General features: G+C 38.4%; 1 protein-coding gene across 3 annotated transcripts; it reads right to left on the bottom strand.

The window, feature by feature from the left end:
• Window positions 1-38,109: 38,109 nt before the first annotated feature.
• Window positions 38,110-45,532, bottom strand: LOC104226974 (polygalacturonate 4-alpha-galacturonosyltransferase-like). Of its 3 annotated transcripts, none has more exons than XM_009779094.2 (11): window positions 45,287-45,532; window positions 45,091-45,187; window positions 41,627-41,661; window positions 41,462-41,521; window positions 41,217-41,354; window positions 41,027-41,102; window positions 40,901-40,947; window positions 40,387-40,721; window positions 39,929-40,286; window positions 39,056-39,643; window positions 38,110-38,776 (listed from the first exon to the last, which is right to left on the bottom strand). In XM_009779094.2, the coding sequence occupies exons 2-11, from the start codon at window positions 45,182-45,184 to the stop codon at window positions 38,501-38,503; spliced, it is 2,007 nt and encodes a 668-aa protein (XP_009777396.1). In that variant the 5' UTR covers window positions 45,185-45,187; window positions 45,287-45,532; the 3' UTR covers window positions 38,110-38,500. The 3 variants fall into 3 exon arrangements, with proteins under 3 accessions (XP_009777396.1, XP_009777397.1, XP_070009129.1); XM_009779095.2 differs by having other exon boundaries at window positions 45,330-45,532; XM_070153028.1 differs by lacking the exon at window positions 45,287-45,532 and having other exon boundaries at window positions 45,091-45,280.
• Between the last annotated feature and the right edge of the window lie 26,557 nt (window positions 45,533-72,089).

Below are 72,089 nucleotides of genomic sequence, written 5' to 3'. Positions count from 1 at the left end.
AAGCTTCAGTTTCAATTGTAATACTTTGAAATCATTTACTTAGCAGTTTTCAACAGAGGCTTATTTTAACAAAAGAGTGAAATCAACAAAAAATATCATAAATGGGCCCCTCGGGCAAGGTATCACTCATAAATATAGCCTCTCGGGCAAGCCTCTCAGTCACTCGTGACTCAACTCTCGTCACTCAGTATTGACACTCAGCACTCAGGCTCAAATACACCTCATAATAGTAATAATCATAATAATCATTACGGTGTGCATCTCGATCCATAGTTTATAGTCGACTTCGCTCACTGGGGGTGTACAGACTCCGGAGGGGCTCCTACAGCCCAAGCATCATATCGTTGGGCCCGCAGCTCAATCCAATATATATATCGATGCGGCGTGCATGCCGATCCATATAAGTATTACTACGGCCTACAGCCCGATCCAAAATATATACATATAATATTGTTGCGGTGTGCAGTCCGATCCATAATATATATAATCCTCATCATTAGGTCCTCAACCTCTCTCAATCATTAATCTCACAGCCACTCGGGCATTATAGTAGAAATTAGGGAACTCAGTCCGAACAGTTCTCACATTTTAAGAAGTAGACTGATAAAACTAGTTTTAAACAATAAACAGGTAAAACATGACTGAGGATATGCTTTCAAACAAATAGAGTGAGGAAAAACAGTAAAAATGTCCCTAAAGGTCTCAACAGGTCAGCATAAGGCCCCAAACATGGCATACAACCCATAATACAACATAAATTTCTAAATTACGGGATATCATAAGGTTTCAAATCAATTACGCGCCTTAATAGTCGCTACGGGATGGATCAAGTCACAATTCCTACCGGTGCATGCCCACACGCTCGTCACCTAGCATGTGCGTCACCTCATTTATCAAAACAATACGAAATACCTGGGTTTTTGTACCCTCAGTTCCAGATTTACAATGGTTACTTACCTCAAACCGGATGAATTACTACTCCACGATGCCTTTGCCTCTCGCCTCGGCCTCAACCCACACCGAATCTACCCAAAATCAGAATCATAACATTAGAATATGCTGAAGGGATGAAACCCATGCGAAATTTATTAAATTATACCAAAAATCCCGAACTTGGTCCAACCCGACCCCTGGACCCACATATCGAAATTTGATAAAACTCACATCAACGGAATCCTTATCCTCTCACGATTCTATACATACCAAGAACACTGAAATCAGAGTCTAAATGACCCCTCAAATTCCCATTTTAGGTCTCTTAATCTCAAGCCCTAATTACCCATTATTGCACTGATTTCTCCAAATTCTCACTACTAATTAGACCTTTAATCACATATAAATGAGTTATGAAGTCAAGAATATTACCTCCAACTGATTCCCCTTTTGTTTCCTCAAAAACCTCTCTCAAAAGCTTCAATCCCGTTCAAGAATGGTGGAAAAATGAAGAAGGGTCGCGGATTGGGCTTTTAAAACACTGCCCAACTTTTTAATAAATCCTTCAATGCGTTCGCGATCCATCACATGCATTTGCATAGCACTGGCTCTCCTCCCTCTACGCGATCGCGTACACCCAACCGCATTCGCATAGAGTAAGCACTCAACTCCCCTGCCACACGCGCCCACACTATGCGTCCGTGTACAACCTCATGCGACCGCACTGCTTTGACTCCTCTTACTTCGCGATCGCAGACCAATCCTGGCAATCGCATAGAAAAAATTCTGTCGCCTCACCAACAAGTCTATGCGATCACATCCCCACTATCTCGATCGCATATAAGGAAACCAGAACCAAGAAATACAGCAGCAACAGAGGTTCTTTTAAGGCCAAAAACACTCCGTCAACCACCCGAAACACACCCGAGGCCCTCGGGACCTCAACCAAACATGCCAACATATCCCATAACATCATTCAAACTTTTTCCAACCTTCGGAACGTTCAAAACAACATCAAAACACCAAATTTACATCAAATTCAAGCCTAAGAATTTTAAAAACTTTCAAATTTCGCTTTCGATCAAAAAGTCTATCAAACCACGTCCGAATGACTTAAAATTTTGCACACACATTAAAAATGAAGCAACAGAGCTACTCCAACTTCTGAAATTCCATTCCGACCCTATTTCAAAATCTCACCTATCAACCGGAAAACGCCAAAATTCCAATTTCGCCAATTCAAGCCTAAATCTACTCCGGACCTCCAAAACACATTCTGATCATGCTCCTAAGTCCCAAATCACCTCCTGAAGCTATCTAAACTATCGCAAGTCAAATCTGAGCCCTTTAACACATAAGTCAACATCCGGTTGACTTTTCCAACTTAAGCTTCCTCAAATGAGACTAAGTGTCTCAAACCTTACCAAAACTTCTCCGAACCCGAGTCAACCAACCTGATAACACAAAATACAGCTGAACAAGGCAATAAGAAGCAAAAATGGGGGAAATAGAGCAGAAACTCATGAAACGACCGGTCGGGTCGTTACAATATCTGTGCCAGGGTTAATCATGCTCGGGGGTGGAGTATGTTATATTTGTATTTGTAGAATTCTGTGACATACTGCTTAATGCCTTAATTGACTCTTAGATACTAAAGAAATAATATTAAATGATAGAAATCAAGATTTAGTTTGTTATAACTTGATCAAACTTGATGGAAATTGTGAGAATACATTGATGTGTCTAATTCAGTCACCTCTATGCGAAATCATTACTATATTACTACAACTGGTATTCTTGTGATGCTAGACTCTATACTTGTGTTGTGGGTCATTTATGAGATACGTAGAAGTATTTGAATAATAAGGTACTTGAGAGTTGTTGAACCATTATTGACTTGGAAAGTTGTGATTTGAAATTTGTTTGGAATATTCGTTTGAACGCTCTCCTCTATGTTATTTAAATTTCCTGCCTTGCCATTTTATTGATATTCATATGCTTGGTAAGGAAGAGTGTAAAGCACGAAGGGTGATGTCGTGCCATTTTATATTCATTATCATGTGAGAAGAGTATAAAGCACGAAGGGTGATGCCGTGCCATGTTATTGAGAGTAAAAACAAAAAGGGTGATGTCGTGCCATATCATTTGAGAGTAAAAGCATGAAGGGAGATGTCGTACCATATCATTTGAGAGTAAAAGCACGAAGGATAATGTCGTGCCATTTCATTTATATTGTTATAATTGTGTGTTATCGTGAGGTCATGGAATGATGGGTGTTTGCAGGCGAGGATGAGGGACATGCATTATGTTTGATATCAGTTTTTCGTGTATACGTTCATGTCTTTACCTTGAACTATTATCGTCGTACTTATAGACCTGATGTGACTTGTTGCTATTGTTCTGTCATTGATCTCTATTTCAATTGTTGTCGTGTTGCTCATACCTTCTGCTTGCTTAACTTGCAAATACCATGCATATTTCCTGTTTTTATAATTATACTCATGTTATTGTGAGCACGTGATTTTTGCCTCACGAAAACAACTCCAAAATAAATCAAAAAATAAAACAAATTTCTCTTAGTGTGCAATTTTTAGAATTTGTGTGACATTTGTTAATTATTTGTATTATGGCCGTAAATGTTTACTTTATTGTAGTTAAAATGAAAAATAAAATAAAATACATGTTTCATGCATATCTAGGATTTAATTATGCATTTAATATTTGATTAAAAAATAAAATCACAAAAATATGCATTTATTCTATTTTAAATGTTTCACTGTGTGATTAATGTTTTGTCTATGTGTTAATAGTTGTTAAAGGGTGATTAATGTCTTGTAAAGTTAATTTTTGTTTTTATAATTAAAATAGGAATTTAAGGAATAAAATTGGAAATTGAAAAGAGTTAATTAAATGGGCAAAACGGATCTGGGCCAAAATCTTAAACAAAATCAGGCCCAAACAAAATAACTTCCCCACAGCCCAATCCAAATACCCCTGTCCGATCCAATTCGACCAAACCAAACGACAACGTTTGGTCACATTTTATCAAGGACCGTTGGATCAAATCCATCCAACGGCTGAGATCCCACATCCCTTACCCGTAACCTTTACCCGACCCATTGCCCTGACTCAGCCCGACCCTGACATTAAACCAAACGACATCGTTTGGTTTAATGAACTGATTTTAACCGTGTATCATGCTTGATCTAATGGTCAAGATTAATCCACCCTTCCCCTATATAAAGTCCAAATCCCTACCCCGGCCCCTAACTAAACACCCCCCCTCTACTGTTCATCGTCCTCTCCGAAATCACACCCCTAACCCTAGCCGCCTTAACTCTCCATCGCCTAAAACCCGGCAGCAACAACGCCGCCGGTCACCACCTTAACACCCCTGAACCCCTTGACCATCCTCTATCCGAATCTGTTAGCCACTTGGCTCGAATCCTCCTGAAGGTTCTCGAATCTTCAAATAAAGATTCGAGCCAAACTCAGATCCAAACTAACCACCCCCAAATTAACACCGTAACTTCCCCTAACTACCCAGCTATGGATCTGGTGTTTGTTTGGCTCGAATCACCTCAGAGCTCTTCGAATCTTCTTTTGAAGGTTCGAGCCAAACATGAACTCACCCAGTTTCGTTCCAAACTGACACCAAATGACCCCTAGGCCTCCCTCACCCTTGTGTCATCTTTGATTCCCCTCGAATCTGACCAGAAACGGTTGAGACCCAAATCGAACCTTTAAGAACCCTAGAAACACCAAATTTTTGGATTCTACCCAAATTAAATAGAAGATTGGGGTCTAATCGACCTTAGTCGAAGAAAACTTCGACTAAGGTCTGTTTGATTTCAAAAGTTCGAATCCAAATTGAGCCAGTGGTAATGTTTAAAGATTCAGAGGTATTTTTTCCTATTTTTTGTTTTGTTTCCTACATGTATTGTTGTTTGTTTCAATAACCTGTGTAATTTTTCATATTTTTGTTTATTTAATTCTATGATTCTGTCTCATACCAGTCTATTTGATCAAATAAGTGAATTGTTTCTATTGGTTATGTTTGTTTACAATGTGTGTAATCGACTCGATTAAGTTCGTCGATTAGTTATATTATAAAATCCTGTTTCTGAAAATGCTGTTTGAAATGATCTGTTTATCTGTTTATAAATTGATTGTTGGCAAATGTTGTAGATTAATCAGTTTGATTAATACTCGTCAATTAAATCATCCTTGTTTATAGTTCAATAAGTTCATCAAAAGGATGCTGTGTATGTGTTGATTTCTGAGCATTAAGTTTCAGGGCATTGTCAGTATATTGACAATGCTCTTGTATTTGTTTGGATCTTAGTTCAATGTTGAAATTCAGTTTAAATTGTTATGCTGAATTCAGTGTAATGTTATTGTGAGGTTGGGTTTGAATTCAAGTTTACAAGGGTTGGTTAGATACAACTGTGTTAGGAGGTTGATAGGATTGGTTATAGCTGTTTAATTCAGAAAGATAATCGAGTTTGAACAGATTTTTAAATCTGTTTTGTATCAGATTTTGATTTCTCTGAGGGCAGTAATAACAGTAGGCTTTCAGGGGTACTATTGGGAATGAAACAGTGAGGGTAGTGGTGTGCTGATAGTGGAGTGTTAATGGCTCTTATTTAATGTAGTAATGGGAAACAAAGGGTAATGGGAGTACTGAAAATCAGGAAAAAGATTTGTAATGGGATTTAAAGTAGTTAAAAGCAGATTTTGGATATGATTTTCTGGTTTTTAAAAGAAGAAGGGGGTCCAGGCAGCACTAAAAGGAAAGGGGCAGACCTGTATAAATACAGGGACAGACATTAGGAGAGGGGATCTGATTTTAAGAGAGAGAGAGATATAGATGAACACACATAGAAATACATATACACAGAGAGAGACAGAGAGAAAATCTGGACATAAATTAAGAGAGGAAAAACACATAGAAGCAGAAACAGAAATATGAAAAGAAAGAAGAAAAATAGAAAAAGAAACAGAAAATAGAGCACTCATATACACATAGAGTCTGAAACAGATAATAGAAAAGGAAAAAGAAAATCTGAAACATTGTTTTTCTGGAATCTGTCCGGGTCTGTTTGTTGATACTGCTTAGTTTTAAAATCTGAAATTCTTTAAGAAGCTTTGCTCCTGTGCATCTGGGTTCCTCGGGTCCTGTTTTGTTGCTCAAATCTGTGGAAACACTGGTATTTTGCTGTTTTGTTGCTGCTGTCACTGCTGAAACTTACTTCTTCTACCCTCATTTCCAGGTACATATTTTTAAGACTCATGTTGTGAAAAGAACATTGGAAGAAAAAATGAAGTTTGAGATTATGATTATGTCTTTTACTCGTTTAAATCTATTAGTTTAAATTTCAGTTTTGTTTTAGTTATTTAACAGGGTAGTATGCTTGACATAACGACTATAGTTAATCATTCCCATTTGAAGTTCGCATAAGTGTTGTAATAGTGTTATATATTTCAGAATTTCATTATGTATAGTTGTGATTGAATTATCAAGAAATAGGAAATATGGCATAAAGTTGGCCATTAATTAAGTCTTGTGGCATTGTTAGTTAAGTAAAGAATAGTATGGAAATGGCAAAAACTATATCGCTAGCCTATTTTGTCAACCATCCGATTTAGTTGTAGATCAAATGATGTTAGCTTTATTTTGTTCATACATGGCCTAATAATGGTTATGTTTATAATCAATAGTTGAAAGATGCATTAGTACAATCCGCCGTTATGTTCATAATGTTGAAATAGGGTGAATAATGTTATATGTAATATCATCTTATTAAGTCAACAGGTAGATTTGTTCTCTTTCTTAATAACAAATGGCCTAGGAATTTATACAATGTGAAAGTTAGTGTTTAGCAATAGTTCACATAGATTGAGAATCAAATTGGCTTGATTATATATATATATATATCCCAAACTCAATCATAAGCAGAATTAATCAAAATAATTTCGCCTATTAGATTAAGAACAAACGATGTAAGAGTAGATTAGATTTATAATGTGTAACAATTTTAAGAGTGCAAAAACAACATTCGTTACAAATAGAATAATGAAAATTCTTCAAAAATAGCATTCCCTGTCACGAGTCAGATTTTTTTTTAGTTTCATATACATTCGCATTTGAGTATACAAATACTGTATTTACGAGAAAAATGGTAGTATTAATCACACGTTGTTTATTTTATTCTTTAAATTAGAATGACTCCAAGGAATATAATTTATACGCGAAAAAAAATATAATTTGCGATCAACGAGGAATTTAGAGACTAAAGAAAAATATTGATTTCTCATGACTTTCACATAAAAATGCATGGACATAATAAACAATTTATGGAAAATCTATACTACTATTAAAAATATTTTGCGTGATTAGGGATGCGTTCGCGTAACCTGATTATATTTCTAAAAGCAAATTCGGATTATGCGTTCGCGCAACTTCGAGCGAACATTTAATAAAAAGGGGGTTCTTTGGAGAATATCAATATCAATTTCACATAACCCGAGATATGCAGTCCACTATTTAATCATACAAGAGCGACGAACGTTCTTAATTTTAAGCACAATTTCGAACATAAGTTTATTTTTTTATAATAAAAATAAACAAGAAATAATATTATTAACCTTTCTGTGTACACGTATGCGTGGCACGATTTTTTACAAAGGGAATCTAATACGAATATACGTACGCGTGATTCGTTTACATAATTATAAACAATCTAAACAAAAGCGGTAATAAAATTGGGCAACAAATAAAAAATGTATTTAACAAATCAAGATAATTAAGCCAAATATAAAAAATGGTTAAGCGACCGTGCTAAAACCACGGAATTCGGGAATGCCTAACACCTTCTCCCGAATTAACAGAATTCCTTACTCAGGATTTCTGGTTCGCAGAATAACAAACAGAGTCATATTCTCCTCGATTCAGGGATTAAAACCGGTGACTTGGGATGCCTTAAAATTCCCAGGTGGCGACTCTGAAACAAATAAACAAATCCCGTTTCGACTGTCCTTTAATTGGAGAAAACTCCCTACGGCCCCCGCGGGGGCGGAAAAAGGAGGTGTGACAGCTCTGGCGACTCTGTTGGGGATAGAAGTGTGATTTAGAACCCAGAACCACTGGTTCAGGGTTTAAGAATTCGAGCTTAAAATAATTGTTATAGTTGGCTTTATTTATTATCTGATTTTTTTACATGATATATGCCCAATGTGCTAAATGACACTTTTACCGCTTTAATATTATTTGAATTATGAATATATACAACTGCTACGAAACCCCCTTCTTTCTGAGTCTTCTAAATTTATGGTGCACACGTGCGCGTGGCCCACCTTTCTGTTAAAGTCATACCAAATAAGACGAAGTTGGGACAAGTAACTAGGCCGGGTAGACTTTCGTGCTCCCGGTACGTTGCCCCCACTTCGGCTCAAACTGTCCGTTTGGGTGAGCCAGGTTTAGAACAATATGCCTCAGGTTTTTCACCTAGAATAACTCAGCCATGTACCGGATCCCTAGTAGGAACGTCTATTTGCATCATGTACATTTGGCCTTGGAGACTCAACACAGGGGTTGGGTCTGTCTAGGACAGGTGAACCCAAGATGAAAAGACTATCCTGATGCATCCTACTTGCTACCTGTGCATTCATTTGCCTCGGATTTGCTTGTTGACCAGCTTAATTGAAATCATTGTGAGAGCCTGAGGAATAAAATGGGTTGTTTTAGAAAATTCCCAAAAAATAGTTTTAAATCTTGAAAAAAAAAGTGTTAAATAAATAAAAATGATCTTTTTATTTATGAGTGTCATTTTTCAAAATGAGTCTTGATTATGTCTTTTGTTTGATTTGGGTTTGTGTCGAGTTTTAAACCATTTTTATAATGTTTTTTAAATGTAATGACTGTTCCATCTTTGTAAAATAAATAAAAGTATTGACAATTGCCTTACGTCCGAACTACGCAAGGTCTGATTCATGCAGGGGCATGATACGTAGGCAATCTTTATAAGATTCGACCACAATAAAAAATATATATAAGAAAATAAAATGAAATAAGAGTGAACAACAATAAGAAAAGCTGGGATGACACAAGCAGCCAAGCAAATGCATAATAGAAATGGGTTATTTGTCTAGGAGCATTGCATCTCAACGTGTAATTATATATGTGTTAAACTCTCAAAACTAACAAGTTTGCTCATTTCCAGAATTCAAGCAGTTAGTTTCTCTAAAGAGTATACTGGCATATTATCATTATCACACGATATCAAAAGGACCAATACCCGAAAGTATGTCTATCCCAGATGTTGACACAGGTATTGAGCTAGAGGAGATGGATGTCGGGAAAATGAAAGAAGAGATGTTTAAACTCAAGCAACAAATGGCTGAGATGTACCAGGCCTGGTCTACAGGACAGTCACCCTCATCTTACCCAACTAACCCTGCTCCATCAATGTCCCAAACTCAAGATAATCTTACCACTGAATTATCCCCAAATTTCCCCATCTACCAACACTACCGAGGCACCACCTCTCAGACACCGCAGTCTCCCCTCCTAAACCAGTTCCATACTTTCCTCTACCTGTAACTCCTGTTTTTGTGACACCTCCCACAGCTACACTCCACAAATCTCCTAGTGAGCCTACATTCTAGGCCCAGGACAACCAATATTACCCCCGGAGCCCACCCTCAAAGCCTCCGAAATCCATTCAACTACTCCTCGTTTTGACCTCCCAACCGAAATTGACAGGCCAGCCAAAAATGCTGAACAAGAAGAGATGTTCAGGAAGGTCAAAAGCCTAGAACAATCGTTCCGAGACATGCGAGGGTTAGGTGGGCAAGTCAGTGTAGCATACAAGGATTTGTGCTTGTTCCCAAATGTACAATTACCAGTTGGCTTCAAGATGCCTAAATTTGACCTATACAATGGGCACGGCGACCCAGTAGCCCACTTAAGGGGTTTCTGCAGCAAGATGCGAGGAGCTGGGGGAAAGGACGAATTATTGATGGCTTACTTCAGTCAAAGTTTAAGCGGATCAGCTTTGGAGTGGTATACACGCCAGGACCATGGGAGATGGTACACCTGGGATGACCTGGCACAGGCATTCGCATACCATTTCCAATACAATCTGGAAATCATCCCAGATCGACTATCTTTGACAAAATTTGAGAAGAAACACAATGAAAGTTTCAGAGAGTATGGCTTCCGGTGGAGAGAACAGGCAGCAAGAGTGGATCCTCCTATGAAGGAGAGTGAAATGGTAGACTACTTCCTTCAAGCCTTGGAACCAACTTACTATGCCCATTTGGTTTCAGCGGTAGGAAAATCATTCAACGAAGTAGTGAAGATGGGAGGTATGGTGGAAGAAGGCCTCAAGACAAATAAAATCATGAGCTATTCGGTTATTAAGGCAACTACTCAAGCTATTCAAGGCGGGGTAGGAGGAATCGGAAGAAAGAAGAGGGAGGAAGCAGCGGTAGTTGATTCAGGAACTTGGTCGGGATCCAGAGGTTCACCTCCTTACTATAATCAACATCGACCTCACCAATCAACTCACCACCACAATTCACCTCAACACTACTATCACCCTTCGGAACCTCATTTTTCCATCAACCATGCACAAGCATACAATCATCCACCTGCTCACGCTAATTGGCGTGCTCCTGTCATACCAAGTACCTACCCTTATCCGCGAGCCCACTCCGGACCAGGTTTCACATCTAGTCCAGTATTCAGGGGTGAAAGGGGGCAGAAAAAGAAAACCTACACTCCATTGGGAGAGTCCTACACTAGTCTGTTCCACAGGCTGAGACAGCTGGACATGCTAAGACCAATACAATCTAAGCTACCGAATCCTCCTCCAAAGAATCTGGACTACACCATTAGCTGTGAGTATTGTTCCGGTACACCAGGCCATGATACGAAAAAATGCTGGCATTTAAAAAATGCAATACAAGAACTGATTGATACTAATAAAATCGAGGTTCAAACCCCCGAAGCTCCCAATATCAACAGAAATCCAATGCCAGCCCATCAGGAGGCTAATATGATAGAAATAGTACAGGTTGATGGGGAGACAAAGAAGCCGTCACAAACTGTCATGATGATCAGGTCTCATGAAGCCAAGCCAGATAAACAGTTAACAGAGGAGAAGCCGGTACCTAAGCAGAACAGAAATGGTGATGAACCATCTGTGGTAGTCGAGAAGGGATCTTCGAGCAAAGTTGCCACAAAGCAAGAAAGGCCGAAAGTGATAGTACCAGGGGTCGCCAGCAAACCCATTGTAGTCGTGGAATGAGCTCGTATAGATCGGGTCATTATCAAGCCGGTAACCCAGTTACCAGTGATCAGCAACAAAGCCATTCCATGGAACTACGAACGGGTAACAGTAATGTATAAAGGAAAAGAAGTCAAAGAAGAAGTCTGTGAGGTGCAAGGCTTGACTCGTTCGGGAAGATGTTTTACTCCCAAAGAGTTAAGAAAAACTAAAAATAATCCAACACCAATAAAGAGAGTTGTGACGGAAGAAGAAGCGGAAGAGTTTTTAAGAAAAATGAAGCTCCATGACTATTCTGTTGTGGATCAACTGAAGAAGACGCTCGCTCAAATTTCATTGTTGTCATTACTGATCCATTCAGAGGAGCAACTTCTGGCTTTGATGAAAATCCTGAATGAGGCTCACATTCCCGATAAAATCTCTGTAAATCATTTGGGAAGAATAGCCAACAGAATCTTTGAGGCGAACAAAATTACATTTTCTGATGATGAATTGCCTGTGGAAGGGACTGAGAATTGAAAATCAAAGAGGAAAGGATCCAGAAGAATAGCATTTGCGTACGGGGGTTTGACGGTGGAAGCAGAGATTCATTTGGCGACATAGTGTTGGAACTGACAATAGGGCCAGTTGAATTCACGATGGAGTTTCAAGTACTGGACATAACTGTTTCTTATAATCTGTTGTTGGGTCGACCATGGATCCATGCTGCTAAAGCAGTCCCGTCAACACTACACCAGGCGGTCAAGTTTGAATGGGATCATCAAGAAATAGTTGTGCATGGGGAAGAAAGTTTAAATGCTCACAGCAGTGCCATTGTACCGGTCGAGGGAATAGAAAATGACCAGGGACCATGGGTATACCAAGTGTCCGATACAGTGTCGGTAGAGAAAATTCCAGAGGGGAAGTACCTTCCGAATCCAAAGATAACCTCTGCATCAGTCATGGTAGCCTATGAAATGTTAAAGAATGGTTTTATACCCGGCAAACGTCCGGGCTCATCTTTGCAAGGAATTATACAACCAGTATCTCTCCCCGAGAACTGGGGAACATTTGGTTTGGGATTTATACCCACTGTCACCGACGTGAGAAAGGCCAGAAAGCTGAAACAAAAAGCATGGGTTCTTCCAAAACCAGTCCCACATCTATCAAAGTCTTTTGTCAAGACCGGTGCTAAAAATCGCCCGATAACAACAATTCCTAAATCCCTGGTCAATCCTGAGGAGGAATTAATTGAAAGATTCGAGAAATTGTTTGACGATGTGAATATGGTGGAAAGCGGGGAAGGTTGTAGCAACGCAGAAGTTCAATTCGTTGGGCCAGAAACAAAGCTTAATAATTGGAAAGCCACTCCTCTCCCCATTCGAAAGGAGTCTTGGTAGTTTATTTTTGATTTTCCTTCAGTTTGTTTGGGTTACCTCAGGGTTGTAATCCCAATGCTTATCTTACAGTTTGTTTGAAGTGTGCAAACCTTGTTATCTTTCATCATCCAATAAAATACAGTTTCCTTTTTCATTATCATTCCTGATAGTTTTCTTTTCCTTTTCTTCTTTTTCTGTACAGTTCTTTTTACGCTGGCTCTAGTGATATGGCATGCATGAGGAATCCTCAGCCCAGTCTTAAAAATCAATCTGGTTCCGAAATAATAATTCAAGAAATATATTGTGATTATGAATCAGAATATGATGAAGATGAGGCTTTTGAAGAGATTAGTAAAGAGTTAATTCACTTTGAGGAAAAAACCAAACCTAACCTGAGTGATACCGAAGACATCAATATAGGGGACACGAATAATATCCGGGAAACTAAAATAAGCGTCCATCTCGAACCAAGGATCCGAGAAGAGTTAATTAAAGCACTCATAGAATTCAAAGATGTTTTTGCATGGTCATATGACGACATGCCGGGCTTGAGCACTGATTTAGTGGTTCACAAATTGCCCACCGATCCAATGGTGCCTCCTGTCAAGCAGAGGCTGAGAAAATTCAAGCCTGATATGAGTGTGAGAATTAAGGAAGAAATCACCAAACAGTTGGAAGCAAAGGTCATTCGAGTCACTCGATATCCTGTTTGGTTAGCTAATATCGTTCCTGTACCAAAGAAAGACGGCAAAATTAGAGTATGCGTCGACTACCGCAATCTCAACAAAGCAAGTCCAAAGGATAATTTCCCATTACCCAATATCCATATTTTGATCGATAATTGCCCCAAGCATGAGATAGGATCTTTCGTGGATTGTTATGCCGGGTATCATCAAATTCTAATGGATGAAGAAGATGCAGAAAAGACGACATTCATCACACCATGGGGAACTTATTGCTACCGGGTAATGCCATTCGGTTTAAAGAATGCCGGGGCAACTTACATGAGAGCAATGACCACGGTGTTTCATGATATGATACACAAGGAGATTGAGGTATACGTGGACGATGTGATCATAAAATCAAAGCATCAGGCCGACCACGTTGGGGATTTGAGGAAATTCTTCTTAAGACTTCGCAGGTACAACCTCAAGCTTAACCCTGCCAAATGCGCATTTGGAGTTCCATCTGGAAAGTTGCTGGGATTCATAGTCAGTCGGCGAGGCATCGAGCTAGACCCATCAAAAATCAAAGCCATCCAAGAATTGCCACCTCCAAGGACCAAAACTGAAGTAATGAGTTTGTTGGAAGGTTGAATTACATCAGCAGGTTTATTGCTCAGCTTACGACAACCTGTGAGCCTATTTTCAAATTGTTGAAAAAGGATGCTGCGGTCAAATGGACCGATGAGTGTCAAGAGGCGTTTGATAAGATAAAAGGATACCTGTCGAACCCACCCGTGCTGGTCCCGCCGGAGCCAGGAAGACCTCTGATTCTTTACTTAACGGTCTTGGAAAATTCATTTGGTTGTGTATTGGGGCAACATGACCTCACCGGTAGAAAAGAACAGGCCATCTACTACCTTAGCAAGAAATTCACAGCTTATGAGGTTAAGTATACTCATCTGGAGAAGACATGTTGCGCCCTAACGTGGGTAGCTCAGAAGTTGAAACACTATTTGTCGTCCTGCACTACTTACCTCATTTCGCGTTTGGATCCGTTGAAATATATTTTTCAAAAGCCTATGCCAACGGGAAGACTTGCAAAGTGGCAGATATTACTCACAGAATTTGACATCATCTATGTGACTCGGACTGCAATGAAAGCCCAAGCACTGGCCGATCATTTAGCCGAAAACCCGGTCGATGAGGAGTACGAGCCATTGAAAACCTATTTTCCCGATGAAGAAATAATGCATATCGATGAGATAGAGCAAATTGAAAAATCTGGCTGGAAACTTTTCTTTGATGGGGCCGCTAACATGAAAGGAGTCGGGATAGGAGCTGTAATCATTTCTGAAACAGGGCATCACTATCCTGTTACGGCTCAACTACGATTTTATTGCACCAATAATATGGCTGAATATGAAGCTTGTATTTTGGGGTTAAGGCTAGCCGCAGACATGGGTATCCAGGAAATCTTAGTCATGGGAGATTCGGATCTTCTGGTACATCAAATTCAAGGAGAATGGGAAACCCGAGACTTGAAGCTCATACCATACCGACAATGTCTACATGATCTTTGTCAGCGGTTTCAATCAGTGGAGTTCTAACATATTCCAAGGATCCACAATGAGGTTGCCGATGCATTGGCTACCCTGGCATCAATGTTACACCATCCAGACAAAGCTTATGTGGATCCAGTGCATATTCAAGTCCACGATCAGCATGCCTACTGCAATATGGTTGAGGAGGAATTTGACGGTGAACCATGGTTCCACGACATCAAGGAATATATCAGAATGGGGATATATCCAGCACAAGCCACAGGGGATCAAAAGAGAACCATTAGGCGATTGGCAAATGGATTCTTCTTGAGCGGAGGAGTTTTGTATAAAAGAACACCAGACCTTGGATTGTTAAGATGCATAGATGCCAGACAAGTTACGACCGTCATGTCTGAAGTGCATGCGGGAGTTTGCGGACCCCACATGAGTGGATATGTATTGGCAAAGAAAATTCTCCGAGCCGGTTACTATTGGCTTACCATGGAACGAGATTGTATCAGTTTTGTGCTCAAGTGTCATCAATGCCAGATACACGGGGATTTAATTCATTCTCCACCATCCGAGTTGCACACAATGTCGGCACCATGGCCCTTCGTCGCTTGGGGCATGGATGTGATTGGACCAATTGAGCCGGCAGCATCCAATGGGCACAGGTTCATTCTGGTAGCCATTGATTATTTTACCAAATGGGTTGAGGCCAAAACATTCAAATCAGTGACCAAGAAAGCTGTGGTCGATTTTGTTCACTCAAATATCATATGTCGATTCGGAATCCCAAAGGTGATCATCACAGATAACGGTGCTAATCTTAACAGTAACTTAATGAAGGAAGTATGTCAACAGTTTAAGATTACACATCGCAACTCTACCCCATATCGGCCCAAGGCGAATGGAGCAGTCGAGGCAGCCAACAAAAACATAAAGAAGATACTTCGGAAAATGGTAGAAGGTTCAAGACAATGGCACGAAAAATTACCATTTGCGTTATTGGGATATCGTACTACTGTTCGCACTTCAGTAGGAGCAACTCCTTATCTATTGGTATATGGCACTGAGGCAGTAATTCCTGCAGAAGTTGAAATTCCTTCCCTTCGGATCATCGCCGAAGCTAAGATTGATGATGATGAATGTGTCAAAACCCGTCTGGAACAGTTAAACTTGATTGATGAAAAACTATTGGCCGCAGTATGTCATGGCCAATTGTATCAACGAAGAATAGCAAGAGCATACAACAAAAAGGTGCGTCCCCGGAAGTTTGAAGTGGGTCAACATGTGCTGAAACGTATTCTTCCACATCAGGTTGAGGCAAAAGGCAAATTTGCCCCGAATTGGCAAGGACCATTCATCGTGACCAGAGTATTATCCAATGGTGCATTATGTTTAACAGATATTGAAGGCAAATGCATAGACATGGCTATCAATTCTGATGCAGTAAAGAGATATTATGCATGATTTTTGGTATAATTATTAAATGTTTGTATTCGGCATTATTTCGAAGATTGGGATGACAAAGGCAATTTATTCTGCTATCCAAACACCGTACCCTTTGTTTTCCCCTTTGAACCACATTCGTTTCTTTCTTGCCCTCTCTTGGAATCGATGAAAGAACAATAAAAATATATATATATATATATATATATATATATATAAAATAAATAGAAAATCACTATTATAGTAGTGAACTACGTTTGACCTGATTACTCAAAGAGGATACGTAGGCGCCTCACGGCTCGGTCATAGGGTGCACGATATGCATAATGTGCACAAAAAGAAACATCAAGAGACCCCAATTAAGAAACTGGGGGCAGGAATTGTATTGGAAATAAGAAAAAGATTCCAAGAGTTGTAATTTTAAACCCATATCAAAACTGTTTAACTTTTGATACCTTTCCATTCCAACCACATACCAAAAAGACCTTTCGATCAATCTTAGAAAAATGCTGAGTCAAGCAAATGAAGATGGTTCATAACACTCTGGTCCAAACAAGAAAAGAAAGTAAAAATGAGAGAGTCTTATAGGTGAAAACCCACACGGGCACCATAAGACGACGGAAGTTGAGGGATAGTAAAATGAGAGAGTCTTATTGGTGAAAACCTTCGCAGGCACCATAAGGCGAAAAGGAATGAAGAAATAAACAAATAAGGAAGGTTTGCCGGTGAAAACTCTTTTAGATACAGCAACCCAAATAAGGTTTGTAAATTGGCAAAAGAAAATTGGGTTATGGAAATTTTGGGAAAACAAAATGAAACAATTAAAAGGAGATTGATTAAAAGACTGGGTCGATTAATCCAAAATGCATACCATGATCATTGGTGCCAGTGACTCCAATCAGATAAGTCCTTTATTCTTTCTCCAACAGTCATCCAAATTTGGATTTTTCTTTTCATTTTAGATTGTCGAAATCGTCATGTTTTCGTCACTAATAATCTTACTCTTCTAAAGCTTTTGATATGAGCTTTGTTCCAAACAAATAAGGAGGAATGTCAAGGTATACTACCAAGATTCAAGATTGCATAGGACAAAATACGGCCATGATGGGCAGGAGGTAATAGGATAAAAAATAAGATATGGGTGTAAGAAAAGTGGAATCAAATGTGGTTCAGCAATGTCAGGAGAAACATATGATTACAGTTGAAATGGTTTGAAGTGAAAACAACAGTTGGTGATCCTATAGTTAAGGATCAATTACAAGGACAAAACAGTTTTCTCAACCATTCCAAGGCAATAAAACAAGACGAAGAGAAGCCCCACCGTCGGCAAGAATGCCCCAGTTAACCACCCTGCTTTAAACTAACGAAGTTTTCTTTGATTTGAAACAGGGGCAAAAACAACATTTGTGTCAGGAAACACCCGGTGAAGAATTAAAGAAGAAATCAGGTGTCCACCTGGAGAATGAGGATGAAGAATTAAAGAAGAAATCAGGCGTCCACCTGGAGAATGAGGATGAAGAATTGAAGAATAAATCAGGCGTCCACCTGGAGAATGAGGATGAAGAATTGAAGAAGAAATCAGGCGTCCACCTGGAGAATGAGGATGAAGAATTTAAGAAGAAGTCAGGCGTCCACCTGGAGAATGAGGATGAAGAATTAAAGAAGAAATCAGGCGTCCACCTGGAGAATGAGGATGAAGAATTTAAGAAGAAATCAGGCGTCCACCTGGAGAATGAGGAAGAAGAATTTAAGAAGAAGTCAGGCGTCCACCTGGAGAATGAGGATGAAGAATTAAAGAAGAAATCAGGCGTCCACCTGGAGAATGAGGATGAAGAATTAAAGAAGAAATCAAGCGTCCACCTGGAGAATGAGGATAAAGAATTTAAGAAGAAGTCAGGCGTCCACCTGGAGAATGAGGATGAAGAATTGAAGAAGAAATAAGGCGTCCACCTGGAGAATGAGGATGAAGAATTAAAGAAGAAATCAGGTGTCCACCTGGAGAATGAGGATGAAAAATTTAAGAAGAAGTCAGGCGTCCACCTGGAGAATAAGGATGAAGAAATGAAGAAGAAATCAGGCGTCCACCTGGAGAATAAGGATGAAGAATTGAAGAAGAAATCAGGCGTCCACCTGATGAATGAGGATGAAGAATTGAAGAAGAAATCAGGCGTCCACCTGGAGAATGAGGATGAAGAATTAAAGAAGAAATCAGGCGTCCACCTGAAGAATGAGGATGAAGAATTGAATAATAAATCAGGCGTCCACCTGGAGAATGAGGATGAAGAATTAAAGAAGAAATCAGGCGTCCACCTGGAGAATGAGGATGAAGAATTTAAGAAGAAATCAGGCGTCCACCTGGAGAATGAGGATGAAGAATTTAAGAAGAAGTCAGGCGTCCACCTGGAGAATGAGGATGAAGAATTAAAGAAGAAATCGGGCATCCACCTGGAGAATGAGGATGAAGAATTAAAGAAGAAATCAGGCGTCCACCTGGAGAATGAGGATAAAGAATTTAAGAAGAAGTCAGGCATCCACCTGGAGAATGAGGATGAAGAATTAAAGAAGAAATCAGGCGTCCACCTGGAGAATGAGGATGAAGAATTAAATAAGAAATCAGGCATCCACCTGGAGAATGAGGATGAAAAATTTAAGAAGAAGTCGGGCGTCCACCTGGAGAATAAGGATGAAGAATTGAAGAAGAAATCAGGCGTCCACCTGGAGAATAAGGATGAAGAATTGAAGAAGAAATCAGGCGTCCACCTGAAGAATGAGGATGAAGAATTGAAGAAGAAATCAGGCGTCCACCTGGAGAATGAGGATGAAGAATTAAAGAAGAAATCAGGCGTCCACCTGGAGAATGAGGATGAAGAATTTAAGAATAAATCAGGCGTCCACCTGGAGAATGAGGATGAAGAATTGAAGAAGAAATCAGGCGTCCACCTGGAGAATAAGGATGAAGAATTGAAGAAGAAATCAGGCGTCCACCTGGAGAATAAGGATGAAGAATTGAAGAAGAAATCAGGCGTCCACCTGAAGAATGAGGATGAAGAATTGAAGAAGAAATCAGGCGTCCACCTGGAGAATGAGGATGAAGAATTAAAGAAAAAATCAGGCGTCCACCTGGAGAATAAGGATGAAGAATTGAAGAAGAAATCAGGCGTCCACCTGGAGAATGAGGATGAAGAATTTAAGAAGAAATCAGGCGTCCACCTGGAGAATGAGGATGAAGAATTGAAGAAGAAATCAGGCGTCCACCTGGAGAATAAGGATGAAGAATTGAAGAAGAAATCAGGCGTCCACCTGGAGAATGAGGATGAAGAATTGAAGAAGATATTAGGCGTCCACCTGGAGAATGAGGATGAAGAATTGAAGAAGAAATTAGGCGTCCACCTGGAGAATGAGGATGAAGAATTGAAGAAGAAATCAGGCGTCCACCTGGAGAATGAGGATGAAGAATTGAAGAAGAAATCAGGCGTCCACCTGGAGAATAAGGGAATACAATTAAAGCATCAACAGTCAGGCGCCCACCTGGAGAATAAGGGAATACAATTGAAGGATCAGCAGTCAGGCGCCCACCTGAAGAACAGAATGGCAATGTAGTTTGACATTACGGGTTGAAGTCAAAAGCCCGCCCATGTGAGAAAGGAGCACACGTAAAGTCAATAAAGCAGAGGAGTCCAACCAAATCCCCAGGCAAGAAACAACAAGAGTCCCAAACAAATAAAGGAAATACGAGGCACAATGAAAGGAAATGCGGAACAAGTCAGAAGCAAAAGATGCCCGAGAGTCACCGAGACATCAAGACAACAAGAAACGCAAGGGCATGATCTAGATAAGATCTTGTAATTCATATACCATAGTCTAGTTTAGCTTTTGTTTTACCTTTAAAGCAGGGGGTAATAAGGAGGTCAGCAAGCAGTAAAAGCAGCACGAAACAGCAGTAACATCACAGTCCCATGGTAGTCCCAGCTACCCAAAACTTCCCGAACTACATTGACCTGATTCCTTTATAGCCAAGGATATGTAGGAAACCTTTGAAGCAGAGGTTCGGTCAAATCTTTCAAAAAATGCTTCCCACGGAGTATTTGAACGGGCAAAAATCGCTCGTATCCGCTCACTTTATCTTTGCACGAAAACTCTTCGAGTTTCCGCACAAAGAGGGGCAGCTGTGAGCACGTGATTTTTGCCTCACGAAAATAACTCCAAAATAAATCAAAAAATAAAACAAATTTCTCTTAGTGTGCAATTTTCAGAATTTGTGTGACATTTGTTAATTATTTGTATTATGACCGTAAATGTTTACTTTATTGTAGTTAAAATGAAAAATAAAATAAAATACATGTTTCATGCATATCTAGGATTTAATTATGCATTTAATATTTGATTAAAAAATAAAATCACAAAAATATGCATTTATTCTATTTTAAATGTTTCACTGTGTGATTAATGTTTTGTCTATGTGTTAATAGTTGTTAAAGGGTGATTAATGTCTTATAAAGTTAATTTTTGTTTTTATAATTAAAATAGGAATTTAAGGAATAAAATTGGAGATTGAAAAGAGTTAATTAAATGGGCAAAACGGATCTGGGCCAAAATCTTAAACAAAATCAGGCCCAAACAAAATCACTTCCCCACAGCCCAATCCAAATACCCCTGTCCGATCCAATTCGACCAAACCAAACGACAACGTTTGGTCACATTTTATCAAGGACCGTTGGATCAAATCCATCCAACGGCTGAGATCCCACATCCCTTACCCGTAACCTTTACCCGACCCATTGCCCCGACTCAGCCCGACCCTGACATTAAACCAAACGACATCGTTTGGTTTAATGAACTGATCTTAACCGTGTATCATGCTTGATCTAACGGTCAAGATTAATCCACCCTTCCCCTATATAAAGTCCAAATCCCTACCCCGGCCCCCTAACTAAACACCCCCCTCTCTACTGTTCATCGTCCTCTCCGAAATCACACCCCTAACCCTAGCTGCCTTAACTCTCTATCGCCTGAAACCCAGCAGCAACAACGCCGCCGGTCACCACCTTAACACCCCTGAACCCCCTGACCATCCTCTATCCGAATCTGTTAGCCACTTGGCTCGAATCCTCCTGAAGATTCGAGCCAAACTCAGATCCAAACCAACCACCCCCAAATTAACACTATAGCTTCCCCTAACTACCCCAGCTATGGATCTGGTGTTTGTTTGGATCGAATCACCTCAGAGCTCTTCGAATCTTCTTTAGAAGGTTCGAGCCAAACATGAACTCACCCAGTTTCGTTCCAAACTGACACCAAATGACCCCTACGCCTCCCTCACCGTTGTGTCATCTTTGGTTCCCCTCGAATCTGACCAGAAATGGTTGAGACCCAAATCGAACCTTTAAGAACCCTAGAAACACCAAATTTTTTGGATTCTACCCAAATTAAATAGAAGATTGGGGTCTAATCGACCTTAGTCGAAGTATTTTCAGTTGAAAATACTTCGACTAAGGTCTGTTTGATTTCAAAAGTTTGAATCCAAATTGAGCCAGTGGTAATGTTTAAAGATTCAGAGGTATTTTTTCCTATTTTTTGTTTTGTTTCCTACATGTATTGTTGTTTGTTTCAGTAATCTGTGTAATTTTTCATATTTTTGTTTATTTAATTCTATGATTCTGTCTCATACCAGTCTATTTGATCAAATAAGTGAATTGTTTCTATTGGTTATGTTTGTTTACAATGTGTGTAATCGACTCGATTAAGTTCGTCGATTAGTTATATTATAAAATCCTGTTTCTGAAAATGCTGTTTGAAATGATCTGTTTATCTGTTTATAAATTGATTGTTGGCAAATGTTGTAGATTAATCAGTTTGATTAATACTCGTCAATTAAATCATCCTTGTTTATAGTTCAATAAGTTCATCAAAAGGATGCTGTGTATGTGTTGATTTCTGAGCATTAAGTTTCAGGGCATTGCCAGTATATTGACAATGCTCCTGTATTTGTTTGGATCTTAGTTCAATGTTGAAATTCAGTTTAAATTGTTATGCTGAATTCAGTGTAATGTTATTGTGAGGTTGGGTTTGAATTCAAGTTTACAAGGGTTGGTTAGATACAACTGTGTTAGGAGGTTGATAGGATTGGTTATAGCTGTTTAATTCAGAAAGATAATCGAGTTTGAACAGATTTTAAAATTTGTTTTGTATCAGATCCTGATTTCTCTGAGGGCAGTAATAACAGTAGGCTTTCAGGGGTACTATTGGGAATAAAACAGTGAGGGTAGTGGTGTGGTGATAGTGGAGTGTTAATGGCTCTTATTTAATGTAGTAATGGGAAACAAAGGGTAATGGGAGTACTGAAAATCAGGAAAAAGATTTGTAATGGGATTTAAAGTAGTTAAAAGCAGATTTTGGATATGATTTTCTGGTTTTTAAAAGAAGAAGGGGGTCCAGGCAGCACTAAAAAGAAAGGGGCAGACCTGTATAAATATAGGGACATACATTAGGAGAGGGGATCTGATTTTAAGAGAGAGAGAGATATAGATGAACACACACAGAAATACATATACACAGAGAGAGACAGAGAGAAAATCTGGACAGAAATTAAGAGAGGAAAAACACACAGAAGCAGAAACAGAAATCTGAAAAGAAAGAAGAAAAATAGAAAAAGAAACAGAAAATAGAGCACTCATATACACATAGAGTCTGAAATAGATAATAGAAAAGGAAAAAGAAAATCTGAAACATTGTTTTTCTGGAATCTGTCCGGGTCTGTTTGTTGATACTGCTTAGTTTTAAAATCTGAAATTCTTTAAGAAGCTTTGCTCCTGTGCATCTGGGTTCCTCGGGTCCTATTTTGTTGCTCAAATCTGTGGAAACACTGGTATTTTGCTGGTTTGTTGCTGCTGTCACTGCTGAAACTTACTTCTTCTACCCTCATTTCCAGGTACATATTTTTAAGACTCATGTTGTGAAAAGAACATTGGAAGAAAAAATGAAGTTTGGGATTATGATTATGTCTTTTACTCGTTTAAATCTATTAGTTTAAATTTCAGTTTTGTTTTAGTTATTTAACAGGGTAGTATGCTTGACATAACGACTATAGTTAATCATTCCCATTTGAAGTTCGCATAAGTGTTGTAATAGTGTTATATATTTCAGAATTTCATTATGTATAGTTGTGATTGAATTATCAAGAAATAGGAAATATGGCATAAAGTTGGCCATTAATTAAGTCTTGTGGCATTGTTAGTTAAGTAAAGAATAGTATGGAAATGGCAAAAACTATATCGCTAGCCTATTTTGTCAACCATCCGATTTAGTTGTAGATCAAATGATGTTAGCTTTATTTTGTTCATACATGGCCTAATAATGGTTATGTTTATAATCAATAGTTGAAAGATGCATTAGTACAATCCGCCGTTATGTTCATAATGTTGAAATAGGGTGAATAATGTTATATGTAATATCATCTTATTAAGTCAACAGGTAGATTTGTTCTCTTTCTTAATAACAAATGGCCTAGGAATTTATACAATGCGAAAGTTAGTGTTTAGCAATAGTTCACATAGATTGAGAATCAAATTGGCTTGATTATATATATATATATATATATATATATCCCAAACTCAATCATAAGCAGAATTAATCAAAATAATTTCGCCTATTAGATTAAGAACAAACGATGTAAGAGTAGATTAGATTTATAATGTGTAACAATTTTAAGAGTGCAAAAACAGCATTCGTTACAAATAGAATAATGAAAATTCTTCAAAAATAGCATTCCCTGTCATGAGTCAGATTTTTTTTAGTTTCATATACATTCGCATTTGAGTATACAAATACTGTATTTACGAGAAAAATGGTAGTATTAATCACACGTTGTTTATTTTATTCTTTAAATTAGAATGGCTCGGAGGAATATAATTTATACGCGAAAAAAAATATAATTTGCGATCAACGAGGAATTTAGAGACTAAAGAAAAATATTGATTTCTCATGACTTTCACATAAAAATGCATGGACATAATAAACAATTTATGGAAAATCTATACTACTATTAAAAATATTTTGTGTGATTAGGGATACGTTCGCGTAACCTGATTATATTTCTAAAAGCAAATTCGGATTATGCGTTCGCGCAACTTCGAGCGAACATTTAATAAAAAGGGGGTTCTTCGGAGAATATCAATATTAATTTCACATAACCCGAGATATGTTGTCCACTATTTAATCATACAAGAGCGACGAACGTTCTTAATTTTAAGCACAATTTCAAACATAAGTTTATTTTTTTATAATAAAAATAAACAAGAAATAATATTATTAACCTTTCTGTGTACACGTATGCGTGGCACGATTTTTTACAAAGGGAATCTAATACGAATATACGTACGCATGATTCGTTTACATAATTATAAACAATCTAAACAAAAGCGGTAATAAAATTGGGCAACAAATAAAAAATGTATTTAACAAATCAAGATAATTAAGCCAAATATAAAAAATGGTTAAGCGACCGTGCTAAAACCACGGAATTCGGGAATGCCTAACACCTTCTCCCGAATTAACAGAATTCCTTACTCAGGATTTCTGGTTCGCAGAATAACAAACAGAGTCATATTCTCCTCGATTCAGGGATTAAAACCGGTGACTTGGGACGCCTTAAAATTCCCAGGTGGCGACTCTGAAACAAATAAACAAATCCCGTTTCGACTGTCCTTTAATTGGAGAAAACTCCCTACGCCCCCCGCGGGGGCGGAAAAAGGAGGTGTGACAGCTCTGTCGACTCTGCTGGGGATAGAAGTGTGATTTAGAACCCAGAACCACTGGTTCAGGGTTTAAGTATTCGAGCTTAAAATAACTGCTATAGTTGGCTTTATTTATTATCTGATGCTTACATGATATATGCCTAATGTGCTAAATAATGTTTTTACCCCTTTAATATTATCTGAATTGTGTATATACAACTGCTACGAAACCCCCTTCTTTCTGAGTCTTCTGAATTTATGGTGCACACGTGCGCGTGGCCCACCTTTCTGTTAAAGTCATACCAAATAAGACGAAGTTGGGACAAGTAACTAGGCCGGGTAGACTTTCGTGCTCCCGGTACGTTGCCCCCACTTCGGCTCAAACTGTCCGTTTGGGTGAGCCAGGTTTAGAACAATATGCCTCAGGTTTTTCACCTAGAATAACTCAGCCATGTACCGGATCCCTAGTAGGAACGTCTATTTGTATCATGTACATTTGGCCTTGGAGACTCAACACAGGGGTTGGGTCTGTCTAGGACAGGTGAACCCAAGATGAAAAGACTATCCTGATGCATCCTACTTGCTACCTGTGCATTCATTTGCCTCGGATTTGCTTGTTGACCAACTTAATTGAAATCATTGTGAGAGCCTGAGGAATAAAATGGGTTGTTTTAGAAAATTCCCAAAAAATAGTTTTAAATCTTGAAAAAAAAGTGTTAAATAAATAAAAATGATCTTTTTATTTATGAATGTCATTTTTCAAAATGAGTCTTGATTATGTCTTTTGTTTGATTTGGGTTTGTGTCGAGTTTTAAACCATTTTTATAATATTTTTTAAATATAATGACTGTTCCATCTTTGTAAAATAAATAAAAGTATTGACAATTGCCTTACGTCCGAACTACGCAAGGTCTGATTCATGCAGGGGCATGATACGTAGGCAATCTCTATAAGATTCGACCACAATAAAAAATATATATAAGAAAATAAAATGAAATAAGAGTGAACAACAATAAGAAAAGCTGGGATGACACAAGCAGCCAAGCAAATGCATAATAGAAATGGGTTATTTGTCTAGGAGCATTGCATCTCAACGTGTAATTATATATGTGTTAAACTCTCAAAACTAACAAGTTTGCTCATTTCCAGAATTCAAGCAGTTAGTTTCTCTAAAGAGTATACTGGCATATTATCATTATCACACGAGATCAAAAGGACCAATACCCGAAAGTATGTCTATCCCAGATGTTGACACAGGTATTGAGCTAGAGGAGATGGATGTCGGGAAAATGAAAGAAGAGATGTTTAAACTCAAGCAGCAAATGGCTGAGATGTACCAGGCCTGGTCTACAGGACAGTCACCCCCATCTTACCCAACTAACCCTGCTCCATCAATGGCCCAAACTCAGGATAATCTTACCACTGAATTATCCCCAAATTTCCCCATCTACCAACACTACCGAGGCACCACCTCTCAGACACCACAATCTCCCCCTCCTAAACCAGTTCCATACTTTCCTCCACCTGTAACTCCTGTTTTTGTGACACCTCCCACAGCTACACTCCACAAATCTCCTAGTGAGCCTACATTCTAGGCCCAGGACAACCAATATTACCCCCGGAGCCCACCCTCAAAGCCTCCGAAATCCATTCAACTACTCCTCATTTTGACCTCCCAACCGAAATTGACAGGCCAGCCAAAAATGCTGAACAAGAAGAGATGTTCAGGAAGGTCAAAAGCCTAGAACAATCGTTCCGAGACATGCGAGGGTTAGGTGGGCAAGTCAGTGTAGCATACAAGGATTTGTGTTTGTTCCCAAATGTACAATTACCAGTTGGCTTCAAGATGCCTAAATTTGACCTATACAATGGGCACGGCGACCCAGTAGCCCACATAAGGGGTTTCTGCAGCAAGATGCGAGGAGCTGGGGGAAAGGACGAATTATTGATGGCTTACTTCAGTCAAAGTTTAAGCGGATCAGCTTTGGAGTGGTATACACGCCAGGACCATGGGAGATGGTACACCTGGGATGACCTGGCACAGGCATTCGCATACCATTTCCAATACAATCTGGAAATCATCCCAGATCGACTATCTTTGACAAAATTTGAGAAAAAACACAGTGAAAGTTTAAGAAAGTATGGCTTCCGGTGGAGAGAACAGGCAACAAGAGTAGATCCTCCTATGAAGGAGAGTGAAATGGTAGACTACTTCCTTCAAGCCTTGGAACCAACTTACTATGCCCATTTGGTTTCAGCGATAGGAAAATCATTCAACGAAGTAGTGAAGATGGGACGTATGGTGGAAGAAGGCCTCAAGACAAATAAAATCATGAGCTATTCGGCTATTAAGGCAACTACTCAAGCTATTCAAGGCGGGGTAGGAGGAATCGGAAGAAAGAAGAGGGAGGAAGCAGCGGTAGTTGATTCAGGAACTTGGTCGGGATCCAAAGGTTCACCTCCTTACTATAATCAACATCGACCTCACCAATCAACTCACCACCACAATTCACCTCAACACTACTATCACCCTTCGGAACCTCATTTTTCCATCAACCATGCACAAGCATACAATCATCCACCTGCTCACGCTAATTGGCGTGCTCCTGTCATACCAAGTACCTACCCTTATCCGCGAGCCCACTCCGGACCAGGTTTCACACCTAGTCCAGTATTCAGGGGTGAAAGGGGGCAGAAAAAGAAAACCTACACTCCATTGGGAGAGTCCTACACTAGTCTGTTCCACAGGCTGAGACAGCTGGACATGCTAAGACCAATACAATCTAAGCTACCCAATCCTCCTCCAAAGAATCTGGACTACACCATTAGCTGTGAGTATTGTTCCGGTACACCAGGCCATGATACAGAAAAATGCTGGCATTTAAAAAATGCAATACAAGAACTGATTGATACTAATAAAATCGAGGTTCAAACCCCCGAAGCTCCCAATATCAACAGATTCTACACTTTTGTACGGTATGTACTGATACTACACTTCTGTACGGTGTGTACAGATTCTTTGAAGTGGAGCTGTTGGTAACGTTGGGTGCTGCTTCGAAAGATGTTCGTGCATTTCGGATATAGCTGCCACTTGTACTTGGTAGCTTAGGTTTTACTATTCTGTTTATGTATCTTTCGAACAGAACGTGTGTTTATTCGTACTAAGTTTTTAAATTCCAAGTCTTAGAAGCTCATGAGTCGGACTACCAGGTCTTGGATAAATTTGTAAATATTCAGTTATCTATTCTCTATTCTCTTATAATCTCAGTTGAGTTCTATTTACTGTTAGTTGGCTTACCTAGCAGGTTGAGTTAAGTGCCATCACGACTTGTGATTTTTGGGTCGTGATAAGGTGGTATCAGAGCACTAGATTCGTAAGTTCTACGAGTCATGAGCAAGTGTCTAGTAGAGTCCTGCAGATTAGTATGATGACGTTTATACCTATCTTCGGGAGGTTATAGGGCATTTAGGAAAAATTTCCCTTTCTTCTTTCCTTATCGTGCGACCTTATTTTAGCTTGAAACCTACGACTTTGACTCTTCTCGATCTCTCATATGTGATGTTTTGCGCTCAGTATTCGGTACGTGTCGATGATCGGTGATGTTGTAGATAGATTATGACGGGTTATGGATGCTTGATTATCATTGCGATGTGTTGTCTAGCCTCAAAAGCAGATGCAATGTTAAATCTTCTAGCCGTTCATTTGGGGTATAAGGCAGGTTCATATGTTTGGTTGGTAAGCACGGATTTGGGATTATTGGCTGGTGGCCAGGCTATTGTGACTAAGGTGGGTTCATGGCAAGGTGTCGATTTGAGTATAATCGGTGGACCATCTCCTGTATGATGAGTTTGGATTGTGTCTCGTATGAGGTTTCCATTCGGCGGAGTGCATATGTCATCAGTTTAGAGCATTTGGGGAAGTTGTTTTACTATTGCAATGATGGGTAAGCGCTTGGCATAGTCTTCTAGGTGTTCTATGATCAGCATTGCAGGAGTTTTGAAGTATTCAGCTAAATAGTCGTGCAGTATCGGGGCATGCTGTAACGATATGGTACTTTGGGTTGCTGATGAGGTGTTCTATGGCTTCGAGCTAAGTGGTGGAGTCTGCTAATGACGATCGGATTGTAGGATCTTAGGTTGTATCAGTTTCCGGACCAAGAGATTGCTTGGTTATTTCTTTGAATGGGCATATGCTGGTGAAGCACGGGTTGCTCGACGCATATTAGCTATGTAATGAAGATTAGAGTAAGATAAGTGGTTATCGGGAAGGTTCTTGAGAGTTCCAAGTCTTATGTAGCCTTTAAGGATTTTTGAATTTTTCTACGGGTGGGCTTGAAAACGGTAACGAATGGTAATTGGATCTTCGGTATTTCCTTGTCAAGAAAGGTCTATAGGTCAATGCTAGGGTAATGCAAGAAATGGCTTCGGGTTCCCAGGAAGTTCCCTCGGGCTGTTTATATCGGATTGAGTTACTCTCTGGTTGGCGGTCTGCGTGACTCGGTTGAGTTAGAGGGATTGGTTCTGATTACTTGATTATGTGTTACTGTGTTCCAAAGAATTTATCATGGTTATGACCACGGGCGGAGCTAATTTTTTCCACAGGTATAGAGGCTATATTGCCTGTGGTGATGTTCTCCTGGATGAAGTTAAATGAAAGATTCTTGGTTGATAAGGTGTTCAATTTGCTTATGGTTTAGAGTTGGCTATGAGATTCTCATAGTGCTGCGAGTTAGCACATTAGAGGCGATGCACCGTGTGGGGTTGAAAAGTTGCATGTACAAGGTTGCAGATAGTTTCGGAGGGAAGGATATGAGTTCTTGATATCTCGGACAATTTCGGGTGTTTAAGGTTTTGTTGGCACTATATGTTCCCATCGGAGTAGAGTTCGTCTGTTAGAAGGTACATTGTGTTTTGACTTATGAGCAATTTTTCCATGGGAAGATGGAGTATGAGTTACATATCAGCCATTTGAGTAGCGAATTTGGAAATTGGGTATAAAGATTCTGGTATCGTGAGGTTTAGAGACCGGATGTTCTTGTTGGCAGACTATTCCTTAATTGTGAGTTGTGAAGAAATGTGGAGGATTGGATGATTGATGGTAGGTGTTATGGAAAGGTTGTTATAGACTTTTGGAAGGTTTATTACATATTGAGGATGATCGGAAATTGGTTTGGGAGTTGCTTTTGAGCTTAGTGAGAATTTGTATTCTCTATCGGATTGAATTTGTTTGTTCTTGCACAGTTGTTATCACATGTATATCATCAGGCGGAATGGATGTTATTCACGCCTGGGTTTATGTTATATGTTTCTCTTTTATACTATGACGGATTGTGAGGGTTACATGATTCTTCGCACACATATTGTGATTCAGTTTAGACCTCATGGCACTATGGGCGAAGTGGCATTTGTGATGTTGATTTGCTTACTGCATCATAGTTGTGCTTGTCTTTCTCAGTATTATTTGTTCCTAATGATTTTCCCCATAGTTATATTTTTGTGCACTTTATTGTGCTTAATGTTGACGCACATGTGATCAGTGAGCCCGAGTATTATGGCTCGAAGGGTACCCTATGTGGATTGATATGATGGGATCGGGTTGCACGCCGCAACGGTACAGTGGTGAGATGAGGATCCTTATTTATATTTCGTGTATTTTGCTTTCACCTTGTTGAAAATAGTTCATAGTAAAATGCTTAAATTTCCCTACCTACTTAACTTGCTTAGTAGTTTTCTTACTGTTATCTATCATGTCTGAATTACTACTTGTTAGTGTACAGAACCGGGTTGTGTGGGGATCTATATGATCATTGTTGGTACTTGTCGGTGTGGCTGCTTGTATTGGCTGAGATGAGGCTTCTAGACCTGAGATTTGCGCTATTGTATTGGGATAAGGAATGTTTGGAAGAATAACACGATATTTTTTTGAGGATTTGGATAGTGGCCCTGGTCGGGCGAGTGAGTTTCTTGGATTATTGATCCGATGAGTGGTTAAGCAGTTATGCTTGTTTCTTTCATCATCGGCAGGGTATGAAGGTTTTGTACGAGGTTTTAATCGATATGAGGTTTGCTACCGGCACCAGATTTGTTTTGGACAGTAATGGTGGTCAGCAATTCCTACTGTGAGTGTTGAAGTGATGGGGGTATATCATGTGATTACATCTTGGGTTATGGTTATGACATGATATAGCTTGTTCAGACTTATATAGTGTGTAGATGTGGGATTCGGGCCTTGTAATGAATTCTGGATGATAGAGATTGGGTTCTAAGGTTTAAGGACCAATGTCGAAATAAGGATCTCTAGTTATCTTGAGTTGGCGGACTTATGTGGATCAAGGTGACGTGGGATCACCCCCCACATTGATGCATAGTAAGGTTACACCATGATTTGATAGCTTTGGAACGACTCCTGGCACGTTCGAGGACAAACGTGTGTTTAAGTGATGGAGGATGTAACGACTCGACTAGTCGTTTTGAGTATTTGCGCTTCGCTCAGTAGTTTATGGGCGTGAGTAGCTCTGTATGATGTATTTTGACTTATGTAAATCGTCAGTTTTAGTTTTCATGTTATTCGGGACTGATTTAGAAAAATGATTCTCAACTAGGGAGCTTTAAATTTGAAAGAGTTGACCGAGCTTGACTTTTTAGTATTTGACCTTAGATTGGAATTTTGATGGTTCTATTAGCACCGTTGGGTAATTTTGGACTTAGGAGCTTGTCCGGGTTGTGATTTAGAGGTCCATAGTAGAATTTGGCTCGAAAAGGCGAAAGTTGAATTTTTTGAAAAGTTTGACCGAGAGTGAATTTTTTGATATCAAGGTCGGATTTCAATTTCGGAAGTTGGAGCAGGCCCGTAATGTCAAATGTGATTTGTGTGAAAAACTGAGGTCAATCGAACGTGATTTGATGTGTTTCGGCATCGGTTGTGGAAGTTTGAAGTTCATTGATTTTTGGATTGAGGTGTGATTCGTCGTTTCGATATTGTTATGTGTGTTTTAAGGGCTTGATTAATTTCGTGTTATGTTATAAAACTTATTGGTATGTTTGGACGTGGTCCCGAGGGGCTCGAGTGAGTTTCGGATAGGTTTGGGTTGTGTTGCGCTCGCTTTTTTTAATGTTTCGACGTTGTTTCTTCAAGCATAAATGGTACTACATTAAGCAAATGAGCTCCAATTTCTGTTTTTATTGAAGCATTAGATCCGCATCGTAATTTCGGAGCCATAGCAAAAAGAATCATCGAATTTGGACATCATATGAGGAGTTTATGGTCATTTTATTAAGAATTGGGTTGCTAGATTTTTTTCAGATTAATTACGAAATTGCTACTGACTTCGTATTTAAAAATTTGCACTATTTTCAAATATTCAAACCAATATATCTCCTTCAATATAAGGTCAAATGGAGTGATTCAAGAGCCTAACTTGACTAAAATTTCACAAGGAATCCATTGGAGGCATCAAAAACGAGTTTTGAGATCATTTGGTAGAAGAAACGAGGCAGAATAGTGCTAAAATAGAGGTTTTATTCATTTAGCATATTTTGAGTTGGGGAGCTCGAAATTGGGCAATTTTTTAGGCGATTTTCACTATATGAATTGGGGTAAGTATTTTTTACTCGCTTTTGGTTATATTTCATGAATCTATCTTCGATTTTAGCTTTTGGTTGATGAATTTTAAAGAGAAAATTAGGGGTTTTGGCATAATGTTTCATAATATGAATTTTTGAGTTTTGAATATCGATTTGGAGTCGGAATTGAGTGAAACTAGTATGGTTGGACTCGTAATTGAATTTGTTGTCGGATTTTATGAGTTTTTGGGGTTCCGAGGCATGGCCCCGGGTGTGATTTTTGGCCAGATTTGGGATTTGATTTAGGATTCGATCTTTATCATTTGGAATTGTTTCCTTGGGCTTTATTTGATGTATTTGAGTTGCTTTTAGATAGTTTTGAGTCGTTCAGAGGTCACTATGCGCGTGATGGCATTTTTGGAGCATCGCATGGCTTGCTCGGTATTGTAATTTGCTTGTTCGAGGCAAGTGTTTTGCCTAGCTTTGTTGAGGGAATTTTTCCTCCTATTTATCATTGTTTGCTACATGCGGGGGTGATACATATATGAGGTGACGAGTGTGTATGTATGTGCCAGGATTAATCATGCTCGGAGGGTGGATTATGTTATATTTGTGTTTGTAAAATTCCGTGACATACTGCTTAATGCCTTACTTGACTCTTAGATACTAAGGACATAATATTAAATGATAGAAATCAAGACTTAGTTTATTATAACTTGATCAAACTTGATGGAAATTGTGAGAATACATTGATGTGTCTAATTTGGTCACCTCTATGCGAAATTATTACTACATTACTACAACTGATATTTTTGTGATGCTAGACTCTATACTTGTGTTGTGGGTCATTTATGAGATACGTGAAAGTATTTGAATAATACGGTACTTGAGGGTTGTTGAACCATTGTTAACTTGAAAATTTGTGATTTGGAATTTGTTTGGAATATTCGTTTGAACACTCTCCTCAATGTTATTTATACTTTCTGCCTTGCCATTTTATTGATATTCATATGCTTGGTAAGGAAGATTGTGAAGCACGAAGGGTGATGCCATGTCATTTTATATTCATTATCATATGAGGAAGAGTGTAAATCACGAAGGGTGATGTCGTACCATTTTATATTTATTATCATGTGAAGAAGAGTGTAAAGCACGAAGGGTGATGCCATATCATGTTATTGAGAGTAAAAACATGAAGGGTGATGTCGTGCCATATTATTTGGGAGTAAAAGCATGAAGGGTGATACCATGCCATATCATTTGAGAGTAAAAGCACGAAGGGTGATGCCGTGCCATTTAATTTATATTGTCATGATTGTGTGCTATCGAGAGGTCATGGTATGATGGGTGTTTCCGTGCAGGCGAGGATGAGGGACATGCATTATATTTGATATCAGTTTTTCGTGTATACGTTCATGTCTTTACCTTGAACTGTTATTGTCGTAATTATAAACCTGATGTGACTTGTTGATGTTGTTCTGTCATTGATCTCTATTTCAATTGTTGTCGTGTTGCTCATACCTTCTACTTGCTTAACTTGCAAATACCATGCATATTTCCTGTTTTTATAATTATACTCATATTATATCTATTCTGTAGCACTTAGTATAAGCCTTCTACCATGTTAGCCATTCATTCCCTTACTTGTCAACTTGTAAAGATCACGTGTTTCCGTCTTATTTGTTATATTTGTACTTAGGCCTTCAATATGCTAGTTAATTGAAGTGATATTTCTTGTTTTCTAAATTGTTGTTAGTAGTCACGTGCTTTCCGCTTAGTGTTTTACTGTTGCCCACATGTGTATCTTTGTCCATTGTTGTTAATTGAGTATTCCCTGCTTTGTAATTTATGTTATCGATATTTCTGTCATCTGGTTGGTTCTGTTACTCGTACATTTGGGAGGATGAGTTGAACACACAAAGGATGTTGCCGTGCTAATTGATTTGTCACAAAATTATTCATATATATGGTGAGGCAAAGATAGAAGCACGAAGGGTGTTACCATGCCGTTTGATTCGATATCTTGGATATACTTCTCGTACCAGGAAAGATTGTAAATCTTCTTCTGTGATTCCTTTTAGTAATTGTTGAATGTCTCGCCAAGTTGTATATGGCACTTTTAACTGTTATGCTTTGAACTGCTTTACTGTTAATCTAATGTACAGGTTATAACAATAAGCATTTTTTAACTAAAAGCATCGTCACTACTTCGACGAGGTTAGACAAAATACTTACCAGTACATGGGGTCGGTTGTACTGATCTACACTTCTGTACGATGTGTACAGATTCTTTGGAGCGGAGCTGTTGGCGATGTCGGGTGCTGCTTCGGAAGATGTTCGTGCGTTTCGGATATAACTGCCACTTGTCCTTAGTAGCTTAGGTTTTACTATTCTGTTTATATATCTTTCGAACAGAACGTGTATTTATTCGTACTAGGTATGTAAATTCCAAGTCTTAGAAGCTCATGTGTCGTACTACCAGATCTTGGGTAAATTTGTAAATGTTCAGTATCTATTCTCTATTCTCTTATAATCTCAGTTGAGTTGTATTTTTGTTAGTTGGCTTACCTAGCAAGTTAAGTTAGGTGCCATCACGACTTGTGGTTTTTGGGTCGTGACAGTTTCATTTATGAGACTATGAAGACTTCAAGAAATATTCTCCTTGCGTGTCCACTAAACTTGTTCAGAGTTGAATGATTTTGAGGTTTGTATCAATCGATCATTGTTGTCTCGACAAAATTGTCCTCGGCCTGTACTATCAATGTCATATTCATACTTCTTTATTTTGAAAGAACAAGACCTCAGCTACACTTTGATCTTTTTACAACAAGTGATTCAAGACGATAGAGTCTCGTGCTAATAACGTATCATGAATAATAAAAGAAGAAGAATAATATTGCAGAGAAAAGTAAGGAGAGAGAATTCTTGTCGATTTGGGATGAATTATAATAGAATATGACCCTTCTATTTATGGGGAATAAGTGACTTAGCCACCAAGTAAAATACCTACAATCTCTCTAAAATATAGACATTCACCTTAAATAAAACTCTATTTATAACATATATAATCTTGTTGGAATAAATGATAATTTTGGAGTTTATTATTGATTTCTACTAAATATTTCGAATAATTGCAATTATTAATTTAAGCTTTTGAAAGCTAGAGATATAATATAGAACATTATTATAGGATAAGCCAATTCGATGTCATGATTCCATTTCATCTGACCGATCCCCACAACCACCAATTGGATGTTAAATATCAACTGTAAAATTGGAGATAAACATCAAGACTTTTGGCAAGCTGTTACTTTTTCCCCAATGGCTAGCTTTTAAATTTTGATCAAGTGTTGTAAGGAAGTGAACAAAATACACTTAGTATTTCAACCATTTTATTTAAAGGTATTTAATTGGACACGAAGTTAAAAAAATACCTTAAAAAAATATTATGATCTTAATATGTTATGATATTTTTATATTTACAAAGTTATGTCACTAATGATAAAATGGGAATTCTAAGACTAAACTGATTCCAACAAAAGAAACGTTTCATGAACAGAATAAAAATGAAAGTATATCGTATAAAGTGAGATGGAGTAATACATTTGTACGCGAAGTACCAACTCCATCCACCTAACACATTATTTCATTATTTTATTATATATATATATATATATATATATATATATATATATATATATATATATATATATGCCCTTTCACCTTCTTTTAAACTTGGAAAAACCATCTCATCCTCCCAAAAGCCACTCTGCCTTTTGACACGTAAATACATGGATGGGCTAGAAATTCTTGGCAAAAGAACAGTAGAAGAAGCTTACAACTTCACCAACATTCTTCCAAAATCAGAAAATGATTCAAAGTCAAGTACTCTACTTTCTCTCTACAAAGATATTCCTCTTAACCTCACCAACAACACCTTTATACGCCTTTTCATGCCATCAGATCTAACCCAAAACATTAAGCCACCACTAATTATATTCTTTCATGAAGATGGTTTCATAATTTTAAGTGTAACTTCTGTTATTTATTACATGGCAACAAGATTATACCATTACACATGAATGATTGATGTGGTCGTTAGCATTACCAAAGGGTGTTGATATAGATCATGAGTATTCTAATCCGCTGATCGAAGGGTCCGAAATGCACGAAAAGATCGAACGGTTTACCAAAATGTTTGATCAGAGGGTAGGCAATTAACCCACTAGTTGATAGGCAAAAGTAATTACTCCTCTGTTTCAATTTAGATGAAACACTTCCTTATTAATTCGTTCAAAAAAGAATGACACATTTTTACAATTGGAAATAATTCAACTTTAAACTCTTCATATTTATCCATTTAACCCTTAATAAGAAGCTTTTATAATCACACAAATGTCATGGTCCCACAAAGGTTTTACTCCTTAATACTTTTAAGACCATAAATTTCAAAAGTCTTTTTTTTTTTCTTAAACTCCGTACCGAGTAAAATTACCTATCTAACTTAAAATATAGGGGGTAATAAAGTTGTTAGAGACACGTGGAGTGCACGTGGTGGAGGAGTTTTATTGAAATAGAGTACGATGGTGCTGAGATATTTGATCCTCAAATTGCCCAAGCCTTTTATGACTTGGTCAAGGATTTTGTTAATGCTGCTAGTACTCGAGCATTTGACAGCAATAACGCAGGCAAATAAGTCAAGCATTAAGAATGAGATCAACGATTCTAAGTTCTTTTTTCATTATATGGAAAGACTTTTACGTCTCAAATCTATCTACTTTATAGAATTCATTAGGTACTGAAGCCACCTTTTCATGGCAAGATCACAAGTGAAAAGTACACAATAAGTAAAGGCATAATACAACCGAGACATTGGACAAAAAACGAGATTCAACTAAATTAGATACTTCTGAAAGTATGTTGGATCCATCACTACTTAAAGTAAATATTGCATAATCCTCTCCTCTGAGAATTAAGAATATGTAGGTGCTAATACTCCCTTTTAACAGTATCATATTTCCCACACAACAGTTCTCTTAGTCTACTCAGCCGCTGGAACAATTCATTAGTCCTCTTCTGCTAAATGAAGTAAACACAAGCGATAGTGAGCTTATTCAAGCAGCCATTCTATGCAGTAGCGGATGTAGCTTTTGACAATAAAAAGAAGTGTACCCACTCATGCATAGAAAGGACCCATAAGTTATAACCTTGTGTAACAAGTTGAAATAAATAGATCATCAGAATAACTATCACAATATTTAGCACAGAAAAAAATATCATGATCTATTTAGCAGAGGAAACAAAATCAAAGATATGATATAGTTTGAGAAGACAAACCTCAAACCTAATCTAGAGGATATCTCCTAATGGAGCATGAAACATAAAAGGGCATTCTGGTGCACTAGGCTCCCGTTACACATGAGGTCCCGAGAAGGGCCGGACCACATTGGGGTCTTAGGTACGCAGCCTTAACCTTGCATTTCTTCACGAGGTTGTTTCCGCGACGAACCCATAACCTCCTGGTCACATAGTGGCACCTTTGATCCTTGCGCCAAGGCTCCTCTTCAGGATCATGAAACATAAGAAGAAACTATATTCCTTCAACTCCAGAAATGCAAAATACAGCATCATCTAAGTGGCTAAACTTGCACGAGCCACTTCGATTTAATTCAACAATACACACCAGTTATTGTTCAAAGAATATACTGAATCAGAATATTACAAACTCTCCTTCACCCTAATCATACATCTCCATGCAAAAGGATTGGTTGCTGGTGAAAAAGGCAGCAGACATCAGAACCGAAAAACGAATACAAGTGAATCAGGCGAAGAATAAAGAATCAAGGGGGTTGTTTCAAAACGGAGACAAGAACATAGCTGTATATGGAGCTCTTCTGTCAAGACGGTCATAGAAATGTGACTATGCAGAGCAGACCAAACTGCACTTTTAAATTCATCACTCCTTCATTCACCTAGTTTGCAGCTGCGAATGTATGGATGATCAAATTTAATATATTTTGCCCAGTATGACCTGTACTTTGTCATTGCCAACTCTAGCCATGGTTTCATGTTCCCATTGTAATGTATCACAGCTGCATTCTCAATTTCTGACCTATCGATGCTTGGGCTGTAACCCAAACCTAGAACATGCCATGACTTATTCAGCGGATGTGTAAGCCCGTAAAATGTCATTAGCCCTGGAGGTAGTGTCCCTAGCTTCCAGAGGACCCTGTCTTCATTCTAATGCAAATGAAGAAAAGAAACAATCAACTTAGTAAGATCCCCTGAAAATTAAGATTCTTCTATAAGTGTGGTATTGGGAGAGAGGCATACTACCAAATTTCACTTCAAGTAATCAATCTCTGTATTGGCGTAAAGGAACATAAGATATATGGTATAATCAACATTCTGAGCCGAAGTAAAAATAAGTTTCACATAATGGAACTCAGTGTAAAGGTACCAAAACATAATGTAAAAAATAAATATCATAGGCTGAAAGGAAGGTATAAGATCTCTCACCATGTTTTGCCACTTGTGATAAATACCAGTAATATCTCTCTTCTTCCACTCCTTCAGATCAAAGATGTTCATCCCATATGCCCACCCGCAAGCATTTGGATCAAAGTTTTTGGCAATATGGGGATTTGAAAAATTTAGATACTTGTCAAAACGGTGGAAACTCTGACCACATGTTTCAACAGCACCATTTACTTTTTCATGAAGATTTACAGACCATAGTCCCGTCAAGTCTTTCTGAACAACAATATCATCATCAAGAAAAAGGATTTTATCTAATTTGGGATAAATCTGAGGAAGATAAAATCTGAGGTGATTGAGCATTGAAAGATATTTGGGATTCCGGTACTTCAGATTAGAAGAACTAGTTGATAGCGTGGTGGAATGTGCACCCTTGAAATAGTACTCCTTCATAGCAGCAGACTCTAGCTGCCGTAGGACAGGACAGTATGAAGAATTAAGCCACTTGAACTCGTCTACATTTTCAACATGGATTGTAGCTTTTCCAGGAGGGTTCAGCAAGAACCACATATTCATAGCTCCAAAATTCAACTTATCAGTGACAAGATGAAATACATGTTTTGCTTGTTCCTGCAAAACAACAAGTGGTATTTTCAATAACCCGATATTAGCTTCTAAAATGTAGCCAACATGTTTTCTGGTGATGTCACTATCAGAAACATGCAAGATATTTAAATATATAAAAGCATAAGACTTATCATGCATTTATGAAATGCTTGTAATTGGTACCGAGGATTGAACATCATCAATTGATATCAGAAGAAAAGTAAAAAAGTCTCTCACGCATATCCATAGTAAAGACAAAAGACTGCAATGTAGATAATGGTCAGGATAATCCCAAAGAAAATTCTTTACCTTAGCATTCATGATAGTTGAGTTGACAACAACTGAAGCAGCCAAAACATTGTCAGAGAATAGGGCATAATGGAAAAGACGGGGATTTTCCAGATTCTCACGTCTAGGGAACTTTCTTTTTTCAGGAGGGAGGAGGTAATAATCAATAGTCAGACGCATGGATAAGCAGTGGATACCATTTGGAATAGTCTTTGCAGCTAATTGGCTCAAAAATATGCTCTGCCTCTTCAGACTTCTAACTTGCTCATCGGCAGACTGCAGCGTTGCTCTCAGCTTCCCAGTGACAAGCTTGCAGTCATAGAGCTGCTCTTTAGCTTTTGAAAGCACTTGGTCCATTGATTTAATCTTCTCATGTGCACTGTTTGAATACAGGAACATGAATGAGTTAATCTTTCCTTTACAAAACAGGGACAAATGAACAACGGTCAAGTATCCAAAGGTCAACAAGAATCTGCTACCTGCGAGTTAGATCAGCATCAGATGTTGCTTCACCTAATGCATGCTGACTTTCTTTAAGCCGATTCTCTAACTCTTGAGCCAAGCCAATCTTTTTCTTCATTGTTGCAATGCTTATATACAGCCTTGCCGTAACCATTTGGTCCCGCATCAAGCGTACCTTTGAATCAGTATTCTCATTTTCATTCTCTTTCCTCCATATGCTATACTTCCCCAGCACAGCAGAGTCAACTGACTTAGAGCGTTCAAGGGCAGCATTTTCAAGCTTTACGGTTACCTCATCATCTTGTTTCACTAAAGCAGCAGCATGCTTTTCGCGTCTCCTCTCTCTCAATTGCTGCATAGCACTTGAAAAGTTATAATAGCACAACCAGCTGAGGTATACAAAAGGTACAGGGGAGGATAGGAGAGAGAGACAGAAAGAGTGAATTGTAACTGAATGTGTCATCTCTCTCTGAGATAACGGAAGTGCAACAAAAGTAAATGCAAGTATAAAGTGGCTGATAATGATAGTACCCTTCTGGCCAAAAAAGCAGGTGCATCCAAAAACTGGGAATGATCATCTGCTTGGAAAAAAGTATATCTAAGTATTCATACATCTGTGAGGCACTCAAAAGTTGCCAAGATCTGAACAAACTATACCATCTACAAGATCATCCTGTTTGCCTCTGGAGATCTCTGTTTTGACATATGCAGCTATCTGATTTGGCTCATTTCCCTGTGATACATCCGACATGATAACAGATCAACATCTTGCAAGTTAGATTATTTTTCAGCAATAACTAATGGGAATAATAAAATATCCAAGCTTCAGTCTGACTCTCATTCTGACCTCTACATTATTTGTATTGCTCTTGGCCAAGCTTTCTTCGCCGACAGATTGCCATGATGCAGACAAATTCTTCTTTCTGAATGAGTCGAGACTGAAAGGTCCTAAATCATCTGCACTGGCTTTGATGACATCAAATACCTAAAAATATGCTCAATTATTGAGAGTTGCAAATTATTCTATTCTAGATGGAGACCAAAAGAACTGCTAAAAACTCAATTACAAAATCAAAATATTAGAAAACTTGCCTTTGTTGTCAACAAAGGTTTAGAATGTTGCAAAGAAAGCCTCTCTCTCCAATCTAACTCCTGCACCAGTTCTTCTTTTGATGATGAAACCAGGACAAACTTCTTACTCAACTACAATCAGCATCTTGGATCCTAATACAGTTAGTACATAATAAAGCTGGATACCTGCTTACTTGAAGTGGTTGAAAAATCACTATGATCTGTAAAAGGAACACAAAGTTGGGCTATTACAAATTATGCAACCATAGGAGGCTGTTCTAAGTGAGACAATTAAATACAATTTATGTATGTATGTATGTAAGCATGCATGCATGCATGTATATGTGTATGTGTTTGTGTGCGCGCGCGCATGTGAGTTGACAAATATATCACTAAGTGTTTTGGCATACAATACACTCAGTACCCACTTTGAACCACCACTAAAGGGGCCATTACCTTTTTCACTATGAGACGTGCTCTGACGACAGTAAAGTGGTGCCAGTTACTCAAACAATGGTTTTAAAAGTGAAAATCGTAACAAAAAAAAAAGTGACAAGGTCCAGGGGATTGAAGCGTAAGTGTTTAAATGAAACGTACGTTTTTTTTTTTTAAGTGAAGCACATATTTTGGGAAATATTAAAAATACCCAAAAATATATGAATATGGTACTATAATAATTAAATTACGATTATTCATTATTATTACAAATTTCAGCATCAAATACATAACAATGCCGATATTAATTAAACTCCTCAAAGTTGAGATTTAAATACAATAATCTCATCTAAACACTTCAATTTCACTTTCTTATAGGGGCTAAACTTGCAATTTATGCATTATGTCTACTTTGACTTATCCAGAAACTTAATGCATTGTACTGGATTAAAACTCTGCATCATGAACTACTCAAGATTGCATATCAGCTAAATTGGAACAGCACAATCTTTGTGCTTTTTTACTTCAATAGAATGTTTACTTATCCCAAAAAAAGGGGCATAGCAGCTAAATCCATACGGAGAGCTAAAAAACAGCATTTGACATACACAACAACAACAACAACCCAGTAAAATCCCACCCAGTGGGGTCTGGGGAGGGTAAAGTGTACGCAGACCTTACCCCTACCCCGGAGGGGGTAGAGAGACTGTTTCCGGAAGACCCTCGGCATTTGACATACACATGTAATTTTTTTTCTATTTTTTTCCTAGCCCTCGCCATAAACAAGTACGTATTAATATAACCCAGCTCTATGAAGTCAAGAAATCAGAGGAGCAGCATAATAAGCAAAATCAAATTCTCCTAATGCATCTATCAACGATAAAAGAAGGTAATAAGAGCCAAAAGCCAATTTTATTGTCGCATAGACACTTCCACAATTTTAACGTCTTAGATATAATGTTGTCTTAGAGGTATGGAGGCAGACCCTGGAATTTAAAGGTTGCAAGTTGAGCAGGACCAAGACAGAATACTTAGAGTGTAAGTTCAGTGGCGAGACTCAAAGAGGGGAAGGAGAGGTGAGGCTGGACTCGTAGGTCATCCCTAGGAGAGGAAGTTTTAAGTACCTTGGATCTTTTATTCAGGGGGATGAGAGATTAACGAAGATGTCACACATCGTATTGGGGCGGGATGGATGAAATGGAGACTCGCTTCCGGTGTTTTGTGTGACAAGAAGGTGCCACCGAAACTTAAGGGTGAGTTCTACAGATTGTTGGTCAGACCAACGATGTTGTATGGGGCTGAGTGTTGGCCAGTCAAAATCGCTCATGTCCAGAAGATGAAGGTAGCAGATATTAGGATGTTGAGATGGATGTGTGGGCACACCAAGTTAGATAGGATCAGAAATGAGGTTATTCGCGACAAGGTGGGTGTGGCCCCTATTGAGGACAAGATGCGGGAAGCGCGGCTTAGGTGGTTTGGTCATGTGAGGAGGAGGAGCACAAACGCCCCGGTGAGGAGGTGTGAGAGGTTGATAGTGGAGGGTCTACGGAGAGGTAGAGGTAGGCTAAAGAAGAGGTGGGGAGAGTTGATTAGGCAAGACATGGTGCAGCTTCAGCTGACCGAGGACATGACTCTTGATAGGAAGGTATGGAGGCCGAGAATTAGGGTAGTAGAATAGGTAGTCTAGAGTGTTCATAACAGTAGTATCGGCACGCAGTCTCACTTTCTGTTGGTAGTAGGTTTTTATGACTAACCATTATTTCCTTTCATTGTTGATCACCTTAATATCTTGTTGTTTTTATTATGCTTTTATATGGCTTTTTGATATTGTCCTTTCTTGTCTATATTTTCATTAATGTAGTGCTTATGTTTTAACCGAGGGTCTATTGGAAACAACTTCTCTATCCTCACAAGGTAGGGAGATAAGGTCTGCGTATACATTACCCTCCCCAGACCCCACAGTGTGGAATAATAATGGGTATGTTGTTGTTGTTGTACATATAATGTTGTCTTAGGTTAAGCCAACTTAAAGATACTCTTATATATTGTCCGTTATGGATCAAGCACACACGATTTTCTCCAAGAAGTCTCACACCATTAAAGAGTATCTTTACACTTTACATATTGCTTCTTTTTCTTATCAACTTTCAACATGAGACTTCATTCGCACACCCAACAATCTCCCCCTCGAATTAAGTTCCATAAGACCCATCACCACAATTCTTTGACTTATTTGGATATTCACAATGTGCCACCCACATCATCCGAGTTCTTATGGCCACCAAAGCCCACAATCTTCTTTTTTGTGTGTGCATCCCCAAGCTAAAGGTAAAAGTAGTAAATCGGTGCATAGACTAGGCTTCATGCTATCACTTGGGCATCTCTATACTCGTTGCACCGAACAATTGGCTCAGATACAATTTGATGAGCTAGACCAACCTAAATACACTCTTAACATGATGTATGAAGTAGAGCTACACATCCGTTTTGGTCCAATCACGCAAGATTTTTTTTCAAAAAGCCCCGCACCATTAAGAGTATCACTACACCTTTATATGTTTTTTTTTCCTTACTAACTTCTAATGTGGGATTCTGTTTGCACACCCAATAATATAATAGTTAGGAAACTGTATTGATAGTTTGTATACTTGAGCAACAGCGCATTTTTTGTACTCTATGTGTAATTTTTTCAATTAAGGAATTGAGGAGTTTGTCACTATGAAGAAATTTATAGACTCGTTATCCACATTTAGCTCTAATCCATACATTATTCAATTAAAATTAAGCCCCAGGGGCTTAGGTCTAGTGGTAGGAGTCAGCGCGTGATTTGTGGGTTTGGCGCACGTTACGTGTTCAAATCCTGCCACAGACAAAAGCATGGCATTTAAGTGGAGAAGGGTAGAGGGGAGGGCCATTACCCGACTAGTTTTGGACCTTGCTCCAATAGCCATAGGGGATTTCTCAGTTATCAAAAAAATACTATCCAACTAAAATTAAAAAAAAAAAATTAAGTTAATCTCACCAAATTCAAATCAATAAACTCAATGAAAAAAGTCTAAAAACACTTTGGGCCTCTTCACAAATATGAATCAAACATTCAAACCCAATGTTGAGTACTAACATCACTACAAAAAATTGAAGATAAACGAAAACCCACAAGTTTAGATTTATTCATTTGAAAAACTAACCCAGCAATGTGGAAAATATACACTAACCAATTGAAGTAGAGCTGTACAGGCCCAGAAATGAACAGAACACGAGAACCACAATAGGGTAGCCTACACCAGATAATCCCCTCTTCAATGCCATATCCTGTTCACATAAAACAAAAACAAAAAAAATCTCACATACAAAATGTTACCCAAATTAGATTATGTACAAAGAAAGTGAAATATAGAGAAAAATTGTTACATCGGAATGTTACAGAGTTCTCCTGCTAGAAGAAGTTCATTACCCAAAAAAGAAAAAACAGCGAATCTGAAAGTGGAATGCCTGGGTGCCTTAAACAACAATGTAATTATAACATCGTGCCCGATAAAAGGAAAGAAGTGTCTTCGAGAACCAGAAAAGGGAGAACAAGGAACGAAAGCGAATCTGAGAAATTGAGCGAGAGAAAATGGAGAGATCTTTTTCTCTCTTTTCTTGCATTTCAATTTTTTTGTTTTTCTGGTTAAGTTTTAACTGTAAATATGGTACGACACCGTTTGTTGGCCTACCTATAGCTGAAGCTTATAATCACGTGTTACTTGGGGTGGTTAAATAGATTCCTCATGAATAAATTCCTGCATCATTAATCAGAGTTATTATTGGATTAAGAGGATAATAATGTACACCATGAAACGGGAGTAATTTCTTTTTTTAATAAAGGTGATGTTTGGGTCAAATTTACATCTATTAATTATTGGGATTTTTACCTAGTCATACTATATTAGAAACTTGTTTACCTATGTTCTTTATGTTTTACAGTTTTTAATAAGTATTTAGGTTTTTCTTACAACTTGTATACATTGCTTCTTAAAAGGCTCTCACCCCATTATTAGTGCTTTTAATTAAGGGATTCAATTACATCATTTTCTTTTTTTCCCTTCTCCTCTTCTCTCTCTTTTTAAAAAAAAAATCAAAATTCCTTAATCTACATCCACAACCTCCATCTTCTCTCTTCACTATTGCCTACAACTTTATATTATAAAAAATATTCAGAAATTGTATGATAATTGTATCATAATTGTAGTTGAATTGTATCAGACACATCAATGCCTAAAACACAAATGTATCATACTTGTATCACAATTCAATCTAACTTGTATCTGATACATTAATATCCAAAATAATATCTGATACAATACTAATAAATTAATATACAATTATCATATTTGTGATACAAATTGTGAAATTCATCACAATTTCACAACTGCTCGTAACATATATAATTATCATACATTTGTAATGCAAGTCCTGCAAAAAATATGATACATATACAATTATAATGCAATTACGATACATTTCTAAAAAATTGTGATACAATTATGATCTTTATTTTCCTCAAGTTTCAATCACAACTCTACATTAAACATTTAATATAATAGTATTAGTATTGTATTAGTGTTGTATCCACAACTTACCCACAACTTGATTGTAGAGCAAAATTTTGAATTTTTTTCTTGAGATTTTGGATGATTGAAAGAAAGAAATCGGATATCAAAAGATGTGGAAGAAAAAAGAATCTTCACTTTTGGGGGATAACAATGGATGATTGAAAGAGAGAAATCGGATATCAAAAGCTTTGGAAGAGGAGTGAGTAAGCGAGAGTTTTGGGTTAGAAAGATTTTGGGCATCAATAGGCAAGGGAGAATTTTTACGATGGGTAAGTACAAAATTGAAGATGTTTTTGTAATCCTTTTGGAAAAGGAAGAGAATCTTAAATGTAGAGAATTATGTGTAACTGATACGCTATATTTAAGGTATGTTGCATTTCCTCTTTTTTATGGTTTTGTATAAAACTAGTAAATATAGGTATATAAAGTAATTAACAAGGAACTTAAATAAATGTAGTAAATAGGTTTCTATTATAGTATAGCTAGGTAAAAAATATTGAGTATTTTTGTCACCCAAAACTTAGATAGATAAAAAAATATTACCTAATTTATTTTGTCTTTATAGGAATTTGAACGCAGATCTCCATGGTTTTCAACTTCATCGATGAGTTAATAAATAATGTAAAATATTAGTAAGCCATGTTACATGAAACCATTCTTTAATCATTCAAGATACCATATTTTGTGGTAAAATCACAATTTAATCTGGTGAATCCATAATTCTTTACTCAGTGAAGAAGATATTAAATGTAATAAACATACATATCATAATAATCGTCTTTTAATAAGCCTTTCTATAAGAGTACAAGTTGTTTAATATTTGAAATTGATTAGTTAAAACTTGAAAATTAGTCGATTTAGCATTGATGGATGCCGTATATGTTTGCCACAATCTTGCTTGTGTAAATTATTGTGCTATAAGCCAAATAATTACTTAACTACATGGCACAAATTATAACAACGATAACCATGCGACTGTTGGGAAAATTAGACCCGTAAAAATAATATTCACGGTATTAGTGATAAACGCAGAACACTAAGTTTTGGTTAAATCAGCAAGAATAGAAATGCAGCAATAATGACACCAAGATTTTACGTGGAAACCCTTCTGAATAAGGGAAAAACCACGGCCAAGAAGAGCAATTGATATCACTATAGCGGGAAATTTTACACTGTGTAGTAACAAGTAAAAATACTCCTAAGACCACTGCACCCTCAAAAGAAATAAACACTCTTTTGCTTTTTTCATCTCACTACAATATCTCTCACACTCTATTTTTTTTCTTAAACTATTTTCTTATAGTTTATGGAATACATTGGTCTCTCTCTTTTCTCTCGTTGTTGGTGTGATGAAATGAGAGTTGAAGTTCTCCTTTTATAGCCAAAACCTCACTCTCTAAAACTTACAATATTTGACAATTTTGCACACACTTTTCACAATTTCAACAAGGTTGGCTACCAAACCAAACCAATTCAACAAGGTTGACTACCAAACCAATACCAATTCAACAAGGGTGGCTACCAAACCTTTTGAATGAGATGGACACCATCAATCTCCCCCTCCAGTCTCATTCATCAAGAGGAGGTAGCATTGTCTTCTAGTTTGAGTTCATGTCGACAAGTTCTTTGCATAGCTCGAACTTGTCTCTTAGTACCACCTTGGTCAACATATCTGTAGGATTTTCACTCGTGTGAATCTTTTTGACTTGAAGTGATTCGTTCTCCACTTGCTCACGAATCCAATGATATCTGACATCGATGTGTTTTGTTCTCTCATGGTACATGGATTTTTTGCTTAGGTCTATTGCACTCTAACTGTCGCAATAGACAACATACTCCATCTGTCGCAATTCAAGTTCTTGAAGAAATCTCTTGAGCCATATCATCTCTTTGCCTACTTCAGTAGCCGCAATATACTCCGCTTCAGTTGTAGACAGTGCGACACACTTCTGCAACTTTGACTGCCATGATGTAGCTCCTCCTAAAAAGTAAACAAATATCATGTAGTGGATTTTCTGTTATCAAGGTCACCTTCCATATCAGAATCTGTATAGCCCTTCAAAATTGGATTTGATCCTCCAAAACATAAGCATTCATGTGAGATTCCTCTTAGACACCTGAGTATCCACTTTACAGCTTCCCAATGCTCTTTTCTTGGATTTTCGAGAAATCTACTAACAACACCGACTGCATGAGCAATATCTGATCGAGTGCATACCATTGCATACATCAAGCTTCCCATGGCAGAGGAATAAGGAATCTTGGCCATTCTCTTTTTTTCCTCCGTTGTTGTAGGACACATCTTCTTACTCAACTACAGATGACCAGGAAGGGGTGTGTGAACCAACTTAGCACTTTTCATATTGAAGCGCTCCAGTACACGTTCTATGTACTTCTCCTGTGACAAGTAAAGCTTCCTTTCGTTTCTCGAACGAGTAATTCTCATGCCCAAAATATGCTTAGCATGACCCAAGTCTTTCATTGCAAAAGACTTATTCAACTGTTTCTTCAACTCGTCAATCTTGGAAGCATTTCTGCCCACAATCAACATATCATCCACATATAGCAAGAGGATGATAAAGTCATCATCAGAAAATCCTTGTACAAACATACAGTGATCTGAAGAAGTCTTCTTGTAGCCTTGCTCCCCCATAACAAACTCAAACTTCTTATACCACTGTCTGGGAGCTTGCTTCAATCCGTATAGACTCTTTTTAAGTTTGCATACAAGATTTTTTTTACCTTTACCTTGAAGCCCTCAGGTTGTTCCATATAGATCTCCTCTTATAAGTCACCATGAAGAAAAACAGTCTTCACATCCATCTGCTCAATCTCCAAATCAAGACTAGCAGTCAAACCAAGAACTGTCCGAATGGAGGACATTTTCACAACAGGAGAAAATATTTCGTCAAAGTCAATACCTTTCCTTTGACCAAATCCCTTGACAACCAATCTAGCTTTGTATCTGGGCTTCAAACTATGTTCTTCAGCTTTAACTTTGAACACCCACTTGTTCTTCAAATCTCTCATGCCCTTAAGCAATTTTACCAACTCATAAGTATGGTTCTCATGCAGATATTTCATCTCATCTTGCATGGCTTCAATCCATTGATCCTTGTGCTCATCTTCTATGGCCTCCGCATAACATTCAGGTTCTCCCCCATCAGTGAGTAATACATACTCATTGGGTGAGTAATGGGAGGAAGGAGTACGAGGTCTAGAAGACCTCCTGAGTGGAATATCTAACTCGTCCACAGCTTCGTGAGTATGAGCATCTACCTCATCAACATTAGCATTGTTATCACCATCACCATCAATATGTTGATCTGGAATATAGTTCTGGGCATCACCATCATCATTGAGCCCACCAACGTCATTCGCATTTGTATGAGGAACTTGATCAAGATTAACTAAACCTTCAGAACTTGGAGATTTTAGCTTCTCTGCTTTGTTAATATCTTCAATGGTTTGATCCTCCATGAAGATAACATCACGGCTTCTCATGACCTTATTCTCAATTGGATCATATAGCCTGTAACCAAACTCATCAAGGCCATAACCAATGAAGATGCACTGCCTTGTCTTGGCAGTTAATTTTGACCTCTCATTTTTAGGCACATGTACAAAAGTTTTGCAACCAAACACTTTCAAGTGGTCATAGGAAACATCCTTGTCATACCAAACTTTGTTTGGAACATAACTTTGCAAAGCAACCGCAGGCGATAGATTAATAACATGTGTGGCGGTCAACAAAGCCTCACCCCAAAAGGAATTTGGTAACCTTGCTTCAGAAAGAAAACATCAGACTCTTTCCATCAAGGTCTTATTCATCCTTTCTACTAAACCATTAAGCTGAGGAGTCTTAGGAGGATCTTCTGGTGTTTGATACCCTGTTGTTTGCAGTATTCGTCAAACAGTCCACAATATTCACCATCGTTATCAGTACGAATATACTTCAGCTTCTTTCCAGTTTCTCTTTCAACTGAAGCCTGAAACTGCTTAAAGACACCCAACACTTGGTCTTTAGTCTTCAAGACGTAGACCCAAAGTTTCCTTGAACAATCATCAATAAAGGTAGAAAAATAAAGTGCACCACCCAAAGGCATTGTCTTCATTGGATCACATAAATCTCAATGCACTAACTCAAGCAACTCTGTCTTTCTTGAAGGAGGATGAGACTGGAAAAAAACTCTTTTTTGTTTTCCGGCCAAGCAGTGTTCACATTTTTCTAATTTTGCACTTTCAAAATTTGACAACAATTTCTTCTTGGCTAGAACATTTAGTCCTTTCTCGCTAATGTGGCTAAGCCTCTTATGCCATAACGTTGAAGAGCTATTGCTCTCAATGGCATTCACCATATCAACACAGGTAGAGGTCGTAGTCCAGTATAGACCACGACGCTTTTCCCCACGAGCCACAATCATGGAACCCTTAGTGAGCTTCCACTTTCCAGCACCATTGGTACTGACATATCCCTCATTATCCAAAACACCAACATAGATCAAATGCAAACGAACATCAAGTGCATACTTTACATTATTTAAAACTAGTTTAGTTCTAATACTAGTCTCCAAACAAATCATTCCAACACCAGCCACCCTAGATACAGTCTCATTACCCATACTCAAAGTTCCATAGTCACCCTGAGTATAGGATAAGAAAAATTCTTTCCTTGATGTCACATGAGATGCGGCACCACTGTCCACAACCCAGTTTAACTCATCACAAGCAATATTTATCAGATCCGCATCAAGGACTGTAACAAGATCTTCTGTAGTGACGGTGGCCACACGATTGCCATCTTCTTTCTGTTCTTCCTTGTCTCTATTCTCCTTTTTCAAAATCCGGCAGAACTTCTTTGTGTGCCCTTTCTTCCCGCAATGATAGCACTCAATATCTTTAAGTCTGCGTCTAGATTTGCTTCTATTATGTTCTCTATTTTGAGAACCCCGATTCTTGCTTCTCCCCCTAGATTCAGTCACCAAGGCATCCGATGAGGAGGAACCCTAAGATTTTCTTCTCATCTCTTCATTTAAAAGGCTGCTCTTGGCAAGATCCATAGAGATCACACCATCTGGAGCAGAATTTGATAATGAAGTTCTAAGAATTTCCTAAGAATCTGGTAGGGAACCAAGTAGAAACAAGCCTTGAATTTCTTTATCAAATTTAATGCACATAACAGATAACTGGTTCATTGTCACGACCCAAACCCTGCTCCGGTCGTGATGGCGCCTCTCGTGAATACAAGACCAGCCAACAAACCCATATCGCCTTTTCAAAAATAGTTAAACATTAATAAACAGTTTAAATATGATTTAGTGATATAACTAACGGAAGCACAACCCGACACAAACATAACCGGGGTGTCACAAGTCACGAGCATCTACTAGGGTATAAATACAACTGAAAGCCTGGAGTGTACAAATACAGACTAATGAAATGAGGAGAGAGAAAAGCAATGCTGCAAACGTCGGCAGTTACCTTGCTAAACCCTGATGACTTTGCCTCCGATCAGCCAAAACATACCTGAATCTGCACACAAGGTACAGGGAGTAATGTGAGTACTTCGACTTAGTGAGTAATAATAATAAATAAAGACTGAAGGTAAGAAATCATGCAAAAACATAAGGTATTCCATACTGAAGCAGTAAAATCACTTTAAACAGTAAAGCAGTGAGAAATCAAGTGAAAATCCCTTTTTTTCCAACAAGTAAAGCAAGTAGTTTACAAGTGAGTTACAAAAATGATAGAAATGTAAACAGCCCCTCGGGCAAAACATGTACAACAAACCGCCCCTCGGGCTCAATATCAGAACAGTGCCAGCCCCTCGGGCTCAATATCAAAATAGTAACAGCCCCTCGGGCTCATTATCAGATCAGTAATAGCCCATCGGGCTCATTATCAGATCAGTAATAGCCCATCGGGCTCACTCTCAAAATAGTATCAGCCCCTCGGGCTACCTCACAATCACTCATATCAGCCCCTCGGGCTACCTCACAATCACTCAGAACAATGGGTACCCGCGCTCACTGTGGGTGTGCAGACTCCGGAGGGCCTCTTACGGCCCAAGCGCTATATCAAGCCACCTCGTGGCATCATCACTCAGCATATCCTCACATCACTCAAGCCACCGCGTGGCATATAAAGTTCCTAGGCCCTTGGCCTCATATCACTCGGCCTCACATCACTCAAGCCACCTCGTGGCATAAATAGTATCTCAGGCCCTCGGCCTCATATCACTCAGCATATCCTTATATATGGCCCTCGGCCTCACTCAGTTCAGAAATCATCATAAGCCCCTCAGGCATTTGTAAAACAGTAGTTCTCAGCCCAAAATACCATTTAGAAATATCATTTGAGTTTTCAAATCTGCATAAAAGCGGCTGAGTTTGTAAAACAATAATTATCAACATGACTGAGTTTAAATATAAGTCAAAACAGTGAGGAAATAGTGATAAAAATTCCCAAAGGATTCAAATAAGTGGCACGAAGCCCAAGTATGACAATCAGCCCAAATCATGATGATAATAAATAAGTTTCAATCAAATATGCGGTAAAATCATCAATCAGGATGGACCAATTCACAATCCCCGGTAGTGAAAGACCCCGCGCTTATCATCCAGCGCGTGTCTCACCTCAATATAGCACTACGATGTGCAAATCCGGGGTTTCAAACCCTCGGGACATCATTTACAATCATTACTCACCTCGAACCGGCTAATCCTCTAGCTCGCAATGCCCTTGTCTCTCAAATCGACCTCTGAATACCTCAAATCTAGCCACAATAATTCGATTCAGTTAATAAAATTATAGGAATTAATTCCATATGAAATTCTACATTTTCCATTAAAAATCCGAAATTGCACTCAAAATTCGCCCGTGGGGCCCATGTCTCGGAACCCGACAAAAATTACGGAATATGAAACCTCATCCAACCGTGAGTCCAACCATACCAATTTTACTAAAATCCGACATCAACTCGACCCTCAAATCTTCAAATTAAACCAAGAGGGTTTTCAAGATTTTCCCAACTAAAATCACCAATTAAATGCCAAAACTAGTAATAGATTCGGGTAATCTAACCAAAATTAAGTTAAGAATACTTACCCTGTTGTTTTCTCTGAAAATCTCCCGATTTATTGTTCATGGTTACTGTTCACACATTTTACTATTCATGAGTACTGTTCACGGTGCTGTTCATTGGTACTTTATACGGGGTACTGTTCGTATGTACTGTATACGGACTGTACATGGATACTGTTCACGCAGGTGCAGTTACTATTCACACGTGCGAAAAATGCAGAAACTGCCCAAAAAATTGCAGCAGTTTTTCTTTTTACTAAAAAGGCTCTAACTCCATCATACGAACTCGGAATTCGATGATTCTTGTTCCTATGAGTCACAAATAATAATACGAACATAGCCCTTCAGTCGAAACTCAATTCAGAGCTCATTTGATCAGTTCAGTACCCATTTCGCTCGTTAAACAATTAACTTATGTTTCGTGTCAAAAACCCAATCGCGACTTGATGAAATTAGACCAAACTTTCCATATTAGTCCTATAATTCATTATCAAAATTCTGGAAGTCTCGAAATCAAATTTCGATCTCTAGAACTAAAAATGGACCTTTGGATCATTACATGTTTATGCTCAAAACGGCAAAATCTTCCAAAAACTCTTCCAAAACATATCCGAGCCTCATGGGACCCTGACCAAACATGCCAACACACCTCATAACATAATTCAAACTTATTCCAACCTTCGGAACGCTCAAAACAACATCAAAACATCAAATTACCCTCGGATTCAAGCCTAAGAATTCCAAAACTTTCGAAATCCGAATTTGATAAAAACGTCGACCAAACGACGTCCAAATGACCTGAAATTTTGCACACACATCACAAATGACATAACGAAGCTACAAAAACTCTCGAAATTCCATTCCGACCCTCGGATCAAAATCTCACCTATCAACCGGAATTCGCCAAAATATTAACTTTGCCAATTCAAGCCAAATCCTTCCACGGACTTCCAAAATGCATTCCGATCGCGCTCCTAAGTCATAAATCACCTAACGAAGCTATACAAATCATAAAATTTCTGATCCGTGCTCATATAGAAATAAGTCAACTCTTAGTTAAACCTTTCAAATTCAAAGCTTTCAACTGAGACTGTTCTTTCAAATTCATTCTGATTTTTCCTGAAAACCAAAACCAACGATCTACATCAGTCATAATACGTTACACGGGGCAAGTCATGCCTGGGAACTGGTGATCAAAGTGCAAAAGTTCAAAACGACCGGTCGGGTCGTTACATCCTCCCCCACTTAAACACACGTTCGTCCTTGAACGTACCCAGAGCTATTCTAAAAGCCCAGCAATCGCTGAATAACCTTACCATGCATATAGCCGGGGGTGATTCCATGTCACCCTATCTCATAAAGGTCTGATAACACCGTTTAACTAAAATTACACAATCTAATCTAGCCCATAAATCATAGAACCACATTTTCACTTCTGAAACCATCAATACGATCAAAACCTCACACCTATACTTTGAATAGACCCGAACTACCTGTAGTAACCCATGCCTGCAACCTCTGGAGCAATCCCATGATATACCATATAACTCTAATGCTCGCAGCAATAACTTCTATTCACATCAGCTGCCCATAACAACCAAATACCGATAGAAAACCTCTTATCAGCTAAAGTCTCATTCCAACACTTTCATATACTGCCAACGATAAATGAAACACGCAATAAACCATAACTATTTCTCAGATCAACCATTCATGAAGCCATTTCTCCTCTGGCAATTACCATAACAATTTTTTTTCTGAACCGAACCTCGATGTTTACCCATCAAACATGCTGAAATCGAATCCGTTTATTTTCATTAATGATCCCAACGATATCCTCTAACCCAACACACTACCCTGGTGACATGTCACACCAATAGAGGCCTAAGCCACATCTAGCATAATACGCGCACCAATAAGCAACGGTCCGAACATACTCAAATCTTGAAAATGACTCAAATGAAAGAGTTGTACCTCAAGCTCACCAGTATCACCACAACGCAGGGCTGAGAACCCATCTCACGTCATAGAATAGGACAGACGAATCTAACCCGCAAGGTCATATCTCCACATAGCTTCGCTACAATGCGCGATCCTATCTAAACACTGCTCCACATGGGACTTCTCAAGTCACTATGCTCGAAATTGACAATCACGCACAATTTGACGTCTGGAACCAAAACAAATCATTACACTAACGGTGAAACAAGTAACATATACCACGCAAACTCGATAGGACGTAACTGTTACACCATTCACCGAGCAACACTCGATTACTCTTCACGCTCGACTTCCACTATAAACCCCATTAGAACCGCACCATATGTGCCCATAACCAATAAATCATAATGTCTCGCAACATAGAAAGGCAACTCATAGATCTCCCCAGATCACTAATAAGCTCAATAACGGTCGAATCAACCTATCTCTCAACAATACAATTCGGGGCCAACCAAGCCGACTCGAGATAGAACACGTATCCACATTGGCCTGCCAACGAACTTCTTACCAAGGAAGCCTAAAGCTGCTCCTTCAACTACCATAACTCCTGCCAGAGCCATACGATATGGTGCCCAGCATTACATAAATACCGAAATCCACAACCTCGCCCGACGACATGCCCGACCACAAGAAACGCTTCCGGAAAGTCCCTCAACACCGGAACTGAATCAATGGTAGAAACCTCTGCACTGACATCCATCACGAAGGCCCAATTAAGAAAAACAATCCTTCCCAGCCGTCCGCTGGGTCTATGAAATATAAACCACTCCACTAGAACATAACCCGACGCGCATCGCCACTCAACCTTTGGCATTTCCAACCTAGCCCATAACGCAATAGTCCAGAATAATCCAACACTGAGACGATCAGTCTAAATCCCCAACATCACATCCTAAATCTAACATACCAAGCAAAGAAAATCCACTCAGGCCTCCAAATCTTGGTAGTCACTAAACAGTGTTGATACACACGATCTACAATCACAACATAGCCTGAATATGAGAACTTCTGTCTCCACGTCCATACGGCACATGAATCACCATATCCTATCCCAATTTTGCCGTCGAATATATGCCACACCTCTAATACCCAATCATTCTACTATAGATACTCTAAAATTTCCCTGTGCCACCAAGCAAACCCGAATATCACCAATCGATCTAAAAAGAAGGTGCCGCAATACTACCAAAGTGCTATCAACTTAATAACATTGCCCTTTTACTAAAACATAGACTCTCGTCAAATCATTTCCAATTAGCACTACCGTTTCCTTAATCATCTGAGGCTACCCGCTGCCTAAGAGTTTTATGAACTTCCTTTCAGAACTGAACTGTAACTCATCTAGCCAAGAACTTCCATTGATCCCATCTAGAAGAAAAATCATTACATATCCTATGCTTCTCACACTCGGAGAAATTGCACCTCTCCAACCACGGTAGAAATCAATAAGAACTCTCCCAATTCCATTTGCACAAATTCAACTGCCAGGACTGAATCCTTCTAACTAGACCAAGCTAAGCAAGCCATCAAAACCCAAGAGCATTGTTGCAAAATAGCTGTAGGAACTCATTACCTCGAACACACACAAGGAATTAATCATATCCTTAGCATACCGATTTGGTCTACTATCAAGATACCCCATCTATCTAAATTACTTCTAATTCATCTTCAACTTGATATTCCTTCTTGCTTTAGCACCACAATTTCCTCAATCAAGGCTTATCACACGAAACCCAAGCATAAAGCTACACCGTCTAAGGCTCCTAAGCCACTGAATACTCTTTAAGTGTTCCCCAAAGCCATTACCTTCACCTTCCCGATACTGATATATAGAATCCCATAATTAATATAGAAAATACCACAAGTCTTGCCATCTTCTACTGAAAACTCAGTTCTATCCATAAGTACAACTTAGAAGCCTCCAATTATTGCATGTAGAGTTTTGAACACAATAGGACCATTCTCTAGAGTCATCCACACTACTGAAACTGTAGTTATATTGATTAAACGAACCGAACAACCTGTGCTTCATTAGCACTCTGACACTGCAGAATGTGACCTCATTCCAATATAACCAAGCAACTTCTTGCTCTATGCACTGAGCATTCGTTACCAACCACAACTCAAGTCATTCCTCGATTCTCGTACACCCATAAAGCATAACATAACCTTTATTGAAATTTCCTTTACTCGAGCCACAACTGATTTACAAATACGCCTCGAACTGGAACCATTAGAGCACATAACCGTGCAATCAACTATTCAATAGCGGACTCCCCCACTTGGCTCGAAGCCATAGATCAACACACGCTCAATAACTCATAACGATTATACTCTATTGATGCCATGATACCATAATGAGATTAAACTCAAATCTTTTATAAGCTTGTGAAAACACAGATCATCTAGAATTTTAACTCTTCTGCAAATCTCGCATTCCACTCTCGCAACAGTTACACCCACTCACTAAGCGACCCAATTTAAGTTGCAACACATATCTTTCACTCGCAAATCTAACAGATACATAAGGATCGTACAACCTCAGAACACTTCGCATGAGATAACCCACCTTCTTCGCCTTAAACTAACATTTATGTATACCTTCCACCGGCATAACCATTAAGCAGTCACTTAGTCTTCCTGAGTCTGAACTCATACCGCAACATGAAATTTACTTCACTCCCAACTAGGACACATGAAAAGACTCTTTGCACACCCATAACTCGGGGCTATACCTCAAATCAAGATGGATACATCTCGCAGTACTAACATACTCATCACATAGTTATCCAGCCATCACTCCCACTAATAGGGACACTACCGAACATATAAGTTTAAAAATACTTGCTCACACAATCAGCACCTCGGTGCTCAAGCCATATTCAAATATTCAGCCTCAAGTCCTCCAGACTAGCCCAACATCAAACATACAGAGATCACATCTCGCCCCTCGATCGGGGAATCACAAGCCATCAAGGCACATCTGATACTGAGCGCTCATGCGCGCATACGAACGCATGGAAGGAATTCAAAGAGTTACATTTCAAGCTGAATCAAAGGACGCACGATAAGAATTTAAGAATGTGAAGTTTTCCTAAAGGTTCTGCAGCCTCTCGAGGATAAATACAGACATCTCCGTACCGATCTGCGAGACTCTACTAAACCTGCTCATGACTCGTGAGACCTATGTAACCTAGGCTCTGATACCAACTTGTCATGACCCAAACCCTATTCCGATCGTGATGGCGCCTCTCATGAAGACAAGGCCAGCCAACAAACCCATATCGCCTTTTCAAAAATAGTTAAACATTAATAAACAGTTTAAATATGATTTAATGATATAATTAACAGAAGCACAACCCGACACAGCCCTAACCGGGGTGTCACAAGTCACGAGCATCTACTAAGGTATAAATACAACAGAAAGCCTGGAGTGTACAAATACAGACTAATGAAATGAGGGGAGAGAAAAGCAGTGCTGCGAACGCCGACAGCTACCTTGCTAAACCCTGATGACTCTGCCTCCGATCAACCAAAACATACCTGAATCTGCACACAAGGTGCATGGAGTAATGTGAGTACTCCGACTCAGTGAGTAATAATAATAAATAAAGACTAAAGTCAAGAAATCATGCAAAAACATAAGGTATTCCATACTGAAGCGGTAAAATCACTTCAAACAGTAAAGTAGTGAGAAATCAAGTGAAAATCCTTTTTTTCCAACAAGTAAAGCAAGTAGTTTACAAGTGAGCAACAAAAATTATAGAAATGTAAACAGCCCCTCGGGCAAAACTTGTACAACAAACCTCCCATCGGGCATAATATCAACAGAACCAGCCCCTCGGGCTCAATATTAGAACAGTGCCAGCCCCTCGGGCTCAATATCAGAATAGTAACAGCCCCTCAGGCTCACTCTCAGAATAGTATCAGCCCCTCGGGCTACCTCACAATCACTCATATCAGCCCCTCGGGCATAGTATCAATTACTCAGAACAATGGGTACCCGCGCTCACTGTGGGTGTCCAGACTCCGGAGGGGCCCCTTATGGCCCAAGCCCTATATCAAGCCACCTCGTGACATCATCACTTAACATATCCTCACATCACTCAAGCCACTGCGTGGCATATAAAGTATCTCAGGCCCTCGGCCTTATATCACTCGGCCTCACATCACTCAAGCCACCTCGTGGCATAAATAGTATCTCAGGCCCTCGGCCTCACATCACTCAAGCCACCTCATGGCATAAATAGTATCTCAGGCCCTCGTCCTCATATCACTCAATCCACCTCGTGGCATAAATAGTATCTCAGGCCCTCGGCCTCATATCACTCAACATATCCTTACATATGGCCCTCGGCCTCACTCAGTCCGGAAATCATCATAAGCCCTTCGGGCATTTGTAAAACAGTAGTTCTCAGCCCAAAATACCATTTAGAAATATCATTTGAGTTTTCAAATCTGCATAAAAGCGGCTGAGTTTGTAAAACAATAATTATCAACATGACTGAGTTTAAATATAAGTCAAAACAGTGAGAAAATAGTGATAAAAATTCCCAAAGGAATCAAATAAGTGGCACGAAGCCCAAGTATGACAATTAGCCCAAATCATGATGATAACAAATAAGTTTCAATCAAATATGCGGTAAAATCATCAATCGGGATGGACCAAGTCACAATTCCCGGTAGTAAAAGACTCCGCGCTCATCATCCAGCGTGTGTCTCACCTCAATATAGCACTACGATGTGCAAATCCGGGGTTTCAAACCCTCGGGACATCATTTACAATCATTACTCACCTCGAACTGGCTAATCCTCTAGCTCGCAATGCCTTTGTCTCTTAAATCGACCTCCGAATGACTCGAATCTAGCCACAATAATTCGATTCAATTAATAAATTCCATATGAAATTCTACATTTTCCATTAAAAATCCGAAATTGCACTCAAAATTCGCCCGTGGGGCCCACGTCTCGGAACCCGAAAAAAATTACGGAATATGAAACCTCATCCAACCACAAGTCCAACCATACCAATTTTACTAAAATCCGACATCAACTCGACCCTCAAATCTTCAAATTAAACCAAGAGGGTTTTCAAGATTTTCCCAACTAAAATCACCAATTAAATACCAAAACTAGTAATAGATTCGGGTAAGCTAACCAAAATTAAGTTAAGAACACTTACCCCGTTGTTTTCTCTGAAAATCTCCCGAAAATTGCCTCTCCCCGAGCTCCAATTTGGTAAAAATGGAAACTCAACATTCTATCTAGAATTTCCGTGGTACTGTTCACGCATTTTACTATTCATGTAACTGTTCACGGTACTGTTCATTGGTACTGTATACGGGGTACTGTTCATATGTACTGTATACGGACTGTACACGAATACTGTTCATGTTTACTGTACATGGTACTGTACACGGATACTATTCATGCAGGTGCAGTTACTGTTCACACGTGCGAAAAATGCAGAAACTACCCAAAAAATTGCAGCAGCTTTTCATTTCACTAAAAAGGCTCTAACTCCATTATACGAACTCAGAATTCGATGATTCTTGTTCCTATGAGTCACAAATAATAATACGAATATAGCCCTTCAGTTGAAACTCAATTCGGAGCTCATTTGCTCAGTTTAGTACCCATTTCGCTCGTTAAATAATTAACTCATGTTTCGTGTCAAAAACTCAATCGCGACTTGATGAAATTAGACCAAACTTTCCAGATCAGTCCTATAATTCATTATCAAAATTCCGAAAGTCTCTAAATCAAATTTTGATCTCTAGAACTAAAAATGAGCCTTTGGATCATTATATGCTTATGCTCAAAACGGCAAAATCTTCTAAAAACTCTTCCAAAACATATCCGAGCCTCATGGGACCCCGACCAAACATGCCAACACACCCCATAACATAATTCAAACTTGTTCCAACCTTCTAAATGCTCAAAACAACATCAAAACATCAAATCACCCTCGGATTCAAGCCTAAGGATTCCAAAACTTCTGAAATTCGAATTCGATCAAAAAGTCGACCAAACGACGTCCAAATGACCTGAAATTTTGCACACACATCACAAATGACATAACGAAGCTACAACAACTCTCGAAATTCCATTCCGACCCTCGTATCAAAATCTCACCTATCAACCGGAATTCGCCAAAATATTAACTTTGCCAATTCAAGCCAAATCCTTCCACGGACTTCCAAAATGCATTTCGATCGCGCTCCTAAGTCATAAATCACCCAACGAAGCTATCCAAATCATAAAATTTCCGATCCGAGCTCATATACAAATAAGTCAACTCTTAGTCAAACCTTTCAAATTCAAAGCTTTCAACTGAGATTGTTCCTTCAAATTCATTCTAATTTTTCCTGAAAACCAAAACCAACGATCTACATCAGTCATAATACGTTACACGGGGCAAGTCATGCCCGGGAACTGGTGATCAAAGTGCAAAGTTCAAAACGACCGGTCGGGTCGTTACATTCATGATCCCTTGAAAATTATTCAGATGATTTGTCATTGCGGAACCATCGTGGTATTTTAAACCCAACATCTGCTTTATCAGAAACATCTTGTTGTTTCCAGTTTTTTGAGCATACAAACTTTAAAGGTGCTCCCATAAGGTCCGAGCATGTGTCTCCCCAGAAATATGGTTCAAAACATTATCGTCAACCCACTGTCTAATAAAGCCGCAAACCTGCATGTGTAACAAACTCCACTCTTCATCTGATTTATTATCAGGCTTTATAGTGGTGAAAGCAGGTTGATGAAAATTCTTGACATAGAGCAAATCTTCCATTTTGCCCTTCCAAATGACATAATTTATGTCATTCAAAGTAACCATTCTACTAGTGTTAGCTTCCATCGTTTATCACAAGTACAAACACTATTTATTAAGAGGCCAAAGTAATTCTTTTTTGATGTGGAAGTTCAGACTGTGCTGCAACCACAAAGCATACTCAGACAGAACCTTGGCTCTGATACCACTTGTTGAGAAAAATAGACCCGCAAAAATAATATTCACGGTATTAGTGATAAATGCAAAACACTAAATTATGATTAAATCAACAAGAATAGAAATGCAACAACAATGACACTAAGATTTTATGTGGAAACCCTTCTGAATAAGGGAAAAACCACGGCCAAGAAGAGCAACTGATATCACTATAGCGAGGAATTTTACACTGTGTAGTAACGAGAAAATACTCCTAAGACCACTGCACCCTCAAAAGAAATAAACACTCTTTTACTTTTTTCACCTCACTACAATATCTCTCACACTCTATTTATCTTCTCAAACTATTTTCTTATAGTTTATGGAATACCTTGCTCTCTCTCTTTTCTCTCTTTGTTGGTGTGATGAAATGAGAGTTGAAGCTCTCCTTTTATAGCCAAAACCTCACTCTCTAAAGCCTATAATATTTGACAATTTTGCACACACTTTTCACAATTTCAACAAAGTTGGCTACCAAACCAAACCAATTCAATAAGATTGGTTGCCAAACCAATACCAATTCAACAAGGTTGACTACCAAACCTTTTGAATGAGATGGACACCATCAACGACTACAATGTGTTTTATTAAAAAAAATTAGTCTTTTTTGTGGGGATTTGGCATGAACTCCAACTCATTTATTATACTCAAAAGAAAAATACAAGTAAGGTCAAAGAGATCTTATCTATTAATTCTACTAATGAGAATAGGACATATCTTACTCTTTACAACCATGAATAAAGTGTGAACTAGCTAAAATCAAATAATTCTAGGGTCATCCTAGAATTTATTGCATACTTTAAGATGATATTTCATAAGAGAATTAGTAAACTGCAAGAGAATAAAAACAAATGAAACAATTCAAGCTAATCAAAATTCAGTCGCTCCAAGTCTTCAGTAATGCCATCACCAAGCCAGTAATTATCAACTGCATAATTAGCTCAAAAGTCAGCTAACATATTGTCTTCTCTATAAATATGTGAAATTTTGAATAGAAACCCATTACCTGAAGGCTGAAATAGATTAGGAAAAAGGTTACGGAAAATTTAACTCAAACTTACATAGGTTTATGACTGCTTTACATTTGAAAAACAAGATAGTGTTTATCGGAGAAACAATTAGTTTTATAGCCTACTTGCATAAATTTTCACACTTTTGGTGTCACGACCCTAACCCCGAACTCGGTCGTGATGGCGTCTCTCGTGAATACAAGGCCAGCCAATTAAACCCAATTCAACTTTTAAAGCAGTTAATCAACATAAAAAATAGTTTAAACATGATTTAACAATACTGAATAGCGAAATATCGATAACAATGCGAAAAGAAATCCAATCCGACACAACCCTAACTGGGGTGTCACAAGTCACGAGCATCTACTAGGGTATAAATACAACTGAAAGTCTGAAGTGTACAAATATAGACTAATGAAATAAAGAGAGAGAAAAGCAGTGCTGCGAACGCCGGCAGCTACCTTGCTAAACTTCGATGACTCCGCCTCCGATCAACCAAAACCCGCTACCGGGTGTATAAATACCTGAATCTGCACGTATGGTACAAGGAGCAAAGTGAGTACTCCAACTCAGTGAGTGTCGCACCTCCTTTTTACCGCGCCCGCGGGGGCGCGTGGGAGTTTTCTCCAATTAAAGGACAGTCGAAACGGGATTTGTTTGTTTGTTTCAGAGTCGCCACCTGGGAATTTTAAGGCGTCCCAAGTCACCGATTTTAATCCCTGAATCGAGGAGAATATGACTCTGTTTGTTATTCTGCGAACCAGAAATCCTGAGTAAGGAATTCTGTTAATTCGGGAGAAGGTGTTAGGCATTCCCGAATTCCGTGGTTCTAGCACGGTCGCTTAACCATTTTGGCTTAATTATCTTGATTTACTAAATACCTTTTTCTTGTTGCCTGATTTTATTACCGCTTTTTGTTTAGATTGTTTACAATTATAAAAACGAATCACGCGTACGTATATTCGTATTATGTACCTTTTATAAATGAGAGCATCGTGCCACGCATACGTGTACACCACAGGGTTGACAATATATTTTTTTTATATTTTTATTATAAAAATCATATGTTTGAAATCGTGCTTAGAATAAAATTAAGGAGGTTTGTCGCTCTTGTATTGATTAAATAGTGAACCGCACATCTCGGTTTTTATGAAATTAATTTGATATTCTCCGAAAAATCCCTTTTTATTAAATATTTGCTCGAAGTTGCGCGAACGCATAATCCGAATTGCTTTTTTAGAAATATAATCAGGTCACGCGAACGTATCCCTAATCAAAAAAAATATTCTTGATGGTAGTATAAATTTTTTCACAAATTGTTTATTACATCCATATATTTTTTGTGAAAGTCATGGTAAATCACTATTTGAGACGCCTCTAAATTACTCGAAAAGGATTCACAAATTATTGAGTGTTGACCACAAATTATATTTTTTCGCGTATAAATTATATTCCTCCAAGCCATTCGAATTTAAGGAGTAAAAATGAACAACGTGTGATTAATACTACCATTTATAGTGAATACAATATTTGACTACCCAAATAAACAACGTGCGAATTACGTATAAACATTGGGAAAGAATTGATGTAAGAAAGGAAATGATATTTTCGAAGAATCTTCATTATTCTATTTGAGGCGAATACTATTTTTTATATTTTTAAAATTGTTATAATCTATAAACCTAATCACCTTCTACATTACTTGTTTTTAATCCAAATTTGTAATCGTTTGGTTAATTTGTTTACGATGGTAGATAGGCATCAAGTTGATAAAAAAGGGATTATTATACAAATCGATTCAATAAAATTGCATTACATGCAACATAGTTATACGTCTGAACCGTTCATAACATTCTAACATCGTAACGAACTATATCAACTCACCTTTCACATATGGTTATATATATACCCGTTATCATGCCATATATGAACATACAACTTATATCAATCTAAACAAAAATCAGATTTTTGACAAGATATACTAATAATGTAATTTCTTGATACTTCCATTTTACTTTACATTTAGCTAACAATATTACGGGATGTAATTAATGGCCCATTTTATGCCATGTTCCCTACTTTGACAATTCAATCATGACTTCACTTAATGAAAATTCCGAAATAGGTGACATTATTACAACACTTATACGAACTTCAAGAGGTAACAATTATCTTATACTCATCACATCAAACGTACTACTATATTAATCAACTGAAACAAAACCAAATTTTAAACTAATGAACTTGGACGAGTGGAAAACAGAATTATAATTCCCGAACTTCATTTATTTGTCATGTTGAAGCTTTTCATGACAGGAGTTTACAGATATGTACCTGGAAATGAAGGTAGAAGGAGTAGATTTCAGCAGTGACAGCAGCAACAAAATCAGCAGAATATACCAGTGTTCAACAGATTTGATCAACAAAGCAAGACCCGAGGAACCCAAATGCACAGTAACAAGACTTCTTTTAAAAGTTTCAGATTCTTTAAACTGAACAAATAGGATCAAATAACTCCGGACAGATTGCAGGAGAAACAGTATTTCTGATTTTTAGACTTTAGAAAAGGAAAATTGAAAAGCTCTTAATTTCAGAAAATCAGCCTCAATACTAGTGTCTGATGTAAAATTCTTTTTACTGTTTCTAATTTTTTTTTCTTTCCTTCTGTTCTCTATCTGATTCTGTGTGTGTTTCTTTTTCTATTTTTTCTCAGTTTTTTTCAGATTTCTATTTCTGATTTTTTTCTCAATGCCTCTCTCTGTGTATCTCTTAATGTCTATATCTGTGTGTATTAAAATCTGGGTCTCTCTCCCCCCAAAACCGCCCCCTCTTTATAAACAGATCCCTGTATTTATACAGGTCTGCCCCTTTTCCTTTCAGTGCTGCCTGGACCCCCTTCTTCTTTTAAAAATCAGAAAATTCCATTAAAATCTGCTTTTACTGCTTTAAATCCCATTAAGTGATCTTATCCTGATTTTCAGTATCCCCATTACCCTTTGTTTCCCATTATTACATTAAATTATATCCATTACACTCCACTATCAGCACACTACTATTATCAAATTACCCTCACTGTTTTATTCCTCAAATACCCCTGAAATCCTACTGTAATTACTGTTCTTAATACAAAATCAGAACAGATTCTACACTCTGTTCAAACAGCTATAACAAATCCTATTAACATTATCTAATCAACCTCCTAATACAGTTGTATCTAATCAACCCTTGTAAACTTGAATTCAAACCCAACATCACAATAACATTACACTGAATTCAGCATAACAATTCAAACTGAACTTCAACATTGAACTAAGATCAAACAAACACAGGAGCATTGTCAATATACTGACAATGCCCTAAAACTCAATGTTCAGAAATCAACATACACACATCATTCATCTGACAGACTCATTGAAATATAATCAAGGATGATTTAACTGACGAGTATTAATTAAACTGATTATTTACAACAATTGTCAACAAACAACCGATAAACAGATTATTTCAAACAGCATTTTCAGAAACAGGATTCTATAATATAACTACTCGACGAACTTAATCGAGTCGATTACTCACATTGTAAATAATCACAACCAACAGAAACAATTTCACATTTTGATCAAGTAAGCGGGTAGGAGACAGAATCACAGAATTAAATAAACAAAAAATATGAAAAATTACACAGGTTACTAAAACACAATACATGTAGGAAACAAAAGAAAAACAGGAAAAATACCTCTGAATATTTAAATTTACCCGGACTCAGACCCAACTTGGATTCGAACGTTTTTTAGGCTGAACAGACTTTATTCGAAGTATTCTCAATTAAGAATACCTCGATTAAAGTCTCTTAGACCTCAATCCTTCACTTGAATTGGAAAAATTCCACGATTGGAAATTTTTAGGGTTTCAGATTCTTTGATTTAGGGTTCGACCAATTCTGGGCAGATTCGAAGGGAACCAAAGATGACACAAGGGTGAGGGAGGCCTAGGGGTCATTTGGTGTTAGTTTGGAATGAAACTGGGTGAGTTCATGTTTGGCTCGAACCTTCAAAAGAAGATTCGAAGAGCTCTGAGGTGATTCGATCCAAACCAACACCAGATCCATAGCTAGGGTAGTTAGGGGAAGCTACGGTGTTAATTTGGAGACCATCGGAGATGGTTGAGTTTTCAGACCAACCTTCGATTTAAGATTCGAAGAGTTGGTGCCTGATTTGAAGGAAACTAACCCTGGATCCGTAAAGAGGGGGTTGTGAGGAGTCGAGGGTGTTAAGGTGGTGACCGGCGGCGTTGTTGCCGCCGGGTTTCAGGCAATGGGGAATTAGGGCGGCTAGGGTTAGGGGTGTGTTTCGGAGATGACGATGAACAGGAGAGGAGGGGGGTGTTTAGTTAGGGGGCCGGGGTAGGGATTTGGATTTATATAGGGATGGGGTGGATTGATAATGACCGTCGGATTAGCCAAGATCAAAGGCCTGGATTAATTCACTTAACCAAACGATGTCGTTTGGTTTAAGTTGGGGGGACGGGTTGAGCCAGGTACTGGATCGGGTAAGGATCACAGGTTAGGTCAAAATCCTGGGAGCCCTTGGATCAGAAATAATGAACGGCCCCGATCTATTTCAACCATACGACGCCGTATGGTTTGCATTTGTAATTAAATGACCGAGCATCATCAAACGGCGTAGTATTTTCCCTATACTACGTCGTTTGATGGTCTTTGGGTTGACTGACCTGGGCTGGGTAAAATGCCTTGTTTTGGGCCTGAATTTTTTGTCAAATAAATGGCCCAGTCCGTTTTTCTTTACATTTTAATCAACTCTTTCCTTTTCTAATAATTATTAAATTCCTAATTTTAATTATAAAAACAAAATTACCCTTACAAAAAATATTAATTACCTTTTAACAATTATTAACACATAGACAAAACATTAATCACACAATGACATAATTAAATGACCAAAATAAGGTAAATGCATATTTTTGTGATTTTCTTTTAATTAACTCTTAAATGCATAATTAAATCCTAATTATGCATGCAACATGTGTTTTTATTTTATTTTTCATTTTAACAAACAAAGTAGACATTTACGGACATAACACAAATATTTAATAAACGCCACACAAATTCTAAAAATTGCACACTAAGCAAAAATTGTTTTTTATATTTTTTTGAATTATTTTGGAGTAATTTTCGTGAGGCAAAAATCACGTGCTCACAGCTGCCCCTCTTTGTGCGGAAACTCGAAGAGTTTTCGTGCAAAGATAAAGTGAGCGGATACGAGCGATTTTTGCCCGTTCAAATACTCCGTGGGAAGCATTTTTTGAAAGATTTGACCGAACCTCTGCTTCAAAGGTTTCCTACATATCCTTGGCTATAAAGGAATCAGGTCAATGTAGTTCGGGAAGTTTTGGGTAGCTGGGACTACCGTGGGACTGTGATGTTACTGCTGTTTTGTGCTGCTTTTACTGCTTGCTGACCTCCTTATTACACCTTGCTTCAAAGGTAAAACAAAAGTTAAACTAGACTATGGTATATGAATTACAGAATCTTATCTAGATCATGCCCTTGCGTTTCTTGTTGTCTTGATATTTTGGTGACTTTTGGGCATCTTTTGCTTCTGACATGTTCCGCATTTCCTTTCATTGTGCCTCGTATTTCCTTTATTTGTTTGGGACTCTTGTTGTTTCTTGCTGGGGATTTGGTTGGACTCCTCTGCTTTATTGACTTTACGTGTGCTCCTTTCTCACATGGGCGGGCTTTTGACTTCAACCCGTAATGTCAAACTACATTGCCATTCTGTTCTTCAGGTGGGCGCCTGACTGCTGATCCTTCAATTGTATTCCCTTATTCTCCAGGTGGACGCCTAATTGTCTCTTCGATTCTTCATCCTCATTCTCCAGGTGGACGCCTGATTTCTTCTTCAATTCTTCATCCTCATTCTCCAGGTGGACGCCTGATTTCTTCTTCACTTCTTCATCCTCATTCTCCAGGTGGACGCCTGATTTCTTCTTTAATTCTTCATCCTCATTCTCCATCCTCATTCTCCAGGTGGACGCCTGACTTCTTCTTTAATTCTTCATCCTCATTCTCCAGGTGGACGCCTGATTTCTTCTTTAATTCTTTATCCTCATTCTCCAGGTGGACGCCTGACTTCTTCTTAAATTCTTCATCCTCATTCTCCAGGTGGACGCCTGATTTCTTCTTAAATTCTTCATCCTCATTCTCCAGGTGGACGCCTGACTTCTTCTTAAATTCTTCATCCTCATTCTCCAGGTGGACGCCTGACTTCTTCTTAAATTCTTCATCCTCATTCTCCAGGTGGACGCTTGACTTCTTCTTAAATTCTTCATCCTCATTCTCCAGGTGGACGCCTGATTTCTTCTTAAATTCTTCATCCTCATTCTCTAGGTGGACGCCTGATTTCTTCTTAAATTCTTCATCCTCATTCTCCATGTGGACGCCTGATTTCTTCTTTAATTCTTCATCCTCATTCTCCAGGTGGACGCCTGACTTCTTCTTAAATTTTTCATCCTCATTCTCCAGGTGGACGCCTGATTTCTTCTTTAATTCTTCATCCTCATTCTCCAGGTGGACGCCTGACTTCTTCTTTACTTCTTCATCCTCATTCTCCAGGCGGACGCCTGATTTCTTCTTTAATTCTTCATCCTCATTCTCCAGGTGGACGCCTGACTTCTTCTTAAATTTTTCATCCTCATTCTCCAGGTGGACGCCTGATTTCTTCTTAAATTTTTCATCCTCATTCTCCAGGTGGACGCCTGATTTCTTCTTTAATTCTTCATCCTCATTCTCCAGGTGGATGCCTGATTTCTTCTTCAATTCTTCATCCTCATTCTTCAGGTGGACGCATGACTTCTTCTTCAATTCTTCATCCTCATTCTCCAGGTGGACGCCTGACTTCTTCGTTAATTCTTCATCCTCATTCCCCAGGTGGACGCCTGATTTCTTCTTTACTTCTTCATCCTTATTCTCCAGGTGGATGCCTGATTTCTTCTTTAATTCTTCATCCTCATTCTCCAGGTGGACGCCTGATTTCTTCTTCAATTCTTCATCCTCATTCTTCAGGTGGACGCCTGACTTCTTCTTCAATTCTTCATCCTCATTGTCCAGGTGGACGCCTGACTTCTTCTTTACTTCTTCATCCTTATTCTCCAGGTGGACGCCTGATTTCTTCTTTACTTCTTCATCCTTATTCTCCAGGTGGACGCCTGACTTCTTCTTAAATTTTTCATCCTCATTCTCCAGGTGGACGCCTGATTTCTTCTTTAATTCTTCATCCTCATTCTCCAGGTGGACGCCTGATTTCTTCTTTAATTCTTCATCCTCATTCTCCAGGTGGACGCCTGATTTCTTCTTCAATTCTTCATCCTCATTCTCCAGGTGGACGCCTGATTTCTTCTTCAATTCTTCATCCTCATTCTCCAGGTGTTGTTTTTTCCCCTGTTTCAAATCAAAGAAAACTTCGTTAGTTTAAAGCAGGGTGGTTAACTGGGGCATTCTTGCCGACGGTGGGGATTCTCTTCGTCTTGTTTTATTGCCTTGGAATGGTTGAGAAGACTGTTTTGTCCTTGTAATTGATCCTTGACTATAGGATCACCAACTGTTGTTTTCACTTCAAACCATTTCAACTGTAATCATATGTTTCTCCTGACATTGCTGAACCACATTTGATTCCACTTTTCTTACAACCATATCTTATTTTTTATCCTATTACCTCCTGCCCATCATGGCCGTATTTTGTCCTATGCAATCTTGAATCTTGGTAGTATACCTTGACATTCCTCCTTATTTGTTTGGAACAAAGCTCATCTCAAAAGCTTTAAAAGAGTAAGATTATTAGTGACGAAAACATGACGATTTCGACAATCTAAAATGAAAAAGAAAAATCCAAATTTGGATGACTGTTGGAGAAAGAATAAATGACTTATCTGATTGGAGTCACTGGCACCAATGATCATGGTATGCATTTTGGATTAATCGACCCAGTCTTTTAATCAATCTCCTTTCAATTGTTTCATTTTGTTTTCCCATAATTTCCATAACCCAATTTTCTTTAAACCTTATTTGGGTTGCTGTATCTAAAAGAGTTTTCACCGGCAAACCTTCCTCATTTGTTTATTTCTTCATCCCTTTTCGCCTTATGGTGCCCACGAAGGTTTTCACCAATAAGACTCTCTCATTTTACTTTCTCTCAACTTTCGTCGTCTTATGGTGCCCGTGTGGGTTTTCACCTATAAGACTCTCTCATTTTTACTTTCTTTTCTTGTTTGGACCAGAGTGTTATGAACCATCTTTATTTGCTCGATTCGGCATTTTTCTAAGATTGATCGAAAGGTCTTTTTGGTATGTGGTTGGAATGGAAAGGTATTAAAAGTTAAACAGTTTTGATATGGGTTTAAAATTACAACTCTTGGAATCTTTTTCTTATTACCAATACAATTCCTGCCCCAGTTTCTTGATTGGGGTCTCTTGATGTTTCTTTTTGTGCACATTATGCATATCGTGCACCCTA

Source organism: Nicotiana sylvestris, chromosome 8, assembly GCF_000393655.2.
Source record: "Nicotiana sylvestris chromosome 8, ASM39365v2, whole genome shotgun sequence".
Lineage (NCBI taxonomy): Eukaryota > Viridiplantae > Streptophyta > Magnoliopsida > Solanales > Solanaceae > Nicotiana > Nicotiana sylvestris.
Note: the sequence above shows the minus strand (reverse complement) of the source record. Positions and strands in the feature narration are given on the sequence as shown.

Bases quoted from the DNA above. Each gene is read 5' to 3' on its own strand.
- LOC104226974 (XM_009779094.2), bottom strand. From the start codon at position 45,184: ATGGCATTGAAGAGGGGATTATCTGGTGTAGGCTACCCTATTGTGGTT. The intron at 41,355-41,461 runs GCAAGTTTTCTA...GCATATTTTTAG, and splicing joins AACCTTTGTTGACAACAAAG to GTATTTGATGTCATCAAAGC. The intron at 40,948-41,026 runs GTATAGTTTGTT...TTTTCCAAGCAG, and splicing joins ACAGGATGATCTTGTAGATG to ATGATCATTCCCAGTTTTTG.